At 38.5% G+C, this 69587-nt stretch overlaps 1 protein-coding gene and 1 long non-coding RNA gene across 4 annotated transcripts in view; both read right to left on the bottom strand.

Moving 5' to 3' along the window:
• LOC122570129 overlaps positions 1 to 3827 on the bottom strand; it is an 11598-nt gene extending 7771 nt beyond the window's left edge. The window contains exons 1-4 of one of the 3 annotated variants that reach the window (XR_006317705.1): positions 3769 to 3827; positions 2783 to 2910; positions 2569 to 2674; positions 9 to 2497 (exon numbers count right to left, since the gene is read on the bottom strand). The gene's annotated coding sequence lies outside the window, so the exon portion shown is untranslated. The other 2 variants (XM_043732049.1, XM_043732050.1) reach the window with 2 other exon arrangements.
• A 6064-nt stretch (positions 3828 to 9891) lies between these two features.
• Positions 9892 to 53239, bottom strand: LOC122570422. The gene is made up of 4 exons (XR_006317812.1): positions 53193 to 53239; positions 52923 to 53024; positions 48344 to 48455; positions 9892 to 11859 (listed from the first exon to the last, which is right to left on the bottom strand). It is a non-coding gene; the product is annotated as an uncharacterized LOC122570422 (long non-coding RNA).
• Positions 53240 to 69587: the final 16348 nt, after the last annotated feature.

The following is a 69587-nucleotide window of genomic DNA, read 5'->3' as shown; positions in this document are numbered from 1 at the left end:
TACGAAGATAATTCTGGAGCGATTGCAATATCAAAATTTGGAAACTTAACAAAAAATTCTAAGTACATTGAAGTTCACTTCCATTTTGTGAATGAAAGTTACGAAAATAAAGAGATTGACATTATAAAAGTAGACTCAGAAAATAATGTAGCTGATATTTTAACGAAGGCTCTAGGGAGAAATAAGTTTGAAAATTTTAAATTACTTTTAAGAATGGTTTGATTGACTTGTAAAAGGAAATGAATATGCAGCACAAAAATTAAGGAGGTGTGTTGAGATATGTATAATTTTCTGTGCTGGACTAAGTTAAACGCGCAGTAAGAATACTTGTATGCGAGTATCAGTGTGTGGAAGTGTGTGCGCGACGCCTCGAAGACAGATGAAAGTAAACAGTTCAGTCGTTAGAAGCATCTGGAAGAACAGTCGGTTAATATCGGGTATAGAAGAAAGTGCTGAGACGCGTGCAGTTATGTATCGATAAATATAATAGAGATCATCCATTAAGTAAATATATAATTATTCAAACATTAATTAAAGGTGTAAATTTTGTGTTCCCATAACATTATTTCGGCTTCATAGATCCAAAATCCTCAACACAGTATCCACTGATGCACATTGTGTTCTCGACCCTGATGCCAACCACTCTCTTCTTACTGATCAGCGTCTCACTAGACGCTTGTCGTCCATTGAACAGAGTGACCCATAGCGATGCATCCCCGACCGTATCATTGTACCAATACGGTAACTGTTCGTACGGTTCGGATATAACCACTATGTCCAGTCCGTTTTCGCACGCATACTGTGCTAGAAGATCGTGTGCAAGCCGGAATCTGTTTAAATGAATCTGCAAGACCTTCATCTTCTTCCTTAACCCTGAGCTTAACCTCAACCCTGACCATTGGGCATGCCAGCGAGCCCGTAAGGTGCCTGGCATTTACTCCTTCCTGTCTGGAACACATCGCACATCTTGACTCCTTCCTGCACTCCTTCATTATGTGCTCACTGCTCCCACACCTCCTGCACAGCTCCCTACCGGGAAATACCACGGTGCATCTCGCCACGTATGCCCTAGCATATGGCACCTATAGCACCTCTCAGGTCAGGCCTTTACAGTCGGGCTCCTTTCCCGTCTTCGCCGCGGTTTGATGGCGTCCACCTCCTTAGTGCTCTCCTTCATTCCGATTAGACTATTCGGAGCCTTCTCTAATCCATCGACCATCCTCTCGTCGTTCCTCAGGCAGTCATTTGATAAACGTCGGGGCGAGCCTGGGTAGGCACCACCCGTAATACCGACGGGGCTTGGGTGCTCCGAAACCCCCTGAGCCGTAATTTTTTCCCTTCTTACTGACTTGTCCATATTTTTTTTCTTTTTTTCAGATAGCATAGTCCAGGGATATAGCCAAGTTCGCCATAAATTCTTTCTTCCTTTCTCGTGTCCATTACTATTGCCAAGGTCGTCATAATCGTTATACACTTTCCATGTAATACTCTATCAAAGTCATCAATAATATTTGTAACCTTCATTCACCATTATACACATATCTGACTGTCACTTTATAATCAAAACGGTTACTCACGAATGCTTCAACAAAGCCTTATTTGAATGTTTAACTTTAAGTAAAGGTGGCTCTCACCGGTTAACGTTCAATATAAATAAACGGTGTTCTCTTAAAAAAAAATTGCGTCTTTGGTACAAACTTTTATAATTTTAGTACATAATTAGCATATTTCTAAGGCAATTAAACAAATAAAACTTAAATAAAGACTTTTAAATCTTATAACAAATATGAATTTACTTCATATATTTTTGCAAATCACCTACATTCTGTAACTTAGACATTTATAATTTTCATAAATGTTTAAACATCCGTAATCTAGTCATTAGTATATAATATAATTCAAAAAGAAAGATTTTTAGTAGGCTTCTTAATCAGCTCCGTGTAATAACAAAAATTCGTTTATAAAACAAAAAATTTTTAATATTTTATTAAGGTCTATCAGATTTACCTAAAGTTACCTAAATGCTAAAAATAAAGAACATAAAACATTTTAATAAGATTTCGGAAACTATATTAAAAAATTAAATATACTTAAAAATACATAAATATTATATAATAATCGATGTTTGAGAATTCAATGATTAAAAATAAGTATTCTTTGTCTTTATGATTTTTAGCTTAAAAAGCGATTGTTTAAATAGCGTAACAGTTTTTACAATATACCAAGATCTTAAAATCCATCAAGCATCAAGTTTTATATGTTACAGCGTTTGAATGAATGAATTCATACAGTTCCTAAAACACTTGTATACCTCATATATTCATAACAGTTTCTTGAATTAAACATTACCTATTTGACTAGGATATCTTGAAGAATGTTTAATCTTTGTACAATATCTAATATTTGATGCAGCAAATACTATACGTTCATGTATTGTACAATAAAACATTAATTCTCCATTCATTATACATCTTCCATTAATATATTGGCCTAAATCCTATATAAAACACAAATAATAAACACAGTAACTCTTCATGCACATCGTTATGAATTAATGAATATACATACTAGGATTTGGAGGCGGACATAATCTATACATATCTGGCAAAATAAATTGTGGTGGAAATGGTCTTCATGAACCCATCATATGCCTAGTTCCTCCAAAGTCTGCATTCTAATTGAAACCAAGGAGAAATCCAACCAATTACAGGAAAAAAATGCTAACAACCAACAAAATTTAATGTCAGAAAAGTTATATTCCGCATATAACTTGAATACTTACTCAATAATAAACAGGAACAGGAATCTAGTTGATATAATGTAATGAAGATACCCCCTGTTATCTAGACATATCTCTTTCTTTTGTTTTTTGGGACTGTTCTCTCAATCTTTCTCAATACAGACTTTCACCTGTGAATGATTTGCTGTATCAATAGTATCTATAACATTTAATTTTCAAGAAACCCAACATTTCACATGTCTTATTATGTATCTGTGATTAGACTTTCTGGTCCATGCTCTTTACCCTTACTCTCTTAAATATGTGTCGGATTTACATTAGGACTGGGGTTAGGGGCGTTTAATGAATCTTCACTGGAATTAGCCATCGGTGCGGTACAACAAAGGTAAAGTTTATTAACACAAGTAGAGATATTATAGTGTGGACATTTAACCGCAGTGATTAGGCACTCGCGACACTAATGACAACGTCCTCAGGTTCGATAACGAACCCGCGGTCAACAGGATAGCGAATTTCCGTCGAAGTCTAAGTTGGACACTATGTTAAAACGTGGAGTAATTACTGCTCGTAACTTAAATCGTTACTTAAATCGTTGATGAGATCGTACGAGAGAGTGTCTCTCCGTCACGGTGACGCTGTGGAGAAGAACTATGATGGAGTGTGTCTAAGGGCACGAGATCATCGGATTTGTGAAGAAAAGCGTTCGATCGGAAAGTGAGGGAAGTTTCTAACGGGAAGCGTCATTTGTGAAAAAAAAAATAGATTTCCCCTATCTTCCCGTAGTTGGGACAAAGACTGTTTGTCTGTTTGAAGGACTTATGATTTAGTTAACTAAATCTTAAGATTTATAACGGACCCTCAGGCTAGCTAAACATGTACTGTGGAGATTCGTCGACATATGGTACCCATTTTACCCGAAGAATAGGTCTGTGTGTAGCGAGCCACGGGTCAGAAACAGTTGGAATGTTTACTGTTGAGTGCCGCTACAACTATTTCTTTTTAAGGAGAGCTATACTATTATTCCATACCTTTGTTAGACAAAACATTCATCCCTTGACCGCGGCTACGTTCGGGGACTGGTTATCGCCTCGAGCCCAAGCTCACTTTCACAAGTCTCGAACAAATAGAATCGGACTGAATGACGACAATTGCTTAATTACGGCTATGGTAGAATCTGTATTACAGTGTTACGGGATTTTCCCAAAGTTCCAAAGGGAAGGTTCCGGTGTCCTTTCATCTGCGACATACGAATGATCCAATGATTTTTTCTTTCTCGTAAATGCTCTTCCTCTGCACTGTGCTATTAACTATGTCGCCTAACTTTTTCTTCATTCTGTTTACTTCTGCCTTTACTGAAATCTCTTCCCCTAAATAAATTATACAACAATTTAGTAAAACTGTAAAATAAATATATCAAACAAATAAACTAGACTGTAACAAATAATTTGTACCTTTTTTTCTTTCTTCTACGTGAAGAAATCCTCATGGACACTTCGCCGCTGCGGCAGCAGCAGAGCAGTGTCCGACTCTTACCGACTAAAACTCCACGATGGCCTGCCTACGCATGTGACAGGAGTGCCCCGGGATCTCTTGCGAATTACTGCCGGTGCATTCCCCTCGTCCTCTTGATCGGGCCTGCAAATTTCCCTAACAATTAATTTGATGCTAGGGGAGGTATAACAACTAGCGTTACCCCCTTGGCTAGTCACGGCCCGAAGGGAGGTTGAAGCGGCCCTGGGCCATCACCCTCAGCCGCGTTGCCCTACAAAGCTGAGAGTTTCTCTCTCTCTCCCTTTCTGCTCGCTCCTTTACGAGCATAACTTGCTCGCAGGAGGGACGGACAGCCTCGTACTACTGTGGCCCGCTCAGCATCCCCTCTATGATCGCCGAGAAAGCCAATCTCTCAACTATGACGAGACGCAGGGTGTAGCGAGACAGCTCCCACGCCGAACAAAATTCCAGCGTGTACCGCGCAATGTCCCCGCCCTCCCTGCAGTGGATGACCGTCGCCTCGCGTCCGATCTTTATCAGGTACTCATCGAATACGCCGGGTCTCGTGAGCACTTGGCTCATCCTGTAGGTCAACAGGAGGCCGCGACGACTCCTCCATGTCTCCTAACTTGAGAGGACCGCCACCACGCCGCGATATTCGCCTCCTTCGTTGATCAGCTGAGACCGCCACTGGCCCCACGCATCTTCCTCGACGGATTCCAGGTCGCCTAGCATCGCCTACTCGGCCACATCCTCCCCGGGGTCCAGCACTCTCAAGTGGGTATATCTCCGCAACGCCCGAAGCCCCCACGGAAGAGACGCGGCCAGAACAGTCACCGCTGATGGCGGTTACTGCGGGTCTAGGTGTGTCCCCTGCCTCCATAAATATATAGAGGTGATCCGAGACTGTCTCCACTCCCTCGGCCACTCTCCTGCCTGAAACCCGTCTGAATGCTTCGGGGGTGGGCCATGTGACGTCCACGACGGAGCACCCTCCCCACGTCACGCAGGTGCTGGCCGAGCCCCTGTTTACCAACAGGAGTCCAAGATCCCCGGCCCAATCAGACAAGGCGCGGCCGCGCGCATTGGTCCTGGCTTTTCCCTATTCCGTAGAGTAAGCGTTGAAAACTCCCAGGCCGAGCAGGAACCCCGACCAGGAACTCCTCGAACGCTGCATATACACTATTAGACGACACGTACACGCCCACCACCACCATTCCTGCCCACTCGACCGTGACGTATCCGTTGCCGCGCCCCAGCGGGACTCCGTGGGCGGACGCCCCTGGCGTTGATGTCCAGGTGACAGCGACCATTTCGTCCGTATCTCCCCGTATCTGACCCCGGGGTCAGATCTGACAACTCCGGAGTTGTCTTCACCAATTGTTTCTCCGCCGACGCCTTCTTCTTCGACTTTCTTTTTTCTACGGTCTGCCATTCCATGCAGTCTCCCTTGGTCGCTGAAGTGCTTAAAACTTCGGACTCCACTCTTATCGTAGTCTTATCAGAAGTGACCTTTTTTTCCCTCCTATCGATGTCTTGGAGGCGTTCCTCCATCAGTTTCGTCAACGAGGTGCCTAGCTCAGCTGCACAGGAGATGTTCTCGTCTCTTCGACCAGTTCCAAGGGAAACTCGGAAAATCCGCCGGCTTTTGTTTTCTTCGCGCGTGGCGCGTGGACGACGGGGGTCTCTTCTTCCTCCGACGTTTCCCCGGTCTGTAGGCTCCCCATGCTCAGTGCGGAGCGTGAGAATCCCTCCTCCTTGGTAGGGACCGCCTTCCTCGTATGTCTGGTGCTAGCGTGTGTGGGCTCAGGAGTCAACTACGCTTCGCCCCTTCCTGGTTTTTTTACCTAGTGGATGAGTATTCTGCTACGTTGGCGTTAAATTAGTAGACGTATAATTGGATTGATTAATATTATAGTATAGGGAGTGGGTAATCACTGTATGCACTTAGAGAGATGTATAGTTTGGCAAAATTTAATCGAGCTGTAGTTAGTGTGCTAATTATCGATAAACTTCGGGGAATGCACTTGCACTTGCACTAAAATACATTTGGATTTATTAGGTTTTGAACCACGTGACAGACAGACAAGGTATATTTATATATCACTGCACGATTTTCTGGACTGACACGTACAATGTTAGGATGATGAATGACACCTTGCGACCGTGTCATGGTTTACAGCTGCGTATTTCGTTCGATCACTTTACATTTATCGTTTATAATTACATTCGAACAGCGAATATAATAGCAACGCGCGCTACGACTGGCAGTCGGCGCCATATTGTGAACGATGTATGCTCTGTTATGCGAGACATCGAAACTACTGCGCATGTGTTGGTCTAGAGTGCCGCGCATGGTAATTTAGTTCGCGCCATATTGGCCAGACGTTGCCACCTTGCGGACCGCGTGACTGCTGATTAAGGTAGAGTCTGCTCGAAATAAGTTCCATAATAATAGGTAAATTAGGCTGTCTAAATAAATAAATAAATACTTGTTTATTAAATGTGGAATGACGATGGGTAGTCTCTGGTTATGTTTATAACTTCAAGGATTTTTGCGATGGTAATAGAATATGCAATATGACAACGCGAGCCGATATGATCTTGAGAGCCGTTATAATAAATTAAATTCTTGTTATTTCGAGAATTTTTTCGCGGTAAAAACCATTTTAGGTAATCCAGGTAAAAAATCTGCAAGTTTGAAAAAATTATCGCCCAACATTGGAGCAGATGGCTATATATAGTCGATTCCTCCTAAGTTCCGCTTTGGTGTTATAAGATGTATGTAGTAAAATATATTACAGCGGAATTGCATATGTGTTTGACGAGCCGAACGAACAATCAAACGAGAATTGAACGATTATATGAGAGAGAAGGAGGTATATACGGCAGAAGGACGTATGTATGCGAACCTAAGAGTTTGTTAATTTATCCATACATTTTTGCACGTATTAATATAACTGCGCTTTGATCATGGAGTAACTCGATGACTTTTGGGGGCATGTGAGAGGTGGTTTTTGTGTTTACACATAGTGATATTATAGTTATGGCTGGATAGTTTATTTATTTGTGACGATTTGTCTTTGCTTATGGACTATGGTTAGCACTCTCACGGAAGGAAATGGCATAATAGTACGACGAATTTGGCTATACCCCTGGACTATGAGCCTTATTTAAACATAAACATGGATAGGTATATTATAGAAAAGGAAATTGCGGCGCAGGGGGCTTCGGAACCCCCAGGCCCCGTCGGTGTCTCAAATGGCGTACCAGGCTCGATTTGGCGGTCATGTAGCAACTCGAAAAACGGAGGGAGGAGGGCCGGTCCCAGGGCCACCTATCGCTCGGATAAAGTGACCGGGGATCAATCACAATCGGTGAGCGACAGTGAGTGCTGGAGAGTAAGTGGTGCAAAGACAGGCGCTGGCGGCAAGTTCACCAAACGTAACATAGGAGCGAGTGTTTCGCCGATTAGAGCCGAGACGGAGGATGACTTGACTGCGTCGTCAGACAAGAAGGACCCAACTAAGGTGCAGAACTCATTTAAACCAGGGCGAAACTTGGAGAGGATCCTGGTTGATGAAAAAAGGAAGATGCGAGAGAGCAAGATGAACCTTGACATGTCGGCTGAATCATTTGAAGGTGGTAGACCAATGTCATATTTGTGGGACAAGGAGTTCACTGAATGAGAAAGGGATGGAGCGTTGTTTAAACTGAGAGATCAGTATAAATGGAAATCATAGAGGTATGAAAAGAAAGACGACTTGGAAGACCTATGTTCCACTGATCTAAATGATGACAAAAAGTTGGTAATGATGTTGGATGGGAGGGGAGCAGCGTCTTTACTTATCTGTGTGATCAGCAAACTGAAGATGAACTTTAGGGAAATTAGACGTTTTGTTAAGCTGGATGAGAAAACGATGAGGGGAGTTTGCAGGAATCTGAGAAATCTTACATTGTTGGAGAGCTGGTTATCGATATATACCGGCAAGGGATATGACCGGGACTCTCACCGGGAGTGAGGTTAGTAAATGTAGCGGCACAAGTCTCCTCGAGGAAGGAAAAGAGGGAAGCGAAGGTCTGCATCGATGCTGAGATGCAGACTGAAGGAAAAATAGAGAGTGCGGTGAGAAAGGAGCAGAGTGATGTCGGGAAGCAGACTGATGCGCAGACGGATGGGAAAATGTTAGCCAAGAGAAAAAGAATTTCTCCGAACGTGGACAGCCAGGCCAGCGGGAAGAAACCTCTGCAGAGCGTTGGCTCATATGCGGAGGTATGTTTCGGGGGAGATAACAGGAAGGTTAACAGCAGGAGACGCGGTCTCACTTCCAGAGGAATTACTGGAAGTGGAACAATGAGCGAAGCAGATGGGACTACAACGGGCGGTACACCTGGGAGTAATGAGAGGTATCATCAGGTGAGGCAGCAGACGAGGAAGAGGGAGGCAGTCATGGTTAAGGTGCCTGATGGCGCCGGGTGGCTGCAGATCTACATGAAGATCGTGGGTGTGAAGGAGATGATTCAGGAAGTGGCGGGAGTGCGCAACACCAGAAGTGACCACGTCCTGATCGAGATTAGCGGGCAAGGGACGGCTAACGAGGCGGCCGAGAAGTAGAATTCTGCGATTGGACAGGAAGTGGAGATTATCCCGCTTCTAAACAGAACCACGATGGAGGTGAAAAACATCGACCTCCTTTCCACCAGGGAGAATCTGTTCGGTGATATCTGTAGGGATATTGACATACAGGATCCCAAGGTTGTGGAAATCAAAACTTTCAGGAGGGCGCCGTGGGAAACGCAGTTTGCAATTGTCACGGTGCCTACCAATAACGTTCCGCGGGATGATGCCCAATTAGGATCAAAACATAGTGCACTGTCGCTAGTGGCAGAACTCTGCCTAACATTATTAGATGATTTAGGTGCCATGACATCGGGCATGTGGCTGCGAGATGCACCCAGTGTGTGAAGTTCAATGGAGTTAATGTCAGGCACGCCACAGGCTCTTTGGCGTGTCCCGTCATAAGGAGGAGTAATAGGGAGACTAGACCTGGTAGAAGATCGGCGATCATTAAATTTGGTGAAAGGAACATCGGATAACCCCGTCCAAGCAAGATAGGAAATGAGGAAATGTGATTACGAAGAACAATCACTGAAGAGAATGTTGAGAGCTAAGCTATACAAGGAGTTGGAGGAGGATATATATGATAAAGAAAGAAATCCTAAGAGAGTGACGGGAGTAGAAGATGGGGTGGATAATCCCAACACCTTGATGCAAGAATTTAATAATATAATAAATAAAGCCAACGAAGAGTGGCAAATCGAATGGAATAATTATAACAAATATAATTTCATATATATTCAATAAATACAGGAGGGAGATAAGGAAGGCCGTGGAATTAAGGTGTCGGGATTGTGGAGACCCAGGGGACGATGCGGAGCACTTGTTGTTCGTATGTCCGAAATGGATAAGCAAGCGTGCGGAACTGGAAAATTTAGTGGACAACATGGTTGAGAAAGTATTAAGAAAGGATGAGCAGGGTCGGCATGACCGTTTGCGGGGCCGGGTTCAACAATTTTGTGGGGCCTAAATACACATTGCAATCCTACACTTAAATTTTACAAGGAATTATTTATTTACAGATGCTGTTACATATATTTTTTATAAGGTGAATACTAAATAATAATACAATCCAATAATAACATTAAATAATTTTTGTCGCTTTTTTTCGACGCCAAATCTTTCATAACATCATCAAAATAAATTAAATTTGCAACTTCACTTTCTATTGATAGAATAGCCAGAGATGAAAATCTCTCTTGGCTTATCCAGACCTAGTTTCTGATAATGGTTTAGGTGTAATTTTTCAACGTGTTTTTTTAGAACATCTTAACGCGATGCTACAAATATCGTGTAAATTTTTTGGAAAACACCCAAAAAATGTAGTGCTTGGGTTGGTGATTTTGCTATATCTCCCAATAACAAATTCAAGTTGACTACAGCATAGTACATAAAACGATTTAGGATTTACACGTAATATGTTTGCTTGTACTCCTTGATATATTTCCCTCATATTGGCACCCATATCATATCCTTGTCCGCGATAATCGGATATTATTAATCCCAACTAATCCATAATGAGCATGATAGTTTCAGATAGTCCTTTTCCTGTTGTATCGTGAACTATTTCAAATTTGATAAAATGTTCCTGGATTTCAACCTCCTCGTCTGTTACGCTACGACATAACGAAGAACAACCGTTAATTGCTCTTGATGGCTCGCATCTGGTGTATAATCCAATAAAATGAAATAATATTTTGCTCTCCTCATTGCATCGATAATTACTTTTTGTTCTTTATTTGCCATTGCACTTATTAATTCGTTTTGAATTGAATGCGATAAATAAGGATGCCCTTTTATGGTTGTTCAGTTTAAATGATCATTTAGAACAGAATCAAATTTTGCAATTAATTGTATTAAACCCAAAAAATTACTATTGTGCGGTGTGAACAAAGTATCGGAACTTCCTCGAAAAACTAAATTATGTTGCGCCAAATACAAAATAATAGCAGTTATTCTTTGGAAAACTTGTTCGTATCGTACCGTTTCAAGTTTTAAAAATTTTTCGCACTCTTTACAAAGTAGATTGTCAGTACGAAAATTTTGTTCAGTTTGAAGCCACTTGTTTATAGCTCGTAAATGTATCGCAGATCGCTCGTGCATTTTGATTTGCTGTGATAAATGAGACCAATCGCAAAATCTGTCTGTCCTCAATTAAATATCAGTAGTGGAGAATAATTTACAAGCGAAACAGTAAACCTTATCTTTAGATTTGGAATAAATTAGCCATCTTTGTGTTGTGCTTTGTCCATTAGTCAGTACTCTTGTAAAATATGTTGCAGAAGTGCTCCTGTTATTTTCGTTCTTAGGGAAGTGAAATCGAATAAACTGTACAGAAGCATGCTAAAGCAATAAATTTACTGTATGTTGTGTTCTGTCAATTGGCCATGTGCTACGATTTTCAATATCGAAATTTCTATTTTCTTCTTTTTGTGCTGCAATTTCCATATTTTCAACATCTTTTTCTTGATGAGTTCCACAATCGCTCTTTTTTCAATTGTTTCCATTTTCGTCCAATTCAGTTTTGTTGATGTCTTCTTCATTTTCCTTCACAGATGTATTCAACTCTTCAAGACTGGTTCGGGATGCGATGGAGAGCGGACGTGTTGGCGGGTTGCTCCCGCTAGCCAGGTGTTTGACAATGTGCGATGATGTATGCATGTGAGAATGCAAGCAAAATTGCTATGGGGTACGGTGAATTACATTACAAGGTGGTTTGAGTGGAATAGTATTGAGTTGATATTGGGGTGTATGTATATGGAGGCGACGAGGATTATGATCGTTTGAGTGCAATTAAAGTGACACAAACATGAAATGTGGCGGTTAATATTGGCATGATGAGTCGTAGGTGAATAACTGTTAAATTAGCTTAAGTACAGCAGTTTAGGGTAAAAGTGTTTGAAACAATAACGACTCATTAATAATTGTGTTTGTGATGGAAAGCGGTGAATAAGTAAGAGGAAGAATAATATAATATGTGAGTGTTAGCATGTCTTGGTGGTCTTCAAACCTAAAACGAGAAAAGAAATTAGTAGCATACATTATATAAAGTCAAAAGTAATAAGTTAATAGGAAAATTTAATATATGAATAGTTAATATGAAATTCTCATACCTATTGAAGAAGCATCTAAGTAAAATTAATAAATTAAAAGTTTGGGCAAGAATTCACACAGTTTAAATTTAAATTAAAATTTAAATTTTGTTTTCTTAAGCTAGGTTACAGGTAACAGAATACAGATAGTCAATCATGCCAAGACTGTTTATCGTGCTTTGTTTTTATGTTAGTCGTTATTATTTCTTTTTTAAAGTTTTTATTATCTTTTATTTTCACTTTAGTCGTTGTTTATTTTGCCTTTAACTGAATAACGATAAAAGTTTGATATTGTTTGACAGCACAATAGTATTTAATATAACTGATTTGATGGGGGTGGATTATAAAATAAGATAGAAAATGCAGTTGCACACGATGGTTCACGGTAGCACACTAACACTAGCATTTGGATGGCTCCGACACAGCTAATAGCTGTTAGATTGGTACATGAGTATCGGTAGACCGATGAATTGAAAGTATTACATGTGGGTGGTGGCACTCATTGGGCTCAGTGGAATTACGTATCACGAGAGTAAACGGTGATGTGATATTGAAATGGCAAATGCAAAGGCTGATATCAGCAGAGTTAGGAAGTGGAGAACACATTAGTGTTTGAGCGATGTGATGAGACGCGCACGTGACATACCAACGGTCGCCATATTGGTATGGGGGCTCCTTCTCTAAGGCATATGAATATTAGCTAATATCAGCATGAGTGCTGATATATGAATGAGTAGTGCCATATGCATGTAATTAGTGAAGTATTATTGACATGAGATGGTATATGGTCATACTGGCTAGGTGGGCCATCTGGCGGAATGGATACATGGCGAATTACATGGGCTAACCCTTTATAGTAAAATGTCGCCTTTAGAATGTAACTTACAATAAGGGCAGGTGGTGAAACAACTACGTGATAAAGCGAATAGATTTAGGATTATGTTATCGTAGGGAATTAAATACTAAAGGATAGGGCTGTAATGACGATGTCGGTAGACTCAGTGGACTGATACTATGACGCCCTTGGGAACGAAGATGGATACGAAAAAGGAAGAACGACCTTATGACGAAATCGGCTTTTCCCCCGGACTATTCCAACTTTATTAACTTATATGGATAGAACGACCAGGAAAAATAAAGTTACGGCTCAGGGGGTTTCGGAGCCCCCAGACTCCGTCGGTGTTGCAGGTATTGCCTCTCCAGACTCGGTCCGACAGTTTTCAAGCAACTGGGAGAGGAACAACGAGGGAAGCGTCGGTCTTAGGGCCTTCCCCCGCTCGGAAAAAGCGACCGGAGACCCTTATATTGAAGATAGCGACGCGAAGAAAAGAATACAAAAAGGACCACGAGAGAAACGGTAGCTGGAAATGATAATCTGAACAAGAGGGCTGGTCCTCCTATCCAGAAGAGAATGGACAAGATTTCAATAATCCCAATCGAAGTAAAGGCATTGGGGGTTGCCTCGTTGTGATAGCTCGGGGCGCAATTATCCCGGCAGATGCAACCGTCATGAAAATTAGAACAGAACTCACCATCGCCACGGGAAAAATTATGGTGAACGTCATGAGACGTTTTAGGTGCCATATGCTGGGACAAACCGCTGTCAGGTGCACCGCACTGAATCCAGACAAAGAACCATGTAGGAGATGTGGTGATAAAGAACACACCATGGCCAGCTGTCAAAATGAGCCGCGGTGTGCAGTGTGCCTGGCGGAAGGGAGAAGTATTACGGTTCGATGGTCGGTAATAAGAAGCAGGATGAAGGGGGGTAAACTGACGAGGAGATAAAGGCTCCAGATAAATCTTAATAGATGCAGGTTAGCTGAAGTACCAGTATGCGTGCAAAATGAAAGTGAACGTTATTTTCATTTCTGAGCCGCACAAACAGAACGCATACTGGTATGTAATGGCACTCGACAACAAACTTTCCAATGGTTTCTGTCCCGTGGCTCGCTACACAAAGACCCTATCCTTCGGTCAAGATAATTGTCAGATGTCGAGGCATTCCTACAGAACATTTTCAGCTAGCCTAAGGGCCCGTTATAAATTTTAGGATTTATTTATCTAAGGTTCTCCAAAGGGACAAATAGTCTCTGTCTTAACAGTCCCTACACATACCACTCATTACGGGAAGATTCTGGAAATCTGCTTTCCTCATGTACGACGCTTCCCGCTAGCGACTTTCTCTCGAAGGTGGTTAGCATCCTTTTCCAACCACCAACTCAAAATTTGGCCAATTAACAGCGACGTCCATTTTCCCCACTTTACGAACCAACGCTCTCTTCAACGAATTCGATGATCTCGTATCCAGAGACACACCCCACATAGCTTTCCTATGCAGCATCATCGTGACGGAAAGTCAGTCGTTACTCTACAGTCGCTACAGAGTCGTTATACAGAGTCGCTACACGGTCACTACATAGAGTCGTTACTTGATTCAAGTTCCTCGGCATCTTGAGCAATCATCGTCCGAACTCACATCGCGCATCAGAACACATCGACCAGTAGTCGAACTGGCAACCGCGAATCGCGAACCGATAATAGTAACCGCGTGTTCTGCGCATCAGTGTATATATAGAATATATGGTTAATAAATATTTATTGTTAAATATATTCGAGTGTTCCTTCAGTACCTATCACGACCTAATCACCTCATGGTTGTCAGTAAGAAAGAATATTGGAAGAAATTCCAAGAATACTGCCAAAAAATTATGAAGACATGATAAACCCATGAGAAAGACTTGGAGAGGCGAAGAAGAGTTCGAAGAAAGAGATAGTAGGTGAAAGGTACAGTATGTAAGAGGACCAACTCTGAAGTGATATCGAGAGATGGTTCCAGGGTTGGTTCCAGTACCGATGAAGGAGAAAAAGAGGAGAAGTTTGTAGTGGATAGAGGCGCTATCATCTTGCCGAGTCCCAGATAACCCATAGGCGCGTTGTGCCGGCGGGTATGCGTAATGCCATCCCTCCCCAAGGTTATAGTTATATAAACGACATGTTACTGAAAAACATAAATAACTTATATATTGCTTTGTTGAAAATATAAGAAATGGGGCTAAAAAGAAAGAGTTAAAGTAGAGAGAGAGAGAGAGAAAAAGAGATTTGAAAATGTTGTGTCGTTGTGTGGTGATAAAACTACTTACGAACGAAAGATAAGGGAACTAAGGCAAGAGCATAAATCACCTTATTGTTTAAATGAAATCTGGATTAATGCAAATCACGTCATAAGCAAAGTAAGCGAAGTGTAAAAAGATACGAATATTAGCAAACCATTATTCAGCTTTATCATTATTCATAGCGAACAACGTTTTTGAAACGACTTTCTACAGTAACATCAACAAATTTCTTAGGTTTAATAGAAATTCGAAAGAACTATTCGTTCCAACTTCATGTTAAAGAATTTCAACAATATATGAACATTTTATCAGAAATTTTTAACTGCCGGAAATGTTAAGAATATCAAGAAAAATAGGGTCTATTCTTAATCTAAAATGTATAATTACGAATACTATTATACATTTAAGAAACGTGCAGGGAAATATAAAGGAGCGCGATTCTATTGCGATACCGAAAGTTTAGCCAAGATAAGATAACTTGTGCTTGAAAAACCATGCGAGATCGACTCTCTGATTTATTCCTAGGAATCCATGTCTGATTCGTATTCTACTTTAACCTGATGTTCTATAAAATGCACACGGACGTGTGTTATGTGGAACGAAAAAAATGTTCGATACACCGCAAATAAAACGTAAATGATCTGAGATCCAGGATTTCTTTCACTTACGCGGTTAATATATCATGGTTAATTAATATTAATGAATCACATAATTAAAGTTAGAGAAATATACACTACCTAACCCTAAACTTTATGGTCAGTTTTTAGGGTTTATAGGATTTCTATGAATTCATAAATCACTTCAAGATGAAGAGATTTCTAACTAACGAGTCTTTAATCTAGAAAGTTATCCTTATATACTTCATTACTCTGACTATTATTGAAGTTATTTGGGAAGTCCGTAGAGGAGTTTAAAGGGGAGCTGAGACGGGTATGGGTTCTCAGGTCGTAGGACCACGCCCTGGGAAACCCCGATGAATCAGATATTCTCCTATAGCCGGGCGGTGGCTGGTCGGCGCTTCTGGCACCCGCCAGTTTGCCAACCCGGTGCGGAGAATTTCGGAGAAGTTGGTGGGCCCATATCTGCCAAGACCACTCACATCACCTTCTTTATGGGACTCTCTGTCACTCTGCACCGACTCGGCCAGTGTGGGGTGCGAAAGAGTGAGTGGCACCGGGATTGGAACCTCCGTTGATGACTGGGCAGTAAATAACAAATGAACATGTAAATGTCTCAAAAAAATGTGAATAACATTTACCAGTCGGTGGCGGAGCTTTCGCGCGCAAGAGTAGGCTACACGACCGTCGACCTCGGGGCCGAGATCATGAGGGAGATGGAGGAGGTCGAAAGGATCGCCTCCATCTCCAGGAACCTGAAGGGGACATGCGTGAAGCGGTTGAAGTTGGCCTCGCGGAGAGCCAGAGCTCTAGCGCTAAGCTTCAGCAGCGCACGGTCGCCACCTCCGCCGTCGCTTCGACGATGGCCGATCTTTGCCGCCTCCGCATCATGGAGGAATATTCCAAACGAACTCAACCTATGAAAGTACAGAATTACGTGAGAATTTTAAGGATTTAAGACATAAATATTCAGAAATTTTGCTCTTCCAAGTTAATCATGAGAATTTAATGTTTTAATAGAAGAATCGTTTCAGTGTATTTAATGTATGGGACTTCTACGTTGAAATAGATGACTGATCAGGGAAGGAACAAAGACAGAAATTGTCGAGAACGATGTTCGGTTGGAGGAAAGTAGAAGATGATTTCGGCTTTCTATGAGTTTCAGTTTTTGATAGACCGGAACCTCGTGAATGTTCGCGCGTTTCGACGGAAAAGAGGAGTATTTTATTATGGACGTCATCAGTAAAGCTCTTCAGAGATAAATCTGTTAAAGGCAAATAAAGATGATTCCTTTATTATTTTTGTTTTGTTTTCGAAATATGTAATCCAAGCGATTCCACTTGGTCATAATGTATGCCGCCTTTCGGTGGCGATCAGGCCGATCGGTGCCGATGACTGTTGCTGATTCTCGTAGGGGACACAACAGAAGTTTGAACCCTGATCCTCATACATATTGTTCTAAAACCTAATACACTATTTATAAAATTACTAATATTTGGGGATTTATACAATTGAGGTGTATATGTTGTCCGTGATATTAGAGCTGCTGGGGCTGTAGATGTCGCTACTGGGGTACTGCTGTATTTTCTTCCTATTTAAGAATCGTGGAAGAAAAATCGGACTTCGGTCGCCGGGATTCGATCCCAGGGTCCGAACGTTCGTAACCTAAGGCGCTAACCACTGCGTCGTTTATTTTTCAGAAAAATGCGTATTACATAAATATTTCATTCGTAATAAACAATGAATTTCGGTTGAAGGTTGTTTTAGGCAAAAGTACCGATACGTGACGGTACGACATAGCCATATAATATTTGTGTGTCGAGGTTACATTATTTTTTTTTTTAGCGTTGCATTTATGAATTAGATTTAAGCCGCTGTAGAGCGGTGGTTATATATGATATTGTGCGCTAACCACTGCGCTGCCGTCGTCCGTTATTAGTTAGTTTCGAGTGGCGGTATTTGTGCTGTCGAGTGCCGCCACACAATTATAAAAAGTATACTTTAATTTTTTAATACTACTAGTAATAGTTAAATATGGTTGTAATAATTAAATAGCGTATATATAGTGTTAATAGTAATTATAACAACAAATAAAAACTAAATATATAGTAGTAATAATTCAATATAGTGGTACTCTTTGCATTAGCGTCAGCATTAATCATAAAGGCAACTAGTAACTAGTAACAATTACAGATAAAAGAAAGTGCGTATAGTCCGAAAATATTTCGAAATATGTGATGGTATTTCAAAATTACGATGTTGAAAACTGTATTTCGAAAATTTTGTTACGTAATTAGTAATTATAATTGGGAGACACCCGTACAGCATTATTATAGATTATAGAACCAAGCCCTAACCGAGATAGTGTGACGCATCTGCCAAAGTCGCCCTTATGGTCTACACATAGGCCGTCAAAACCCCAAAGTTCCAACGATTACCACCTCACTCTTTCAACTGTAAAACTATAAAAATCACCCGCAATCCTCAGAAAAGAATTCTTCTGGTTTTATTCTTCAAAGAGTAAACTTGTCTTCAATAAAATTCCTAACAGTATTTCTGACTCTATTTTACCGAATAGCTATAGTCTTTAATACTTTTCAGTTAAAGTACTTATTTAATTAGGTTTATAGGTAATTTAGGTTTAATTACAATAAACCTAAGGCCCCACCATAAATTGAATCTTATTAGCTTGCAGGAACCTTTAATCCTGCAAGCATTTTCGGTTTATAGCTGGTACTTAAAACTGTCCTTAGGTTTACAAATTACGTTCTTACAAATTACGGAGAAAGCGGGTAGCTACCTAATGGGAAAAACGAATATTTGTCTAACGGAAAAGCTGGTTTATTCCCATAAACAATATCGCCCATGAGCCACGTTGATAGGAGGCTTGGTTTGGTTGGTTGGGCTTCTTCCTCCTATCTTCATTCCTAACGTTGGTCATAACCAATCGGCATCGCGGATCGTTACCCTTACTTTCCTGACGAAAAGTGTGAGCAACGAATCCGCGTTCTTCGTTCAAAGGGCACACCCATACCGAGCTTTCCTCCGTAATCACATAAGAACGAACTTCACTTCTTCTACTACACTAGGAAACTCAACTAGTTCTCACGACGACAGAACAGTCAACTTGTTCTCTAGACTTCATCTCTATACTCGATCTCTAGACTTATTCCACAGTAATATTCGAGTAACAGTCAAAGTTCATCAGTCAGTTGAAACCAGTTCGAGTCAAACCACAGTTCAAGGAACAACAAGAGTCAGAAGTCAAGTCAGCAGAATCTACAAGTCGAAGATAGTCAATCGCCAGAAGATACCTCATCACAGTCGACACATGAAAGGAGTCTCCGGTCGTACTCATTCGTAGTTGTTATTTCACATACGCAGTTTTGTATCGCATTGAAGTTATTGGATCATTCAAAATATATATTAATCTGTTAATAGCAGCGTTATATTATCTCAAAAGAAATAAGGAATCGAACGATTCGTGGCGTCGATTAGTCAAATCGTAACGGGAATTTACGACTCCCGTTGGCGCGCTTCTTCGAGATCGCGTCTCCCCGCGAATGTCCGAAAGTTCAGTACTGATATTCTCTACAAGATTAAGCGAAGTTTACCGTACGCCGTAAACTCTCGAACCATCTCTGAAATATCAAACTTCATTTTTAAAAGAAGAAAAAGAAGGTCCGTACGATTTTCGACGCGACAATAGAACCAATTTGGAACCGTAATCGAAACTGATATAAGCGAGAACTGATATTCAGAATTGCCTCTATAATAATTGGTCAAAAATCGAGACTTCTCAACAATGAGTTATCATGTAGAGGAGTCGATTGTGTGTAACAGATACGACCCGTCATTTGATCAAATGTAGAGAAAGACAACGCGAGTGAAGAAGAAAGGCACAACTTTAACAATGCTAATTAAGAAACAACTTAAACAAGGCTAATACAACAGAGGAGCTGTTTTGTTTTCAATTCTTGTTGAATAAAAATTTTACCAATGCAATTCTGATTTTCTGTGGTTTTTCTTTTATTAAAACGGAGGGCGTCCATTGTGGCGTTATAGTGCTCGAGATTCTGAGCGCGGTGAGAAGGGTCAGAAAACTCTCTCTCAAACCATGCCAGAAGATCGAGCTGCTAACGAAATATATTTTCCCCAGATATATTTACAACTTATTAGTGAATCTGCCGGATGACAGCGTCTTAAGATTGCTGGACAGCGAAGTCAGACAGGAGGTTAAGGCCATATTCCATCTTGTGCCTTCGACTGCCACTGGCTTTTTCTATGCTCCCAACGCCTGTGGAGGGCTAGGGTTACCGAGATATGAACATTTCGTAAAGCTCGGGACCCTAAAGAGTGCGATCAACATCAAAAACTCGATCGATCCGGCAGTCTCCAGCCTAATTGACGAAGACAGTGACAAAAAGTTAAACAAGATGGTCAACTACCTAAGGATCAATTGGCCAACCTCTATAGAGGACATTGAAAAGACGAGAAAAAGGATTAAAGCCTCTCATGTTAAACAATGGGCGGAGTTGAGGAGTCAGGGACAAGGTGTTCTTGACTTCTCAAGGAACAAGTCTGGGAACGTGTGGCTGGAGGAGTATGATCTGCTCAAGCCATCGAGATTCATCGATGCCTTGAGACTCAAGACTAAGACCTTTGGTACAAGAGCGGTATTGGCACGGGCCGACAAGAAGATAGAAGTGGTCTGTAGAAGACAGCCCGAGACACTTGGACACATATTAGGGCTGTGCCAATACACCAAAGGCCTGAGAATCAAGAGGCACGATGAGGTGAAATCGATCCTCGCTTACAAGCTGAGAAAGAATAATGAAGAGTTTATCGAACCTACATTAAAAGTGGAGGGTAATCTGTTGAAGCCTGACCTCGTAATTAAAAACGTTGAAATGGTTCTTGTAGTCGACGTTACCGTCCGCTACGAGAATAAGGATTACCTCTCCAGAACAGAAAAGGAAAAGGCCAATAAATACCTACCTTGCCTGAACCATCTCAAAGAGAAATTCAGCGCTGGCGGGGATGAGGTTTTGCCCGTGGTGTTGGGCAGTAGAAATGGGATCAGTGCCGGTTGTAACAATGGAACGGCTCCAACCATCGTGCGAGGGTTAATTCAGTCGAGAGAGTGTGAAACTTAAAAAAGTATCGCTAACACATTTTAACCGCGAAATCGTGGGACCCAGCCGCATGGTGCTCAGCTGTAATGTTCCTTAATAACTATAGATGAAATACCTCAGACACCACCTCAATCGATCTTTTACAGAACTTTCCCTGTACGTGAAAGATCGACTTACACTCCGTCTGTCCCACCAGTAAAGATAGATAACGACAGCGACGGTGACGAACCCAAAAATAATGCCAACGCACGATATCCCTTGTTTTCCGCTGAAGACGCTATAAGATATATTCCCGTCTTGAACGGTGACGATGAAATTGGAGTAGAAGACTTCATCAAAGAAATTCGAGATCTGAGAAATCAATGTTCACAAGGAGAATTATTACTGAAGGCTATTAAAGTAGAAAAAGTCATAGGGAAAGCCGCACAGAGTATTCGCAATATTCCAATCAACAATTACGTAGATCTTTTCGAAGCATTAAGAGCCAACGTAGCAACTCAAGCAATCTTAGACGAGTATAATGAACAACTATGCGACCTAAAGCAAGGACGCGACGAAACGGTACAGTCATTTAATATTCAATTCAGACGCATAGTAAACAAATTAACTTACGCCATAACCAACGAAAATCCACAACCATTAACCAGACGTATCATGCTTGATGCTACAATGAGAAAAGTAGGGCGAATTTACTTAAAAGGACTACGCCTACGAAATCGGACGAATATTTTTGGTCCACGAAACAGCGTCACTAAATGAAACGGAAAAGAAACCTGCCGATGTAGAACGACACTTACGAGAAGAACAAAGAGATTGGAGAATAAAACCCAGTCGATTACCTACAAACCGTATTACCGACCATCAACCTCTAGGAAATAATAGACTAACACCACCAAGAGGGAACATCATGAAACGTAACGAAACGAAGACACTTGTCAGAGCAGAACAAACACCACCCATTGAACGAATGCAATTCAAATGCTTCAAATGTGGAAAGATTGGACACATTGCACCTCAATGCCAAAATTTTCAATCGGCCAGCCAACGAATCCTCCCGCCAGAACGAGTGAATCAAATCTACATAGAAACAAAAACTTACGACAAGACCAAGGGAAATTCCAAGAGTTAACACCACAACAGGTAAACTTCTCACAATACGATTTAACACAAGAACTGGACATGTAAGACACCTCATCGACGCGGGAGCAGGAATCAACCTATTGAAGAAAAACAAAGTAGACTCTCAAACCTTCAAAGCTAATGAACCTCGAATATTCCACATGGGACAAGACAAATATACCACTAACGAATTCATTAGATCTAAAATGTTTGGCAAAAAGCATAAATTTTATATAGTACCGGAAGACTTTCCCCTAATAGAAGATGGAATAATAGGACTACCTTGTTTAGAGAAACACCAATATGAAATCTCCAACGATAAATTAAAGCTAGCTAATAACATTTTATACTTTCAGAAACCAGAAACGATACGATCAGGCGAAAAGAGAGTTCGAACCATCTACCTCAAAGGCAAACCAACGCGAGTATGCTTCTTCAATTCTGGTGAAACAAATTATGAAATTTCTAACGACATTGATAACAGTAAAGAATTAGATCAAATTGCTAAACTTAAAACCATAGTGAGAACAAATTATATTGAACGCGAACTCCGCGAACCCATAGAGAAAATATTAATACATTACATTGACATATTCAATTTAGAAACAGACCTATTACCATGTACTAATCTAACAAAACATACAATCACATTAAAACAAGACAAAATCATAAACACCAAATCATACAGGCCCCCAGAGTGCCACAAAAACGAAATCGAGAAACAAATGACAGAAATGCTAAATAAAAACATTATAGAAGAATCAGCCTCTCCTTTCAATTCATCAGTATGGGTCGTTCCCAAGAAATTAGATGCATCAGGAAAACGGAAGTGGAGAATAGTTATTGACTTCAGAAGGCTAAACGAACTGACTGACCAAGACGCCTATCCATTACCCGACATAGAGGACATATTAAGCCAACGCGAAGAGGAGACGCGAAGTTCTTCTCAGCACTTGACCTATCATCTGGTTTTTATCAAATCCCTATGGACGAAAACTCGAAGAAATACACTGCTTTCTCAACAGCTCAAGGACATTTCCAATTTAACAGAATGGCTTTTGGACTCAAAAACGCGCCAGCAACATTTCAGAGAATGGATACAGCATTACGCGGATTAATTAATAAACATTGCTTTGTATATTTAGACATTATTATATTTGGAAGCACTATTCAAAAACATGATGAAAACTTAGCCATAGTATTACAAAGACTAAGAGAATTAGGACTATGGGGACATGGAAAAGCCGCCGTGGCCTCCCGCTCACCTACAGGATGATCCCGGTGCTCACGGGACATAGCGTGTTCGGGGAGTGCCTGAGGAAAATCGGATGGGATACGACGGACATCTGTCACCACTGCAGAGAGGGCAGGGACACGGCGCAGCATACGCTGGAGTCTTGTCCGGCGTGGTAGCTGTCCCGCTACACCCTGCGGTACGTCATAGGCGAGAGGCTGACCCCTCCGGCGATCATAGCAGCGATGCTGAGCGGGCCACAGGAATATGAGGCTGTCATAAAGAGAAATTCCCCACCCTCGTAGGATAACGCGATGGAGGAGGATGGCAGTCAGGCGGCCTAGAGCCGCTTATCGCCGCCACAACGGACCACGACTAGAAGGAGGGACGGTGCTAGGGGCAATGGGTCCCCCTACCGCCAAATTCAACAGTCGGGGAATCTATAGGGGTGCAACAGAAAGATAATTCACCGAGGTTCGTGGAGCACCCCTGTCATACGCGTAGGATGGCCAATCATTGGAGTTTTACTCGATAAGAATCCGACACTACTCTGCTGCTGCCGTTATTAGCGGCAGCGGAATGTCCATGTGGATTTTTCCAAAAAAAAGAAAAAAAAAGAAAGGAACTATTCATATGAACTAGGAACATTAGCATTCGTAAACGCTGTCAAACATTTCCAAAGCTATTTATATGGACGAGAAATTCTAGTTGTTACCGACTGTAATTCTTTGAAAGCCTCCAACAATGAAGCAAATCTAAACGACCGGGTTTATAGGTGGTGGGCTTATTTACAAACCTTCCATTTTGATATTATGTATTGAGAAGGCAAACGAATGGCTGACGTAGATTTCTTTTGCCATCAACATGAATCACAGTGCAATTAACAAAGTCAGAGAGAAAGAAATTAATCTAACCGAAATATCAAAAGACTTTCTATTAGCGGAGCAACGTCGTGATCCTCAAAATTCAGACATCACTTATAAATTACAAAACGACGAGCTCGCGGAGGATATCGCGAATACATAAGGTACAAAGAAAAGGCAGAACTCTCTACGGCTTATTGTTATCTGACAATACTGAAGAAAGAGAAATAGATATATCCGATGTAAGGCAACGGGCGATACAGAACATGGAGATTTGCGCTAGTTATGACAAAGATAGATTCGACAAGACGAAAGCTAAACTAGTTAGGTTCAACCTCGGTGACTTCGTATTAAGCAACAAGGAAGGAATGCAAACAAAATTAGATCCAAAATTCAAGGACCCATTTGTAATAGCAGAGGTTTTGGAAGAAGATAGACATACCATAAAAACATTAGATGGAAAAAGATCATACAAACATAGCTATGACAAATTGAGAAAAATGCCAGATAGTTGTATTTCTGCTGAGTTGGATGTCTGTAGTGATGGCAATAACAGTGACCACGACGATATGAGTACCCCGATCTCGGAAGATCATTAGCACTATGACTATAACATCTAACAGAGTATGTTACGAAGCTCGGAAAGGTCGTGTGATAAATTCACATGCACCAGAAGCGACAATGTTACGAAACTCGGGAAGATCGTGTAATAAGCTCACACGCACCAGGATCGATAATGTTACGAAGCTCAGTGAGGCCGTGTAACGCAGCTCACATGCGCCTCGGGGTGACAATGTAATAAAACTTTGTGCGGTCGAACGATCTAGAAAAACGAGATTCATTTGGGTACGAAATCGAAAATAGTCCATCATGCCATTACGATCCGACTGATAACCCACAGGATGCCACTAGCACTTTGAATACGAATCATAATGTTATTAATTTTGTTTTATTTTATTTCCTTTGTTATCAAACCTCCGAACAAAATTTTATTGTTGAACTGGACTTGGCTTATTGGAATATCTAGTTAAATAGTAAATAATGTCAGTTTCATCGAGTCTAATGTTGAGAAAACACAATATTTTAGATACACCCGAGGACTTGTGATTGTGAGGATGGCCGTGTCGGAGATGAAACACATCGGGGTCTCCATTTTGGAATGTTTGGGAAAACCCCCAATACTCTAGTCCAGACTTTCGTTATAGCTACACTTAAGTAATAAAACTAAGAAGTAGTTGTCATGTTCTAATCCGAGTATGGGTTTATGACGATGGACTTGGGCTCGAAGTGACATAACTGGTCACTGAACGTAGCCACAGTCACGGGAGGGACGTGTACCTAACAGAGGTATGGAATAATTATATAGCTCTCCTTAAAAACAAAGATTGACCCGAGAGGTAGGAAGATGAGTATATAAGGGCAGTTCCACTTGGACTCCCATCCAGTTTATTCAGAAAAGTACTACTAGTATGTTGAGTTACATAGCATTCGTCATCCCGCTGACCATGGATTCGAAGCGAACCTAAATTCATTGTCATCGACATCTCGATCATATAATTATTTGTTACACTCTGTAATAATCACATTGGTATCTGAAATATCATCTATAGGATGGCTAATTCATTACACGACCCTAACTCTAATGATAACCCGACATATATATTATCTTATTTGACCAGACGTTATTCGAAATAATTGTGTTGGTTTATTATGAAATAAAATTGTTGGAATACAACGATATTACACACGTAGACACAAATAATCTTATACAGACACCTACACAGGCATTTGAACAGGACACTTACACAGGTCATACTCAATACTGTCTATACTACCGTATAGAGTGGGGTTCAAAATCTTTAAGGGACCATAGGTCACTACCTACAGTCAGTCTGAGAGTAACTGGCCAACTGTCAACAATCCATAAATTCTTTACCTACACACTTTGTTAATCGTACCATATCACTCACTTAAACATAAACATTGTGTCTTCCACAGATTATTTATCTCAACTTTAAGATTAAATTCTAACAAAAATGTATGGTTGCAGTGCACATTTTTGGATGGTGGAACAATCTCAGAGATTAAGCGACGCCGAGCATGACATCACTTAGGACGAAGCATGCTGATATAGGAGTTGTCAGCTATAATTCTCCACTGACGATGAGACAAATAACACGTTGAGTTTTGTATTTTCTATTCCTCATTGTGAATAAAAGCAATGATATGTATACTAGAATTGTTTAAAATATACATATATCAGTGAATAAAACACTTTTTGTCGTCCGATTACGCTGCACAGAGCCAGTTTCATCTTTTTTTAATTTAATTCTTTACATAGTAAAGATCATTAATTCTTTACTAGTAGATTTTACTAGTAAAATCGCGTCAGTTTTGAAGATGCATCCCACAAAATGCACTGATATGATAAAGGAAGTTCTACGTAGCTATTTTCAGCAACATTTGATTAATGATATAAGTAACAGTCGGTACAGTTTGTTATTAGATGGGTCAATCAGATCAGTCAATCAGATATTAATGAATATTTCGATCCAAAACCTTACATCAAAAGTTCCTCTTGTGTCTGTTTCAACAATTTGAGTTGTTGCAAAGGTGATATAAGAAGAAAGAAGATTGTTGTTTCTAATTTTATTTTAAGTGCAATGAGTGAAACTGATGTTTCCAAACGATACAAACAATTAATTGAAGAAAGAGTTTGCATATTCTGCAGTAAATTATCATTAAAATGGCAAAACTCTTATCAGATATTACTAAAATTTACATCTAAATATTTCAAATGATTGGGAGAATATTTCATTGGTCACATTCTGAAAGTCCAACAACCGCAAGACGTCCTCGTTTGCCATACGATGAAAAATCATCACGTTCTTAAAGAAGAGGCACTAATGCTTGCTGAATCAACAAATAGATTTAATGGTACACGCATCAGTAATGAATGCTCGTAAAAGAGCGAAAGACTTAACTGCTATTTTGAAAGAAACAGCAAAAGATCCTGAGCGACCAAAGATGATGAGAAAAGCAATTTTTTGTATTCGGAAAGAATCACTTTCTTTTTTATCGGATGAAGCCATAACTTACTTTTATGATAAAAATTTAAGTAAGAGGTAATATGTCAATACTACGTTAGAATACTACATTAGAATACGCTCTTCTTGAATGAAAAAAAGATTATAGAAGTACACTGGAATTACATTTGGAATTACAGTGACGGAAACTGTTACATCCTGTGACCCAAACATATTCTCATTTATCCTTCGGTCAAGTTAGTCAACAGCCGCTCAAACATATTTGCTGGGACCCGCAATAATCCCAAGAAGCCTTTATTGCCGCGTCTGAAACTCTCTTTACTGCGATCAAATCTATTTCCATCCTAAGATCTAGCCTCTTTGATTGTTTGTCAACTAACTGTCGAGGCCCTTAATTTCTACAACGCATCATTGAAATCGAGATTCTCTTTAGGATTATTGTTCGTTACGGTATAAACGGGTTTTCCCATGTACGGCACTCAAAGACCGATTTCAACCGTGAGCGACCTTTGGAAGGGAGCGGTCAGCACCCATTCTTACCTATTAGTTTTTTCTCACCCGATTAGCAGCAATTGCAGCAGATTGAAAATTGCAATTAACGAATCCGCTTGATTCTTGAGACTGCACTTATCATCAGACAACCATTGTATATCCTCGTCAGGATAGTTTCAGCTATCCAAGTTAAGCGTCTCGCGCGTAACATTGTTCCTTCGAACCGGGTTACTGGAAGTTTAGAGAAAGGAAGAGTTGTACAGTAAAAGAAGATCCGTTCGGCGTGCGAGGACGGTTGGGCAATCCGTTGAACATTCAAAGTTAAGAAAAAAAACACACGCCGATCGCTAAAGACTCATCATGGCTGACTTTAAAACGCTACTTTAACAACAATGCGATACATCTCGTGTTATCGAGCGTGCCCTCAACAATTTAAAAAAAGTCAACAAATTCGAATTAACAACTGTCGCCACCGTTTGAAATCGACTGGAACGGCAAATCCTTTGCCGAGTGCAAAATTTTGCGCAAGGAGATCACTGCTACTGCCACGGAAGCTGAGCGTTCCAGCATGTATTACTTTACAAAGGATGGCTCTTTGGCCTTGCACGAGATGTACGTGGATACATCGGGCTTCATGGAGGAAACTCTTCCCGGTTAGATGCTGCCGGTTCATTTGGGACTGCATCGACGCATAGGAATCGCATATAATTGTAGAAGCACAACGATTCGATTTCACGAAAAGGACAAGTCGGTACATAAATTGTTTAAATTCGAACCATCCGACAAGAAAATGTACTAGTTCGTATAACTGTATCATTTGTAAAAAAAAAAAACGTCATAATATCTAGTTTCATTTCAACGACTCGACTGCGTCATCGACCAACAATGTCGATAACACTGTAACCTCGCAGATCGCATCTTACTCCGTTCCGCGAGTCACTAACGCAACAAGTCTTGTTTGCAATTCATGGATCGAACTGCGATCACCGTCTGGCCGTTCGGAGAAGATTCGCGCTCTACTCCATCAAGGCTAGGTCGTTTCTATAATTTCTGAGAATTTAATACAACGATTAGCTGCCGCGCTCTCGCGTCTTAGTATTTATTCAGGAATTGGTAATAACGCGGTCTCTTGTTCGCTTATCGGCATCATTTACCGTCGCTTCGTGTAAAACGGAGTCTGTATACTCCATGACCGCTTGCGTATCGAATTACCTACTAAATCGCGCAATTACCGACGTCAAGCTCTCTCTTGCATTCTTACATTCTTCATCCTTCTTCATCTACATTCACTCTTACATTCGCGATCGGGAGTTGGTGGATGAAAACGCCTATAGCTCGGATCCAATAGATCTAATTATCGGTGTGGATCAGTACGGTTGCTTCTTTTAGATGGTTTGCGAAAAGGCACGGTGAATGAGCTTTCGGCTGAATCCTTTCTGGTTCCGTTCCATCGCCTGCGTCCAGTTCTGTCAATTCTATCTCGAACTTGCAGTGCAACGTCTCATTGAATCTAGATGCCGAATTTCGTCGATTTTGATAAGTTGAGTAGTTGCCGTCCGTCCCGCGTCTCTCTTCCGCTGAGCAACAATGCGAGACACATTTTCAACACACGCACACTCGTACTCCGAATGGATAATACATCGTTCGCTTGTTCTTCATTAAGGAACCTTCATTAAGGGGATGGATATTAGGCCTTCATTTTCCGTGGAGACGAATATGTTTTTACGACAGGGGAAAATCGTTTACAATGGAACGCTGAGCATTCAGTGAAATATGCTACGTTTTTACGCGAGTACGAAGCACTCGATCATATGGTCGAAGAGAAACATTCTTTGCCGGTACTGTCACTTCAAACCGTATACATCCTGCATCACACGGTCATTCGTAAACTCAGCGCTATAATGCGTCTTCAAGTGGTCTTCAATGTTTCCTCGAAAACGGGAAAAGGTAAATCGTTAAACGATCATTTGCTGATCGGTCTAAAATTGCAAACGGACTTGGCCACCGTAATTCTTGAATGGCGCCATTATCGATGCATCTGTATCGCAGACATTGCGAAGATATACCAGCAGATCTTTGTACATTCGAAGGATATTCGTTATCAATGGATTCTGTGGTGATCCTTTCCATCGGAACCACTGTGACACTATTGACTTTTGACCGTTAAGTAGTGTACTTCTTCGGTATAATAACTCGCAAAAGACGAAGGATCGAAATATCTTCTAGCGTTAGTTCTTCGTGACCAAATTTATGTGTACGACTCCGCGTTCGACGCGAACGATTCAGAGGTAGGTGGAAGGTGGGTTTAAATTGCGAAAATGGGCCGGTAACTGCCCTGCCTTAGTTGCTGATATTGATTCCTCGGATCACGGTCTCGTAGCCATAAGCCGCTATTACCCGACGACAATTTAAAGGTCCTTGGTATCAATTGGAGTCCCGAGACGGACTCTTTTCTTTTGGATATTGTTATTAATAACGTCAAATTCAAACGGAAAATTCTTTCAACAATCGTATGATTTGATGATTCGCTTGAATGGGTTGCTCCTGTTGATGCCATTGCCAAAATCCTGATGCAACATCTCTGGTTGCAGAAGTATGGTTGAGACGATACTATCCCAAACGAGCTCCACGATACGTGGACAACGTATTGTACCCAACTTCTCCTTCTCCTTCCTATGATTCTACCTCGATGGACAGGACACGGGTTGCAAATTCTTAAAACAGAGCTGCACGGCTTCGCGGATGCCTCTCACCATGTCTATGCGGTAGTTATTTACTCTCGTGTTCCCACTAAAAACGGCGAGTTTACTTCTTTCTCGCTTGATGACCTTCATACGAGCTTCTTTCTGTGTTTTTAAATGCGAGTTGAATGGCTGGACCGATTTTATGATTATCCTCGCATGATTAAGTCAACTTGCTTCTCACTTAGAAACGTTTGTCGCGAACCGCATTGTGGAAATTTAGAAACGCTTGCCACAATGTCAATAGCACCACGTTTAATCGGAAGAAAATCCTGCTGATCGTGTCTCTCGTAGAATGAACGTCCAGATGTTTATGAACCATTCATTATGGTGGGACGGCCGTGGGTCCAAAATTGAGGCAAGAATTTTGGCTTCTACGGACGCGGCCTACTGTTGATCAAGTTTTATATAATTGCGTGATATGCGCGCAAGAGCGCGCGACAATTTCATCAGAAGTGATGGGAGATCTCTGTCGGTGCGCGTTACTCGTACAGAAAGAGCGTTTTTACATTGCAGCGTGAATTATTCGAGCCCAATCCTTGTCCGAACGACCCCCGATAGCAAACACAAATCGACAAAAGCGTATGTCGCTTTGTTTATATGCAGGACAACTCGTCCCTGGCATTGGCATCGACCTCGAATTGGCAGGGTCATACACAACCGATGCGTTTCTCGCGTGCTATGAAGAGCTTCAGATCTTGCCTCGGTTTACCGGTCGCCATGTATAGCGATAATGGAGCTACTTTTCAGGGCGCCGATAAGGAAGTGACCGCTGCGTTTCGAGTCGCAACACGCAACCCAAATCTGCTCAATAAATTCGCGAGTAATCAGGTAACACGGAACTTCGTTCCTCTCTCAGCTTCTCATTTCGGCAGGCTGTAAGAAGCCGGAATTCGAAGCATGAAACCCCATTTAAAAGGGCCATTGTCTTATATCAGACCAAATCACGCATGAATTCTCATCCGATTTCCTCGTTTTCGGATAACATCGATCATCATACAGCAGTGGTCATTTTCTTATCGGCACGGCTATCACTACAGTTCCGTTAGTGACTCTTTTCGAGATTCGCGATTCACGATTAACTTGTTGGCAACTCTTAAAAAAATGATACGAAAGTATGTGGAAAACGTGATCGAATGACTATATTCAGTCGTTGCAACAACGCACGGAATGACGCATTACGAATCACCTGCTTGGTCGTATCGTTCTTCTCCGAAACGCACTTGCATCTACGTGTAAACATGAATAACCTCGCGCAGATAATCAAATGTGATCCCGGAGCAGATAACTTTACCCGCGTGGTTATAGTTAAGACTGCCAATTCGGAGTACAAGCGACCGATCGTAAAACTGTATTTCCTTCCCGATGATATCAACGAAAATGCAATCCGCGAAGGAATACGGGTGAGACACGTTTATATTAAAATATAACAATTATGTAAATTGTAAATTTTATATGATATAAAATCTAAAACTCTTTTGTCACGGCTTGCAATCATCGTTGTAAATAATTTAAGGTATTGCGTGTAAATTAGTTTTATATGAATGCTGATTAATGTAAATATCAAGTTTGCGGTGCATCTCTTTCTATTGTCAGCCATATTTTTTTTTTTTTTTGTCATTGGATGCGCACATCCGAGTCGGACGGTATGATAAGAAATCGAAACAATATCCGACTTCTCGTGCTCGAATCGCACGGATCGTGGTCGATGATGCGTAGCGACTGGACACGGAGGTGAGCGAACGTCGTAACGTAGCCGCTGTTGATCGTTACAATTGTTAGACGGTCCTTCCTTCGATCTTCTTTTATACTTCTTCCTTTCTTTTCCTTCTTCTCTCGCGAGACGTTGAACAAACTACACGCTCTTATCGCCTTTGTCAATCGCTAAAGATTATCCGTTTTATCGCTCCATCGCCACCCCGAATCTTATAGCTCCCGCGTCTATCGCGGTGATTATGTTCGGAGTGTTAACAGAGTGTCAAAAATTGTTAATAAAGGGACTGTTCTTAAGGTGATTCGTGAAACTACACTTATTACTGGACAATCATTGTATATCCTCGTCAGGATAGTTTTATTAGATTCAGCTAGAATCAAACATACGATAATCACTTATTATTCACTTTATAGTACCACGCCAGAATAATTTACTTATAATTCTCAATGAGAATTGATTGTAAACTACTTCAAATACAAAAAAATTAAAAAGAAAAGGATAGTTTCAGCTATTCGGGTTTAGCGATTCGCACACAACAATGCCCGATAAGTTCTAAAAGCCATTCATATAAAAACCTTCAAACGACCAGTATATACACTACATCAAATGATTAAAGGTTTATTAGATAACTTACATAATAAAACATTTGAACTTTCCGGTTCTTTTAAGAAATAGATAACGTAATATATTGTGGAATTGTATTCATACACGGTAAAAGGGGGGCAAAAACGAATCCAGGAGATGATTGGACTATAATGGTGACATAATGGTAATAATTCAAAATATTGAGTTTGCCACATATTTCAAAGTCATCAAAATCGAAAATGGCAGCCGCTTTCTAAATAATTACCGTGTTTGGTCGTACGGCGTTCGCTGCATGTATTCCCTCGTTACAGTTTGCCATGATGAACGAACACTCGCGATCTACATTATAACGATAACATTGTTAAAGCAAGTAATTTGATATCACCCAACACGTCCTTACCACCTCAGTCTTATCTGAGTCAGGAAAATCTCATAATTACATTCCTAAAAGTTAAATTAAAAATGGTTTCATCCTTGCATTAACTTTCACCATTTGAATTCGGATCGGATTATACTACTCTCAAATCACGGGTATCTATAACAGTTACAAATACTCGTATTGCCTGATACTTTGACCAATTTACGAGTAATCCGACGCTTTTTCGATAGCTCGACAGTTTCGGATCAATTCGGAATATGTCTATGAAATTATATGCTATGAAAACATAGACATAAAACCACTGCGCTGTTTTTATAGTAGTTATTAATACTTTAGTTATTTTGTAGCTGTTATTGCGTAGTTTAAAATATCGACCCAAGCAATTCGCTAAGCAATCGCCAATCTACAACCCGCGGCAACAATGGCAGATGAAGACAAACTCACTCAAACTCGCTCTTATCCAAACCACTGAACGAACACCAACAACCCGGACATCATAGAGAGTCTAATTTAATATTCATTAATAATCGTCTGAAAGAAGCTTGGACGCTCCCCACGGAACTGGCCGAAGAGATGAGAACATCTACTACGACGGACATAGGAGCGGAACTGCTTCGTCGAGCTTCTGAGGTAACCAAGGTTGCCGAGACATCCTGCAACCTCAAGGGCACACACGTGAAGATGCTGAAACAAGCGGCGAGGTCCATTGCCAACAGAGATGGTGAAAAGGATAGACCCCGCCCCTGGCGCCTTCGCGATAATGAAAGGACGCATAGCGGCATTAGAGGTGGACAACGAGGCGCTCCGAAAACGTTTCGTAAAAACGTCGGTACACCATCTTGGGTACGTAATCCATAACGGAAAAGTTTTCCCTAACCCCGGTAAAATACCAGCATTGATTTCTTTACCAACGCCAACGACCGTCTCACAGCTCAGACATTTTCCATGCCCTTGCTGATAAGTACCTAAAGTATGATATAATGATTGGTCGTGAAATTTTCAGTCAACGGTTCGACATCCATAGTACACAAAATAGCCTCTCTATTTGTAAAACAAAATTAATCCATGCCTGTAATAAAACCGCCGAAAATGAAATCAGTCTTAATGAAGTGGACACCGATGTTCTTGGAAATGATAAAAGTCGATTAAATTCTATTCTCCAAATTTTCACAGATTCATTCATTACGAGTTTCCCACGTACTCGCGTAAATACGGACCAGTTACAAACACGGTTAATTGTCCCTCACGGGACACCGTACAAAGAAGTCGCTATAGACTTAGCGAGGAAGAGCGAAGAGTAGTACGTGAGCAAATAAGCGAACTAATTAAAGCCAAAATCTTCAGGCCTAGTAATTCACCGTTCACGACCCCTACGTTATTCGTGAAGAAGAAAGATGGCTCAGATAGATTATGCGTAGACTTCCAAGCGTTAAATAAAAATACGGTCACGGATCTGTACCCTCTACCCCTTATCGCGGACCAAATCGCGAGATTGTAAAAAGCAAGATACTTCATTAGCCTAGACATGGCCAGTGGGTTTCACCTGATTCCTATTCACCCTAATTCCACGGAGTACACAGCGTTTGTTACCCCCGACGGGCAATACGAGTATATAACCATGCTGTTTGGGTTAAAAAATGCACCATCCGTATTTCAGAGGGCCATCCTCAAGGTCCTAGGCGACCGTGCTCGCTCGTATGTTGTCGTTCATCTGGATGATGTTCTAATTATTGCCGATCCAATACATCCATACATTTTCCATGACCTTGTTGATAATTACCTAAAGTATGATATAATGATTGGTCGTGAAATTTTGAGTCAAGACTTCGACATATATGTTACACAAAATAGCCTCTCTATTTGTAAAACAAAATTAATCCATGCCTGTAATAAAACCGCCGAAAATGAAATCAATGTTAATGAAGTGGACACCGATGTTCTTGGAAATGATAAAAGTCGATTAAATTCTACTCTCCAAATTTTCACAGATTCATTCATTACGAGTTTCCCACGTACTCGCGTAAATACGGACCAGTTACAAACACGGTTAATTGTCCCTCACGGGACACCGTACAAAGAAGTCCCTATAGACTTGGCGAAGAAGAGAGAAAAGTATTGCGTGAAAGAATAAGCAAACTAATTAAAGTCAAAATCTTCAGGCCTAGTAATTCACCGTTCACGACCCCTACGTTACTCGTGAAGAAGAAAGATGGCTCAGATAGATTATGCGTAGACTTCCAAGCGTTAAATAAAAATACGGTCACGGATCTGTACCCTCTACCCCTTATCGCGGACCAAATCGTGAGATTATAAAAAGCAAGATACTTCATTAGCCTAGACATGGCCAGTGGGTTTCACCTGATTCCTATTCAGGAGTACACAGCGTTCGTTACCCCCGACGGGTAATACGAGTATATAACCATGCCGTTTAGGTTAAGAAATGCACCATCTGTATTTCAGAGGGCCATCCTCAAGGTCCTAGGCAACCTTGCTCACTCGTATATTGTCGTTTATCTGGATGATGTTTTAATTATTGCCGATCCAGTAGACCAAGCTTTAGAAAGATTACAGATTGTGTTAGATACCCTCACAACCGCCGGATTCTCGTTCCACTTTTCTAAATGTTCTTTCTTAATAACGTCGATACTCTCTCTTGGGTACGTAATCCATAACGGAGAAGTTCGCCCTAACCCTGGAAAAATACGAGCCTTAAATTCTCTATCAGCGCCATCGTCTGTTACACAGCTCAGACAGTTTATAAGATTAGCTTCTTTCTTCCGAAAATTTGTTCCCAAATCTTCACAAGTAGTGAAACCATTATACACACTTACGTAAAATAACAAAAACTTGTCTCGGTCAGAGAAACACGAGAAAATAAGGCAAAACGTAATTTTCGTTCTGGCTGATGCGCCGGTATTAATTATCCTAGAGAACTACATACTGACGCTAGTTCTGATGGATATGGGGCCATTCTAATGCATGAGATCGAAGATAAAAACATTACATTACGTTGAATATTACAGTAAAAGAACTAGTCCAGCGGAATCCAGATATCATTCATATGAGGTTCCATTGGTGCATTGGCGTGGAGCAGACGTAGAGAGGGTGGAGCCGTGAGCGTGATCGAAATCTCCGGGAAACTGGAGAATTCGAACAAGGAAGTTAATCAGAGCGAAGGGGTAGTGCCTGCGGAAAAATAGTGGGTGTAAAATCCAAAGAAATTTGGTCTGGAAAGACGTGGCAGGCGAAATATAACCTCGTGTGAGGTTATAACAGTGAGGAAGCCATAATGGGTCGCATGACAACAGCACCGCTGCACGAGCTACCCGGAGAACTACACGGACGCAGCTATATTGGCACGCTCGCCAAAAGCGCGTTGCGCGAGCCATTTGAAAATGACAGCGACCGGTGGAAGTGGCAAGAGCGGGTGTAATTGGTCATCTTGCGCGCCCAATGGGGAAAAAAGATACAACGACCGGGAAGGATAAAGCCGCAGGGGAAAGCATGAGAGGAAAGGGTGAAGCGGAGTTGGCCAAACGACCGCCGTGGAATGGCAGACGGTCGTAAGAAGGACAAAGAAAAAAAAGAAGTCAGCGGAAACGCAACCGACGAAGATAACTCCTAGGACACAGGCGACGAGCCCGAGCGAATGGGAGCGTTATGGGAGTTATTAAGAAAAATCTGGAATGGAGAAGGGATATCAGAAGATTGGAAAAAAGTTGTACTATTTCCGATATACAAGAAGGGTGACAAGAGAGTAGCGAAGAGTTACAGAGGAGTAACGTTAATGGACACAGCATATAAGATCTATGCAGGGATACTGGACGAACGGCTAAAGGCAAAGATTGAAACCAAACTGAAAAAGAGCCAATTCGGATTCAGAAAAGGGAGAAGAGTAACCGACGCAGTGTTTGTGATAAGTCACATCATTGACAAACAGTTGAGTACAGAAAGAGGGAAGCTGTTTGCCTGTTTTGCGGACTTAAGAGCGGCGTTCGACAGGCTAAACAGAGAGAAACTGGTGGAGAAAATGAAAAAGATGGGAGTTAGCGAAAATCTAACCAGAAGAATTAAAGAACTATACACAGAAACGAAGAAGGTGGTGAGAGTCAAGAACCATAACACAGAAGCCTTTTGGACAGTGAGGGGAGTCAGACAAGGGTGTCCGCTGAGCCCGACATTATTTAACATCCACGTGGCAGGGCTGGAAGATGAACTAAGGAAAAGGCAAGCCGGGGGCATAGCGATAGGAGGAAGAAAGGTATGGTCACTGACGTACGCAGATGATATTGTGTTGGTGGGGGATAGAGAAGAGGAGCTAAAGAAGATGCTAAGGAAATTCAAGAAATTTTTAAAAGAAGCAGAATTGGAGCTAAGCACAGAAAAGATAAAAATAGTAATATTTGAAAAAAGAAGGAACAAAAGGAGACAAAGAAGATGGAATTGGGGAGAACAAGAACCAGAAGAAGTGGAGGAGATAAGATACCTAGGGTACATACTACAGAAAAACGGCAGCGATGAGAAGCACATACAAGACAGGAAAAGGAGAGCGATGAAAGCAATGAAGAAAACATGAAGCGTGGGAGAAAGAATATTCAAACAGGACTACGAGAGGAGAATGAAGATGTTTGAAGCATTAGTAGAGAGCGTGGCGCTGTTTGGAGCAGAGGTGTGGGGTTGGAACATGGAAGAAACGCTGGATAAGATAAAAAGAGGGTACGTAAAATGGATTTTAGGTTTAGATAGAACAACACCAAACTACATACTGACAGAAGAGTGCAAGATAGAAGAAATTAAGGAAAAAAGCATTAAAAAGAGCAGCAAGGTACGAGGAGAGAACCCTAGAATCGAAAAAGAAACTGGTAAAAGAGTGCATAAAGGAAAGAGAGAGAAACTGGGGAAATGGTCAGGAAGGGAAAGAACAAGAAAGAGAAACAAGGGACTAGAAGAGGTGAAAAATGGAGGGACACAGAGGAAAGCAGGAGGAGAGCAAGAAAGTTGGACAGGAGACCAAATTGCAGAAGAAAGAAGGAAGAGAGAAACAAAAGAGAGGAGGAAAAGGACAAGAGAATCCAAATACAACAGATACTACAGGAACATAACCAAAGATGAGATGCCAAAGTACTTGGAAGGGAGCATGAAGTGGAAGGACAGGAAAATTATAGCCAGATTCAGGTGTGGAAACGAGACCAAAGCGAAGGAACATTGGAAAGAGGAGGGAGAAAGAAGGTGCAGATTATGTGGAAGGGAGGTGGGATGTGGCGAGAGGGCGAGTGAGTGACAAGTGTGAGAGAGGACGGAGCCGTAAGCGTGGTCGGAATCTCTAGGAAACTGGAGAATCCGAACAAGGAAGGTAAGCAGAGCGAAGGGCTAGTGCATATGAACAATAAGGGGTACAAAATCCGAAGAAATTCGGTCGGGAAAGGCGCGACAAGCGAAATATAACCTCGTGTGAGGTTATGATAGTGAGGAAGCCACACTGGGACGCGTGACCACAGCGCTGCTGCACTCAGAGAACCACACGGACGCAACCATATTGGCACGCGCGCCGAAAGCGCGTCGTGCGGGCTATTCGAAAGTGACAGCGACTGGTGGCAGTGACAAGCGCGGGTGTAAGTGGCCATCTCGCGCACCCAATGGTGAAAGAAGAGAGGAAGGCAAGGAAGGACAAAGAGGAAAGGATGAGAAGAGAGGGTGAATCGGAGTTGGCTGTCGTGCCGACGCAGGTCAGCACCAGAAGCATGAGGAAGGCGATTCCCCCCAAGGAAGGGTTCGTATGCTCCGCATCGAATGCGGGGAACTCGAAGATTGAGGAAACGACAAAGGAAGAGGAGACCTCCGCTGTCGAGGCTCCACGCGCGAAGAAAAGGAAGACTGGTGGACCCACCGAGCTCCCCACAGAACGCGCCAAAGAGATAAAAACATCTACAACGGCGGACATAGGAGCGGAACTGATCCATCAGTCCTCCGAACTGATCAGGATGGCCAAGACAGCCCGCAACCTCAAGGGCACGCAGGTGAAGGCGCTGAGAGAAGCGGCGACATCCATGCCCTCGGGGTAACGGAGATGGTTAGAAGGGCGGACCCCGCCTCTGGCGCCCTCGCGATAATGGAAGGACGCATAGCGGCGTTGGAGGCCGAAAACGATGCGCTTCGAAAAGAGCTGGCCTCGCGCTCCACGATAGAGAAGAGCAGCGAGACAGCGAGCCTCGACGCGATCGAACACAAGATAGAAGAACTGGGCCCCTCGCTGGTCCAACGGATGGAGGAACGCATCCAGTCCATTGAGAAGAGAATGGGAAAGGAGGCCGCCCCCGAAGAGACCACGAGAAGAGACCTGGAGGAGCCTGAAGCACCAGCCACAACAACGAATGAGGAGGGACAAGCGACGGCCGCAGAATGGCAGACGATCACAGGAAGAAAAAAGAAGAAAGAGGAGACAGCCGGAAAGCAACCGGCGAAAATAACTATAAGTACAAAGAGCCTGAAAAAAGCCTTAGAGGGAGGATCGAAGAACGCGCGAGGGGGGGAAACAAGCTGCCCCCCTCACATACAACGCGAACCTCAGCGGTGACTATCACACTGAAGGACAGGTCGAGCCAATCATATGCGGAGCCAATCAGAGGCTGCGGCCAAGGATAGCGTCTCGCTGGCCGAGGTCGGAATCAGCGCCGTAAGAATGCGCAAAGCATTAACAGGAGGCGTCGTCCTGGAGGTCCCCGAGGACCAGAAAAGGGAGAAGGCCGCTGCGCTTGCAGCACGGCTGACCCAGATCCTGGATCCAAGCAAGGTCCGCGTGGCGACACCCCTCCGAGCTGCGGAAGCAAGAGTGACCTGGGTAGACATCTCCGCCACGAAGGAAGATATCAGATACACCCTAGTGAAGGAAAGCAGCTGCAAGGCGGAGGACATCCGACTGGGAGAGATCCGCTTCGCTCGAAACGGCCTTGGATCCGTATGGGTACGAGGCCCGGCCGAGGCAGTGAGGAAACTGGCACAGGCTGGCAAGATGGCCGTAGGTTGGTCGATAGCGAAGGTCAAAGCCATCGAGAGAAGACCTTTGCAATGCTACAGGTGCCTAGAGACTGGGCACATAAGCAGAATGTGCACCTCCAAGGAGGACAGGGGGTATCTATGTTGCAAGTGCGGCGGCCCGGGACACCAAGCCAGAGCGTGCACAGCAGCGAACCCGAAATGCCTGCTCTGCGAGGCGCTCGGGGCACCATCGGTAGTCAGTCGGAGCTGAGGGCGAGATGCGTCTGGGCTCGAAGACGGTACCTGAGGGCCCGCCGCTGGCAACAACGTGACGAGGAAGAAGTCTCCCGGCGCAACCAAGCGTACCGCGCGCTACGGCGCTCGCTACAGAAAACAGTTAAGGTCGCGAAGAACCGTGCGTGGTCGAAATTGGTCGAAGCGGTAGAGGCCGACCCATGGGGAAGGCCATACAAGACGGTGACGCGGAAACTTCGCGCGAAGGGATCCCTGGCAACGACGGAGATGGATCCGGAGTTGCTGCAACATACTGCATTGAGACGCTCTTCCCGCCGCAAGAGGACAGTGCAGCAGAACAGCTGCAGGACACAGCCTGGACGGGGGAGTGAACAGACGACTGGGAAGTCACGGAGGAAGAACTGTGGGAGGCGACCAGAAGAATGGCCTCCGCGATGTGGCGCCGGGCCCGGACGAAATCCCGGGCCGGATCTGGAGAGAAATAATGGTGATCATGGCTCCCAAACTTCAGTTCCTCTACTACACAAAATGTTTGAAAGAGGGAGTGTACCCCCGGGCATGGCGGACAGCAAGGCTGGTTCGGCTCCGAAAAGAGGGCCGACCGATGAATGCGCCGTCGGCGTACCGTACGATATGCCTGCTGGACGAGGTCGGTAAGATCCTCGAGAGAGTCGTCGCCGCCCGACTGGAACGACACATGGTGGGGCAAGTACCGAACTGGCATGAAAGCCAGTACTGCTTCCGGAAGGGGCGGCCCTGGAACACTTCGAGGTTCCCAGCTACCTCATTCGGCTGATCCGCGCCTACCTCGACGACAGATGGGTATGCTACGCCAGCAGGGAAGGGGAGGAAAGGCGGCCCGTCGAGCGCGGCGTACCGCAGGGTTCGGTGTCGGGGCCGATCTTGTGGATCATCACGTACGACAAGGTATTGCGCTGCCCGATGCCTCCGGGCGCGGCCATAGTGTATTACGCTGACGACACTTTGGTCCTGGTCGGGGGTCGCGGGTGGCACGAGACGTTGCGCATCGGCGAAGTCGCAACGGCCTGCGCGATACGCGCGGTGCGCGGACTGGGCCTAAGATTCTCCCCTGTGAAGTCGAAGGCCATCGCCGCGGACTCCCGCTCGCCTTCAGAATGACCCATGAGGAGTGTCCATGAGGATTTTTCCACGTGCAAAAAAAAAAAAGAGATTATGTGGAAGGGATGAAAAGGACCTTAGACATGTAATAGAAGATTGTGAAATAACAGGAGGAGCAAAGGACATGGAAAAAATATTGAATGAGACTGGGGAACGACTAATGCACTTAAGAGCAATAATAGAGAAAAGAAGGGCAAAGGCAATACAAGATGGGGTGGAATGACAGGACGGTAGCACAGCAAGGAGGCAAAAAAAAGACCAAAGTGGCAATAATGTGTAGTCATAAGTTGCAATAGATTGTAGGCATTAGTTTTAGATTAGAGGTAAAAATATGCTAAGTGCAATAAAAGAAATGTTTTGTAAAATCGAAAGTTCGTCCAAAGCCGAGAGGCACGGACTAAAAATAAATAATAATAATAAAAAAAATATTAGATACATAATATTATTTCTAACAAAAAAGATTAGCAACATTACAATGTCTAAAATATTATTCATGATTGAAATGTTTCAACGTTGTTAAAATTTTTATTGGGAAAGCTAAATTATAATCTAATTTTAGAGGTTACAAAGGCTTTCAATAATGAAATATTATGTAACATTTATTAGGAATTAAATATAAAATAACAATAATATAATCATAATAATTATGTAAGACAAAACTTGATCTCTACTATCATTATCGTGCTGCCGCATTTTGATCAATTATTGAGTAAGTACTGTACTCGGACGGACGCGAAAATAAGAGCCACGAATCGTCAAATTATTTTTGGTTAAGTCCGTACGTGTATTCTGTATTTTGGACAATTCAACACTCTGTCGGTTTTACAGAAAGTTGCTATTTAATTCCAAATCCTGCCACAGGTATTTCTTATCCTTGTTAGGGTAGAATTCATCTAAAATTATAGTTAATGTGTGCGGTCAAAATGACCGACGATTAAAGAAGTAATAGTTTTTATGATTTAACTTAGATAATGGTTAATTTATAAATGTATATAAAATGATGGACTTTCATAAAATTTCGTCCAAATTTATTTTTACTTAATTTCAATTATAGACATAAATAGAATTACACTTTTATTTATATAAAGATATATCTTATTCAACTTTGCTGCATTTTTTACAAATTATCTTCTTATCAAATGTGCATTTGCCGCATAAATATTTCCCGCATCTTAAACAAATTTTCGTAATTTTATAACCTTTACTTGAATACTAATTTTTTACTTGACAAGTTTTTTGTAGTAATGAATCTGAACTTGTTGATAGCTTTATTGCATAGTTTTTTCCCGCGATTCTTTATATAAAAGTAATTTATGCACTAGGTTTATAACAATTTCATGAATTCTCTGTAATACCATACCCCCCTACTGTTAGATACCATTGCAAATTTATTGGTTCGTAATCTTCTTCTTTCGCTCTTCTTATCAAATCATATAAACCTCATAATTTCAGCAAAGTCATTCCTGCTCATCGTTTTTGAAAAAAATACAGGTCACTAAATTTTATTCCAGAAATATGAGACATCTAAATTTTTTGCCTGATATGCACCGCGGACATATAGCAGAGCAATAAATGCATCTAGTTTTGTTGCATCTAACTCCATCTTAGTCCCCAATACTATAAATGCTTCTTCTTCCGTACATTTTATTATATGATACTTTATACGGTAATCAATGATAAGATAAAATGCTGCCTTTACTTGTCCTTTCATATATGCCGTTTAGCATATCCCTAAAAGTATTATAAACTGATGTCCTGCCAGGTTTGGGACTTGCATCTATTTCTCTCCAAACTATCCCATCGGGCCCAGTTTCGATACGTTGGTTCTCTACATCAGTCTCACCCTTTGCTGTCAACGATAATTTCATTCCTTTTTGCCCTTAAACGCTTATTTATAACATTCAACTCTGATTCGGTCGTAAATAGCTTTTCATGTGTTTCCATGCCATTTTCAGTTGCTGAAGTTTCTTGTTCATCGCACACTGAACAGCCTTCTTCTATGTCCGTTATTGTTTTTTTATATATATATTTTTTTTTTTTTTGAAAAATCTTGATATTTCTAGGGTAAATATTTATCACAAAATAATGCCATGTACGGAATACAAAATTATTGTCAAATTTAATATGCTTTACTTTTCTTTTTATAACAACTTGCTCTGTTGTTGCTTATAACAAAATGCTCTGAGATGCTTTCTGTCTGAGTTTTAGAGATAACAAATTTAGATGTCGACTAATTGACTAACAAACCGAGATGTATTCTAGTCGAAAAGACAATAGGAACTAAAAATATGATCTTTGACGGCGATATTTATATGAAAATATTGATGAATATTGACCATTCTCCACCAACGGTTACTCGAGGGTGGAGTTGGCAAAGCTTTTCCCGTGTTTCATAGCAATAAGCAATAATTCTAAGAAACGTCTCGGCTATTAAAATGTTTGTAACAATGGATTGTAAAAAGTGCTAAATTTTGTGGCGATTAGGATTAGGATTAAGTGGCTTTAGGATTATAATGGGCCTGAGTTGATATGTCTTGACAGTTGGTGGCTATCTTGATCGAGGGATGGATTGTTTTATGACAAGATTACGGGTTTAACTGCTGTTATTATTTTTTATTACTAATTTTGTTTATCATCTGACCTGAGATAGCCTTTTTCTTTGTACTGAGTGCATTTATTTTAAGAATAACTAACATATTTTGTCGGGCGGTCAAAAATAAAAGAGCAAACTAAAACTAAATACCGAAAAATATATTGTATGCATGTTTTAGAAAAATTCAGAAATTATGAAGCAATATGATAAAGTTTAAATATGATTAAATTTGTGTAGAAGTCGCGAGAGCGGTCAATTTGACCGCGCCAGTAAGTTTAGTGTTAAAACAATTAAAACAAGGAATTTTTGGTTCTGTTATTAAATGCCAAAAATATGAGTGCTTCTGCTTCCTCAATTCGATGCGTTGTTTATGACAATGTAAAAAAGAAGGTAACGGTGGACATTTTTTTCACTCGTAAACAGATAAAAATTTATCCCCTATAATTTTTTTTAATTAATGTTGTATAAAAATGTTACAGAAAAGAGATGACTGGTTTTAAACAAACTAAATACTTGAAGAGAGTATATGGCTATAAAGTGTGGAGGTTATGCTCAACAGAAAACTACTTTTTGGTACCTTGCACCTGGATATTAGTATCCAATAGACAGAATCGTACACAAATTAGATGAAGATTGTTAAAAAATTTCGTATATCAGATTGTTACTATTTTCAACAGTGTTAGAATTTAATCTTAAAGTTAAGATAAATAATCTGTGGAAGGCACAATGTTTATGTTGAAATAATATTAGGTGATATTTATTAAACAGGGTTACAGAACCAAATGTATTTAAAATATAAGTGAGTGATATGTTGACAGCTGGCCAGTAAAAAAAAAAAAAAAAAGTTACTCTCAGACTGACTGTAGGTAGTGACCTATGGTCCCTTAAAGATTTTGAACCCCACTCTACACGGTAGTATAGACAGTATTGAGTATGACCTGTGTAAGTGTCCTGTTCAAATGCCTATGTAGGTGTCTATGTGGGTAATATCGTTGTATTCCAACAAACAGGATTGTATAAAACACTGCATGATATGAAAATACCCCTGCAATTTTACGATATCAATCCGATAGTACATGTGGAAATATTCATGGCAATTTTTTTCACAGATAAGTTTACTTTACTTTCATACAACCCCAAATCACGAAAATCTGTAATTCTACTTTCCACACTGCTCCACGAACATAATACCTCTTCAACACGGGAAAGCATCAATCCGGATATGATCCATCTTTATAATCCAACGGAAAATGAAGTTAATAATTTAGATAAAATAGTTCGAGAATATTCTTGCAAACGTTGCACCTGTAACGTCAACAAATGTCTACAATCGACTCAGGAAATCTGAACCGCTTTGAACGCGACACTAACTCCCAAACCAAAGGAATAAGAATTCGGCACTTAGGCATAATATAAGCAGACAGCTAGAAGGCCTGGGTCTTGATCGAGGCTTCAGTCTTTCGGTAACGGTCTAACCGTGAACTTGTACTCGTATTATAGAACAAAGGTATCTCGAATTCTGGTTCAAGAACCCAACATATTTTTTATTATTATTTTCCTGTCATTTTTACGTGACACACCCGCTGTTAGCCATTATCGGTGTTTATGCATTATGTAGACATTATTGTATATGAAGCGGCACATGAATCATAGGACGATGCGGATCGAGAGCGACTCATGTTCTCGTTGTGCATCGAAATACGGACACCGCTTGAACGCACGAAATGTAACGATAGATAAACTCCGAGCTAAACAAAGTCACCGTTATGGGCAACCGTCGATCTAAGACGAATTCAAATTTCCCCCCCCCCCTCCCGACCAGAATAAATAAACGGACGCAATCGCGAGCGAGTCAGTTATTATCCGAGTTATAGTTCGAGTTAACACACGAATTATTTGTCCGAGTTATTATCTGCGATTAATGGAGTATACAAGTTATCGAGTTTTCCGCGAGCGATCATGCTCCATCTTTGCGAATACGTTTCTACGATATTTATATTTATTCATATTTATTTAATTTATTCTAAATATATTTGATGGGTTGCAGCAGCAATCTCTCGTTGTTCTATATTATTGATCCTCACATAATCCACTACATATATAATGCGGCATATATAAACAAATAAAAGGAAAGTTCTTTTTAGAAAAATTAGCGAAAAAAATTAGATGAACATAATCCAGTAATTTGTAACAGATATCTGACATTTGGATTATCAAATCTGTATTGCTAGATACGATTTTTGAGATGTGTTCTACAGATTAAACTTTTGTTCTTGGGATACGACAAAGAGTACAAATTATAATTTGTTAAGAAAACGCAAAAAGAAAAACTTTTGAACAGAAGAAGTTTTTGACGGGAATGGGATTAATAGATAACCGTGTCAGACAATCGTATAGGAAAACAAATTACGGCAATAGTGTCAGATGCATATTTAACAAGCCGCATTTAACCGCAAATACAACCAAAGTTAATGAGAAACTTATTATCCGGTTCTTTATAATATTAGATGCTATTAATAGCTGCCACCCAAAATGGAACATTAATATATGTGGAACATTATAGTTGGTACTAACCGGTAACTTACTTGTAAGTAACTGTACATTAAATTTTGATTCGTGGACCACAAATAGTGAAAAATTTTACACTTCCAATTAGTGAGTTTTGAGAGATAGCCTTGGAATGCCGCAAGAAAAATATAAGGAAATACTGAAAGGACTTTATACAGAAAAAATCTTTGTTACATTCAAATAAGGATCTTTTTGACCTCCTATTAACGTCATTCGATCCTATTCTAATAATGAAAGACGCAAAAACTAATAGAGAAAAACGTTTAGAGTTCGTTAAAACCTATTAAATCATGATACAAATTTTTGAAAATGTGTCATATTTTCCAATGATACGAAAATAAATTTATTTGATGCGAACTTTAAACGTTTTTCTTTATTGACTTTTGAGACGTAAGGTTTCTTCCTTATAGATCTCGGTCACTACCATGATGCTCTTCTCTCCCTAATATTCTTCTGATTGCTTCCTCAGATATTTTCCAATTCTTCTTGTAGCTTCAGTTGTCAAATTTTTCATATTAATTCAGAGATTCATTTTAGTTTGTCTGCAGATAAATCTATGATTGCTGTCTTCTTCTACTACTTTCAGGTTTATTATAAACTGTTTCTTTGTACCTATAATTATTTATAATTTATGGCCTAGCGGAATTGATTTTTTAATTTGACCTGGACTCGAACAATACCTACGGAATGGTGCTTTCTCATGAGCCCAATAAATCATTTTTATCCAAGAAGTTTGGATTAATATTAATTATACATTTGACAATAAAATAAATGGAAGAAATGTTAGATAGCGTAAGATTCGAAATAAATAAAATACACTTAATGAAGTATTCGAATATACAGAAGAAAAAATCCATTACATATATTGTATTTCAATATACAAAGCACCAACATTCGACGAAGAAAATGATTATTATTCAGATTTTAAAATTACCATACTGCCACTATATCATACCAATTTACATATCATCCATGTGTGTATTACACGAATTACTTTCATTTCAATTTATTATAATATACATATTTGTTATATATATATATATATATATATATATATATATATATATATATATATTGTACGTAATATGTAATATATATCATTTATTTATAAGAACGCAACATTTTCTTCATCGAACGCAGTGTCGAGATATTCGCGAAGCTTTACTTAACTTTCTGTCTTTGAGCGCAAAGACGATAGAACCATGATGATATATCTGTGACAAGAGATATTGCAAAAACGTACCGTATTCTGTAACTCTAAATGAAAAATATAAGAGATAGTAATAAAAATCTCCTCACTAAATTGTCCGAAATCCGGTGAACTTCAGCTCCTTACTACTGAACCGTATTCCTTGTAATCCGAACAACATTTATATTCGAAGGCCCGATAATATTAGCTTTTTTATTCTTTGCTTCGCTAAATTCTATTTCTTGTCTACCAGTCGCGTTCAGGTGGTGATTATATAAAAGAAAACGAAAACAGGGTGACTGTTACCCGAAGAAAGAAAGGGAAACATTTTTAAAACTTAGTAGCGCGATCAATGATCGACCATAATCGATCAAAATATTTCAAATGACTAATTACTCGCCCTACAAAGTCGCGGTGAACTTTATCTTTTTCTATACGCACACTAAGCATATAGATATAGATCTCACCCCGATTATTCTGATTATATTTTTAATGCGGCGAGTACCGCATCGAGCGTTATCAATTTGTGATTCATTTGTAAAGATGCACAGACCTATATGATTTAGTAGATACGTACGGATAAAAAAGGGAACGCATGATTATATGCATTCTGTAATGAAAATAATAAAATGGGACTCACCATTTCAGCATAGGAGAAGGTGGAGGATGATACGCTTCAGTGAGGAATATATTTATTTGGGCGTTGCAAGTTTCATGCACAAATTTTAGAAGATCCAAAGACTTTGGAAGCCCTGAGAAATTATAAAAAATTAGAAAAACTAAGTGAAAATATCATAATTGAAGCATAATTATTTCATAAAAGGGTAATATTAAATTATAAACCATATATATATATACACATAATACATATATATATATATTATTATACTGTTATATACTGTATTATATTATAAAATTAAGTTAAAATGTTACAACACTGTATCATTGTTTGCTTGCATTTCATCAAATGTTTTTAAATAAGAGAATTTTAACAAAAACAAATAACATAGAGTACTAAAATGAAAATTTTTGTTATAGTATATTTTATTTATAAATTATACATGAATTTATAACTATAATTTTCAGGATTCCATAAAATATTCGCAAGATCTATCTTATTTTACATGCTACAACTTTAAAATGGAGTTTTATCTAAGGTACGTGCTTTAAGCAAATCCCTCCGTCAATCATTGATCAATGAAATCGATCGTCTTCTTAAAATCTGAATGACGATAGGAAAACTCATTTGAAAATATCAAGATATAATTCTGTAAGCATAGACAGGGCGGGATTTCCTGTTTTTATGTGTGGTAACTCTAGCAGGAAGAGAGTACTATCAATTGATCTTCTCGGAAGAAAGATTACATACAATTAGAGTCGAACTTCATTTAGGTCAAATCGTTTAATTATCTAATAATCCATCAAACATAGGTGCTTCATATGTTTTGGATGACTAAAGTATAATTTCACTTCATATAGTTCTTGATAAGGCAAAGGTTTCTAAAATTAAGAAAAACGTGGATTATATTATAAATTACGACAAAAAAGTAAAAGAGCCAACAAAACTTCAATATTTCAATTTTCAATGCTTATTTATTAGAAGTTAATACTATTAATAGGTGTAATAAATAAAAGTTGGCTTTTAACACGTATTAAAGTACCGAAAATCTGTCTTCTTAACATTACGGATAGTAGAGGCGTACTAATATGGAGAAGTCACAGTCGATGGATCATCGATTTTAATGAAATTTGTTCTGATGAATCTAGCAAAATATTCTCCCGTTTTTGTAAATACTCATTACCTGAAGAGATATTAAATATAATCAGTCCAAATTAAAGAAGCAATAAGTTACTTTTAATTCTGAATTCATGAGGTGGACAGACAGATGTTGTTCACTTTAATGGTATTTTTACAGATGTCAATGTAAGTTGTACACTAACGTTAGATATTATAACGCAACATTATACTCCTTATCGTCAACCCTATGACGTTTACTTCTTTCGCCATATAAAGAATTTTATAACAAAAATTATAAAATTTTTTCAAATTCAACTGTAACTTTGCAAACTGGCCACGAATTATCAAGCAGATAAGATGCAATAAAGATACATTCTTTGATTCGTCACCGGCTGTATGCACCAATTTTTACAAGCATAATATTGTTGATATATGACAAATTTAACATTCAGTACATACATTTTTCTTAATATTGACCAAGTATAAGATTTCTTTTTTTTTTTTGGTAGTTTATATATAATCAATTCTCATTGAGAATTATAAGTAACTTCTTCTGGCGTGGCATTGTAACTTGGATTATAAAAGTTTATAGTATGTTCGATTCTAGTTGAATCTAATGCTTCAATCTAAAGGGTATTTTCTTTTTAGTCTGTGGATCTGATCCGTCGTGTCAAGTAGTTGGGTAACTAATGGATTATGATGATTGTTAACTCTTATATTATATCTGTTTCTGAACTTGTATATTTCTTCCTAAACCGTGGATATCTTGAGGTCGCGATGGATTTTTTCGTTGGTAACATACCAAGGTGCATCTATTAAGGATCTTAGAGTTTTTTATGGGAATCGTTTGAATTCCTAGAGAATTTCTATGTTGGAATTACTCACTGTTCCCCATAGTTGGATCCCATAGGTCCAAACAAGTTTTAATATGGCTTTATATAGCATTATTTTGCTCTGCGTGCTTAAGTTGGAACGTCGGCCAATGAGCCAGTAGAATTTGTTAAGTTTAGCCTTGAGTTGCTTCGATTTATCTATAATGTGTTGTTTCCATGTCAATCTCCTGTCCAGAGTCATGCTCAGATATCTGACGTAAAGGTTACATGTGTGGATTTGTTTTCATTAATTTTGAAGCCCCATTTGTGGAACCACTTTTCCACCGAGTCGAGACCTCGCTGAAGAGTGGAGAATGCAATTATCGGATCTGTGTGGGATGCTAGTAGCGCTGTGTCACCAGCAAATGTCGCTGTGGTTATCTCTGTTAAGGTTGGTAAATCGACAGTGTAGATGGAGAACAGCAGGGTTCCAAGGACGCTGCCTTGGGGTATGCCAGCTTCTATTGGAAATGTTGCGGTTGTGGCGTCTAAGTATTTTACCACGAATTGTCTACTGGTTAAGTAGGATTTTAGGATGGAGTAGTAGGTGTCTGGTAATATTTTCTTTAGTTTGAACAAGTCACTTGTCACACACACTATGTCGAATGTCTGTTGAATGTCTAGGAATACTGCAGAACAATAGTTTTTCTTTTCTAGGTTTTGACTTATGTGTTATACGGTGAATTTGCTCTATCGTTGAATGTTGCTTCCGAAAACCGAACTGGTGATCTGGCAGTTTTTTTCAAATCCTCTAAGAGTGGAAGGAGTCGATTCGTGAGTATCTTCTCGAATAGTTTTGATAAATAAGGTAGAAGACTAATTGTGCGATAGGAGCTAGTTTCGTATATTGGTTTTCCAGGCTTAGGGATGAGAGTAATCAGTGATATTTTCCAAGGCTTAGGATAATATTCAAGGCGAAGGATTGCGTTAAAAATTGATGTGATGAGTGAAATTATTTTTATAGGAAGTTCCTTGATTGCTTTATTACTTATTTAGTCATGCCCCGATGCTTTCCTGGGATTTAGGCGACGGATTAATTCTGTAACTTCTAAAGAAGTGAAAAATTCAATAGGAGGAGACATTTTGAAGGAAGAGTGCAGGTATTCCATTATTTCCAGGGAAATACTGGAGGAATGAGGTTTAAATACATTGGATACATGTTCAGCGAACAGGTTGGCTTTTTCTTTAGGGCTACGTGCCCATCCATCTTGCGGACAGCAAATTGGAGGGATTATTTGTCTGCACGTTTCAGCACTCAACAGCAAACTCCAAGTATGAAATAGCTTAGATAATGCGAAAAGAGCAGAGTACTTTTCAAGCAAATAGTTCATGATATCGCATTTATCAATTTCATTATAAGCAAGTTATAAATAATTTGTGCATTAAACGTTTTAAAAATGACTTGCTACTTTCAGTTTCTAATAAATTAATATAAACTATAAAACATAATTCTGGAAAATATTTATGGATAATAAATGGATACTCAGTCATATCATTCTAATCAATTATATTTATGAATAACTTATAAATTAATCGTTTTAGAGATAATTATGGGAAATTAATGTTACTTTTTAAATATTCAGATTTACTGTAAGTTATGTATCATATAGATGACATAGAAGCACAATTATTAATTGTTACAGATTAAGTATTTAATAAAAAATTTTATAATATTTATATAGCATTTATATATGTGGCGGCAATCGACAACACAAATACCGCCACTAACTAGCAACGGACGACGGTAGCGCAGTGGTTAGCGCCTTAGGTTACGAACGTTCGGATCCCGGGATTGAATCCCGGCGACCGAAGTCCGATTTTTCTTCCACGATTCTTAAATAGGGAGAAAAATACTGCAGTACCCCCCAACAGCAGCGCGGCATCTACAACCAGCAGCAACTAATACCACGGACTACTCACATACACAGCCACCTCATATATTATATGTGAAATTTTAATTTTAGACTGAAACATTTCAAATTATAACCGTAAAAAATTCAAAAGACACTGTAGGTACAATATATGTATGTACTTGACTCAAGGTTGTATCGTAACAAAAAATATGTAAGCGCTCATTGTTAGAGATATGAGATGTTTACACTGAATGACCGCAACGACTGTTATATGTTCGATAAATTCGATTTATTTCAAAAACTACTCCTATAACTCTGTATAAGTCTTCAGAATTATTCCTTCGCTATTTTTTTAATATTTAAAAATTATTATACATACAATGTAGTGTAACACAATTATCAATTATTATTAAGTATTTCATAAATATTTGTATTTTTTTAGCGAAATACTCTCTTTATAATTTTCTTATAATACTACAATGATTCTGTTCGGAATTCTCTATCTTTTCACATTCTTTTGTCTTATGTTATTTAAAGTAGAAATTATAATTCTTGTTTATGTATTCATGTGTGATAAATTGACAAGGTAAATTCTCTTTTAAATAGGGAAATATGCTTCTGAATTTCTTTTAGCGGAATTTTTCATGTAAATTATAATTTTTCTTTTAGATAAAGAAAGAAAGAAGAACGAAAAGGTTATAAAAGGAGTCTATATGGTAAATAAATATCCAATTCATAAAATCAAAGTATATGTACCTTTGTAATATACAATGCTGTTCTCCTATTTTGTCGTTATTTGTGGTAGTAGATAGATTTCTTGAAATAACAATGGCATCTGTCCATGATGGTTTGAGTCATCTGAAAAGTGCATATTTTTATTAATACATTTAACGTATATTAAAAGTAATGTAATAAATATGATATATTATAAATATTATATTTATTGTGCCATGTCATAATACATGTTACAACGGAAAATAAAGAAACACTACTAGAAAAGAAAAGTAAGTTACAATCATATCTTACCAGCAAGGCCTGCTGAAGAACGACTCGTGCGACTATCGACTCAACAGTTAATGAGATCGAAATCGACTAACATTACCGTCTAGGGTCCTATTCCATTACGCAGGTTTATTGCGTGCGCAGTAATACCCAATAGAAAAGTAGCTTAAGAGGAAAGGATGATTCTAAAAATTATTTTGGCTTATTTCTATTCGAATTTTTTAAACAAAACGGGATATAAACAAAGAATAATTTTAATTATTTTTTAGAGGATAATACAAAATTTAATATATCTTTTGAACTTTTTATTAAGTTAAATGCATGAAGATATTGCCAACTTAAGAAATTCTAAAGATAATATGTAAAAATGAAACGCTTATTTTATCTGAAATAATACACATTTGAACAGACGTACAAATAGTGGTTACGTAATTAAACCTAAAAAATTAAGTTATTTAAATAAATTTATTACATACATAAGTTTATTGCAGAAAATGGATATGTAGGGGAATTTTTCATTAAATGCTCTCATAATTTCGTAAAGCGTGCCCGAGAGTCCTCTCTAAATTATTATAAAATCCTCGGTTTATAAAAACTTATAAAGTATATGATTTAAAACGAATTATAAGTAACAGAAAATTTGTTTCCTTAATTTCAACAAAATAACGAGCATTCTTAAGCGAAATTTTTTTATTCTTCTTACAGTCATTCTATTAATTTTAGTTTTCACCACGTTCATTGCTTATTCCGTTTTATCATATATTTTACTATTATCATATCTTTCAATATTTCCTAACAGGTGTAAAAAATGTATTTCTTAGTAAATTTCTATTTAGTTTGAAGAATTAAAAATTGGAGTCATTCGTCATAGAATATTTCTATTTTCTACAACGCATGAAAGAAATAAAAATTTTAAATAACCAAGATTTATTATGTGTTTATATTTCGCTTATATTATTTATTTAAAATTATTTTTACTACCACCATAATTGTATATGTATTGATGTATTTGATTGGTAAATGGAAAATACTGTCTCTTAAAATTTGTATTCTATAAGGGTTTACAAAATAGTATAGAAAAGAAAACATAAAAGTGTTAATTAGGATTAGAAGTAGGAAATAATTCTTTCTTCTAACTTTGATATCACTCTTTCCTGGTAATTATCAGTGGCACTTCATTTACGAAGACGATGTACAGATCTTGCGTAATTATATTCTCGATATTCATATTTAAGTATGTATTTACACGTGCAAGACTCTCGATGTCGAGAACACGTAATACGATAAAATATGTAAACTATTTTTAAATCGACGATAAGTTTCCAATAACCTTTGAAGAGTAGAAAAAGTCTACAAAAGAACTCCAACAAACCTTCACAGTTATATACAAACCTCATATATACAGCTTCAGTTTTTTCCATAAGATTATCTTTTTTTTCTCTTGTCGTCCTTTTGTCTTTAACATTAATGTTTACATTGTCTGTTTCTTTCGGGCAATGTTTTGCGAATGTACGAAAATAGCTTTTAACAATCTTTTGACAACGCCGCCGCCTTGGTTAATTTATATGAATATAATTCGTTAATTGTCAATTGTTTNGAGATCTAATATTTATGAGTCGAAAAACGTATGAAGTATTTCTTCATCTCAAGTCCCCTCCGTTTAAATTCGTCTGTACATTTTTGTTTTCTTCAACATACTCTTAGTTATTTGCAATTGTTACGTTACCGCTTTATCGACAGTTTTCTTTGTTTGTATTTAAAGCAAGAAGATGATCGAAAATGCCCTCCTCGTTTTCCTTAGCCTTCTCTTTAACGCTTCATTTACTTTTGCTTCAAAGCTTCTACTTCACCTGGGTCTAGTAAACAATAGATTTTATTTGTAGAAACATATAACAAAGAATTGAAGATATTTAATCGAACTAAAATTAATTTTAATTATCATGAAATGTTATAAGATTTGATAATTTCTATGCAGTTGTATCAATCTATAGTTATTACGATACAATGTAACAATGCTGTTTTCGAATTAAATTGTAACGATAAAAAAGGAATGAAAGAAATATGTAGTCTTTTACAGTTATGACAACTTCTATTGGCTTTCGCAGCTCTCTTTTCAAACTAGCCTGTTACCATTAGCCATATTATGTATTTTCATCACTCGATAAATTAATCATAGATTCGATGATTATATTATACATACATATATACATAAATATATATTTATATCTAATTAGAATATGCTACGCACTAATGCAAATAAGTATTTTTGACGTGTTGTTAATTGTAATTGTATTTGTACAACAGTAAAAAAACGCAGTTAGTTAAATCTTTTGTACAGATTTTTTATTTATTTGCTTATCAAAATTAAAATTAAAATCTATAAAGTTGAAAAGAGGACATCTATTAAGCCTCGCAAAAACCTATCCTGAAATAGATACACAATTTTCTATAAGTTCTATACGTATTAAATAAATAGCGAACGTTAGAGCTGCTAATGTTTGCTAATGACCTTGTTACAATTTATTTTTAAGACGAAAATGTGGAATAGAAAAATTTTGTTCCGGTTTACGTAAAATTACATTTTTGTTATATCAACATGCTGTTTTACAATAAAGTTTATATGAGTTTGAAGACTTTGTAATCCCAACATAAATTTCTGTTGATAATAACTTTGAGACTCGCATTATAATCAAATATCAACCGTTTAAAATCGGCAGTTTACGGGATACGAATACTTTTGTGACTTACTCTGTGATGGCACAAAGTTAGGGAAGCTCTCTCTTGAGCAAAGAGGGTGTCCCTTTGTTTAAGAAAATTACGTTCCGTACTTTAACGGCTTCAATTTGAAGGTATGACTCAATCATATTTCATCTTTCTACAAAACTGCTGTTACCTGTATTAGTATATCTCTCATACTAGCTTGTACATTATATTAGAACTAATAAACTGTATTGCGTGTATTTCCTTTCATGGATAGCAATAGAGGAAAGAGGATTAAACGAGAACGGGAGAATTAAATCGATACGGTTATATTATCTTATAAAAATTGTGGATACAAATGAAGTTGAAATTGAGGAGTCGGGTGCTTAATGTGCCATGTAAATATGTGCTGTTTATTCGACCATTTGCGGAGAGACGCGATCGCGGGAAAGCACGTCAACGGGAATCGTAAATTCCCGTTACGATTAGATAATCGATGCCATGAACTGATCGATCCCCTGATTTCTGTTACGATAATAGGGGTGGCTCAAATGAGTTTACACTGATTTAACACATATAAATTAATGTTTATTCCAACAACTTTGCAAAGAAGATAGTTACACTGATGCGTATATACAAGTGTATATGTAAATAAGTGATTGATTTAAAGGTAGAAACTCGGTAATGACATGTTCACTATTCTAACCATGAAGAATAAGTAAGTAAAGTGACGATGCTGTGTCGGAGGAAAGCTAGTGATGAGTGTGTCTAACGCAAGGGACCATCGGATTTGTTGATGACAATTTTGGTTAGGAAAGTGAGGGCAATAGATATTGCTTCTGATTTGGTAAAAGAAGGTTGATGAACTAGGAAGGATCTTAGCCGCCCTCGATAGAAAGTTGCTAGTGGGAAGTCTCATACGTGAGAAAAACTAACTTTCCCGTGTCTTCCCGTAGTAAACAATAAGCTTTAGAAACGATTCAGTAAAGAGATGTTTGTTCGGTCTGATGGACCTTAGCTAGAAAATTCCTGAGACTTATGATAGGTTCTTAAGACTATTGAGGGTACGCAGTAAGGATATGCGGACACCTGGTTGTCATCTTGCCCGCGGTGTGTGGCCTGATCTAGGTAGGGAATTTACGACTCCCGTTGACGAATAAACAACGTTACCAATGATTACAAGTTAATCAATCTCTGATTGACACCGTAACCTTGACTCGTCTATCTACTGAACGCACTGGAAGATTCCCCTTCTAACCCCTTGCCGTACCATACTCGAAAGAATGAGGCCCAAACGTTGCGCCTGAATGATCGGGAAAGGAGCTGAAGTGGCGGAGACAGAGTCGGAACTTGAAACATAATATCGTGCGACTGAGTGCGTTAAGACCACGAGCCTGACTCGTGATATTCAAGTTTGGCTCAGAATTCTCATCACGACTCAGATTCGTAAAAGTATGGTAAAGGGTTAAAACCAACCAGACTCGCTTCGCAATAGCGTTACGATATTTGTAATCGCTAAACGATATTCACTGCACCCCGACTATCCATCACGTCAATCGAGGCACACGTGCAAAAGTGCGCTTACTTCGATTTATGCGCGGCGAAAATTGCTACGCTATTCTGTTGCTAGGCTTCCGAAATTGCAAAGGTATGGTCCTATTTATGATTACCCCATGCAAAATCCGAGGCTGTCACCAAAGTTTAACGACGAGACGTAACATATGCTTACATCCAAAATTGATTCAGTTAAATGTGTTTCTCTCGAATACATAAAGCTTTTACCGCCATCGTGCTAACAAACCATTTACTAATATAGAGGAATCTGATTTACTTCTTTGCCTTTTTGATTTATAATCAGGGAATACGATCCCGGAGATTATTCATCTTGGGATTTCGGGATTGGGAAATAGAAAGTTTCAATAATTAAAATGATTTATTATGGATAACAGATCTAAATCTTTATTTAAAGTGAATAAATTCACTTTCCATCGTTACATAGAGGAACGTAAATTAAAATCATGTTCATAAAATAATTGAAACAAAAATAATTAACCAATACAGCAATAAAAACAGCAGGACAATTAAAAATAATAAAGTCTAAATAAGTAATACCAGTAAACCGTTAAGAAGATTTTTGGAAATGCGAACGAATGAACAGCAACGCATAGCGTATTATTTCCAATACAACTGGCTGCTGAATATATTCGCTCTGCTTCAACGTTCGTAGAAAAAATTAACAACAAATATTGTTATGCTAATTCTAGATGATGTTCACGGGTTCTAATATCCTTAAAGAGACTCATTTCTTTTTTTATACTCGTTAACTGATTAACTGCATTTGACAACTATACACGCGAAACAAAAACTTTATTTCGGTGCGTTTGTCATGTAAAGTAAAACATTACCAATTACTATAAAATTTCTAAATTTTAGTACAGAGTAATAAAAATGTCATTTAGTAGTATGTTTACTTTATGTTGCCAATAAAACAGCTATGTATTTTATGAAGAAAAATTTAATTACTTTCCTTAGTATATCGGTTATTCCCCGTGTAATGTATCTCTTCTTACAAACTAAGTTGATTTTTTCCCAGTTATACCGGGTATCCCAGAAATATTTGCGTAATTTTGTCTACTTACAAATTGGGTGGATATTTTACTGTGTATATCGGGTATTTTCCGATAACAATTGAAATATATATTATTAAACTATTTGATCGAATGTGTTGAACAAATTATTGAGGAATATACAATTCAAGAAACACAAACTTCGAAAGTTGGTCGACCAATTACGAGGTCAACTGCAAAACCTACACGTCTTATGGGAAAACATTTCCCTAATTTTATTTCATACCAGTTACATCATCAAAGGCAAATCCATTTCGAAAATTGTTAAAAAAATGGAATTCATAATAAGTCGCGGTACTAGTACTGGACCTCTGAAGTACCACTTTTTGTGATACTGTATTTCGAAAAATACCACACTGAGAAGGTCAACTGAATTTCTTATATCTCTTTTTAATTTTTCTTGGTTATGAATTTTATTGTTTGTTACAATTTTGAAACTTTTTCATATAAACTTCAAACTCATATAAACTTTATTGCAAAACATGTCGATATAACAAAAATGTAATTTTACGTAAACCGGAACAAAATTTTTCTATTCCACATTTTCGTCTTAAAAATAAATTGTAACAAGGTCATTAGCAAACATTAGCAGCTCTAACGTTCGCTATTTATTTAATACGTATAGAACTTATAGAAAATTGTGTATCTATTTCAGGATAGGTTTTTGCGGGGCTTAATAGATGTCCTCTTTTCAACTTTATAGATTCTAATTTTAATTTTAATAAGCAAATAAGTAAAAAACCTGTACAAAAGATTTAACTGACTGCGTTTTTTTACTGTTGTATAATTAGAATTAACAACGCATTAAAAATACTCATTTGTATTAGTGCGTAGCATATTCTAATTAGATATATATGACTATTTGATTAACTAAATTTTATGCCGTCTTCAGTTTCTATTGCACTATTAGTTTACTTCCTTGCTGAAATCCAATAATATTCTATAATTACAGCTTAAAAATATCTGTGAATAGGAAGAGAGAGAAGATGAATAGATTAACGATATAACTTATTTTCGTTGTTTCGATGTTTGTGTAAAATCGCTCAAACAAATTCCAAAATTTTTGCGAACGGGAACATTTTCTATAGTGGAACATCCTCTAAAAAATGTAAAATACGAAAAAAAAGCTTAAAGGAACTCTTCTTGCAATAATAATAATTTGCAATAAGGAAATCGAAAAGTGTCTGAACGGATTGGAGGAACATAATTAAAACATAATTAAAATGATTAAAAAATATTTCAATTATTCTAATATAATTCATATTTTACAAGGTTGAATATGGTATTAATTTTGACTGTTTAGTAATAATTATCTTTTTTGAACGATTACAGTTGATGAATCAAGAAATTGGAAGATGAGAACAAATCTGCAAACGCGAACATCTCAGAGTTAACAAAACCATTTGACCCTTTCGCTTAATCAAATCATTGTGAGGAATATAAAACTAATAAACGATACTATGCTCGTACTATGGATGATAAATTTAACGAAGAAGTAGGATAATTAATGTTTATGCCGCAATTTGATTACAATTAATTTATCTTTAACCGTAATAACATTTTACAACATATGTGCATTTTGAATCAGATCAAACACTTTTAATGGGCAAGATTACAAGAATTGAAAGTCACTAACAAACAACTTCAAAAACACATTACAGCTTTCGAAGCGAACGACTCAATGTCATGCTCTAGTGGCGTTTTTCAACACCTACAGAGACTATGCTAAAGCAAACTTGTGGTGATATCATGCAAGAAACTCAAGTATGTACGAGAGTTAGCTTTCACATTTTTATTAAGCGTATTTTTATTTTCTTGTTTTGTTTTAGACAATTCGTTCAAAAAGGAGGAAATTTATTTTAAATTTGAATGCGCTTGTAGGGACTCGTGTGTCTATTGAACAATAATTTTCTAGATTCTGTTTTCCAAATTCTATAATTTTTACTTCTATTTTTTTTAAACAATTAAATTGATAAAGTAGCACATAAAGTAGCTGACGTTTCCAATGAACTATAATTAACAAAATAAGTATATACTTAAACTTACGTTATCGTTTAGTAACCGATCTTTTGGAAGTTTCCTTTATTGTATAAATTAAATGCATAATTAGAATATCATACTGAAAATGTAATAAAAATTGACGGATACATTAATTATTTTCTAGAATTAGACTAAAGTTGAAAATGGTGCCAAATTATACTATATTAAAACATAAATTTGAAATTTATATCTATTTCAGAATTCGCAATACTGGTTACTCGTAAATTATTCAAGCATTGATGAGCCCCAACAAATCAAGGTATTCACCAGATTTAAAGATTGAAGGTGATACGGCTATTACAACTATGAGACAATTACAAGACACTTTGAAAATCATCGAATCTATGATTAATTTATCGAGTGATGAAAATACATAATATGGCTAATGGTAACAGGCTAGTTTGAAAAGAGAGCTGCGAAAGCCAATAGAAGTTGTCATAACTGTAAAAGACTACATATTTCTTTCATTCCTTTTTTATCGTTACAATTTAATTCGAAAACAGCATTGTTACATTGTATCGTAATAACTATAGATTGATACAACTGCATAGAAATTATCAAATCTTATAACATTTCATGATAATTAAAATTAATTTTAGTTCGATTAAATATCTTCAATTCTTTGTTATATGTTTCTACAAATAAAATCTATTGTTTACTAGACCCAGGTGAAGTAGAAGCTTTGAAGCAAAAGTAAATGAAGCGTTAAAGAGAAGGCTAAGGAAAACGAGGAGGGCATTTTCGATCATCTTCTTGCTTTAAATACAAACAAAGAAAACTGTCGATAAAGCGGTAACGTAACAATTGCAAATAACTAAGAGTATGTTGAAGAAAACAAAAATGTACAGACGAATTTAAACGGAGGGGACTTGAGATGAAGAAATACTTCATACGTTTTTCGACTCATAAATATTAGATCTCAAACAATTGACAATTAACGAATTATATTCATATAAATTAACCAAGGCGGCGGCGTTGTCAAAAGATTGTTAAAAGCTATTTTCGTACATTCGCAAAACATTGCCCGAAAGAAACAGACAATGTAAACATTAATGTTAAAGACAAAAGGACGACAAGAGAAAAAAAAGATAATCTTATGGAAAAAACTGAAGCTGTATATNGTGAGGTTTGTGTATAACTGTGAAGGTTTGTTGGAGTTCTTTTGTAGACTTTTTCTACTCTTCAAAGGTTATTGGAAACTTATCGTCGATTTAAAAATAGTTTACATATTTTATCGTATTACGTGTTCTCGACATCGAGAGTCTTGCACGTGTAAATACATACTTAAATATGAATATCGAGAATATAATTACGCAAGATCTGTACATCGTCTTCGTAAATGAAGTGCCACTGATAATTACCAGGAAAGAGTGATATCAAAGTTAGAAGAAAGAATTATTTCCTACTTCTAATCCTAATTAACACTTTTATGTTTTCTTTTCTATACTATTTTGTAAACCCTTGTCGAATACAAATTTTAAGAGACACTATTTTCCATTTACTATCAAATACATATACAATTATGGTGGTAGTAAAAATAATTTTAAATAAATAATATAAGCGAAATATAAACACATAATAAATCTTGGTTATTTAAAATTTTTATTTCTTTCATGCGTTGTAGAAAATAAAAATATTCTATGACGAATGACTCCAATTTTTAATTCTTCAAACTAAATAGAAATTTACTAAGAAATACATTTTTTACACCTGTTAGGAAATATTGAAAGATATGATAATAGTAAAATATATGATAAAACGGAATAAGCAATGAACGTGGTGAAAACTAAAATTAATAGAATGACTGTAAGAAGGTTTATTGCTCGTCACTGTAAACACAGCAAAAGCGTGTTTTTCCATGTACGATACTCGGAGGTCGCTTCCATCCGCGACCGAACGTTGGTAGGGTGCGGCCACCAGCCATTGCTAGTTTTCCTTCTCGACATCATCGTCGCCGATCGTCATTTGCTATCAACTCTTCAGTCAGAACACACTTCAACTTGTGATCCGCTCTTCGGTAAGAATACTACAACATTGCTTCGGTCGCAACACTCACAGACACTTTTATCATTCAAAAGTTGTTGGAAATAAATAATGATATTTAAACTGTGAACTCTTCGGTGTCAAAATCATATAGCGGAGTCATAAAAACGCAATGCTGAGAAACAGCTGGGAAACAGAAAATGCGTGAGCAAGCTGTAGATTTGACAGAGAAACTTGATTCTGAATGAAGCGACTAATAAAATCGTTGAAGAAACAGCTACAACACAGAAAAAAGGCAGACGATTATAACATTGCAGTACGCAAGTTGTAGCCGAGATCTTATTAAGAGAGAATCGAAAATAGAGAAGAAGAAATCTGTGAAAAGGAAATTACCTGAAAGTCGTAACAGTAAAATCTCAGGATTTGATTGTTCTGAAGAAGGTAACTTATCGAAAAGAGTGAGAATCTTATAGCGAAGAAAAAAAAGAGTTAAACAAAAGCAATATGATAATTGGTTCAAAAGGAAAATCAAGAACTAGCGTTTTGAAATTGAATGGTGAGACTAGCAAACAAGAAATTGAAGATGGCTTTTTAAAAATGAAAAATGTCATGGAGAGTGCAAGGAAGGAATTACCTTACACGTATAAAGTTCTAGAAACTTTTGAGGACTTACAAGAATTTTTGCAAAATTACAACCAAAATTATCAGTCAATTATCATAATATATAATATAATATATATAAAAGTGTAGTTAAAGGTTTCCAAATTATTGACAGGTAATATATAACTTTCTAATAAAATTTATTTACTTGTATTATATCTATATTATATTACACATATTTATTTCAGATTGTCTTCTTCCTTATACGATCTTGCTTATCTAAATCCACGGAATGCCAAATCTTTTATACAAGAAATATACGACTCTGAGAAAAGAAGTAAGAAGAAATACGCTGGCCTGGATACAGTATGTTTACAGTATGTTTATAATTTTATTAAAAATATATATTCAGACATCCTGTAACTCCTGCCTGTGCAATATTTATGTCTGAAATACTATTTAGATGTCGTATTAAAAATGAAATAGATATTTTAAAGAGTCTTTTTATACGTACTCTTATATTAGAGGTAATTGTTACTACCACTGTCATATTTTTATAATCGAACACATCATCTAGAAATGCAATACACTATATTAATAATATTCCATTCACATTCATGGTATACAGTATTAAGTAAGCGATTTGCTCCATCTGTGATAAACAGTTTTCTTGCGCGGGGATTTTCTCCACCATCTTCTGTTGGGACTTTGTCATTTATAGTTTCTAGCGTAAAACCATCATCAAGATCATCTGCAGATCTGTGTTTAATCTCATTATTTGTATTATTTACATGTCCTTTCATTCTTTCCAGGCGATCTGCTTCTAAAGCTTCCAATTTTTACTTCTCCTCTTTCACAATCCCTTCTTCAGATCTTAATTTAAAATAATTAAATAAATAAATACACAGACAATATTCGCTGAGACGCTCGTACAGTCGCAAAATAAAATCGCTGATAAATACTCGATAGATGCTCGATAGATACTCGTAAAATACTCGTAGACACTGATAACTCATTGGTAACTCGTCGATAACTGATAAATAACTCGTAGTTACTCGTTGCTAATTAATAGGTGCTGATCGATAACTCGTTGGTACCTGATATTGATTTGCGCGACTAACTAAATAGTTAAAAAATAACGTTTTTTTATGTTATATTTACAATAAGTTATATATTACCCATCATTAATTTGGAAACCTTTAACTGTAATTTCATCATTTTTTGTGGTGTGATCATTTATGTGTTGTAAAGAAAACAAAAATAAGTTTGACATGTTTTCTTTATCTGTGTTATTCGGTGACCAATGATTACACTTAATTATACTATTTATGATAATTGACTGATAATTTTGGTTGTAATTTTGCAAAAATTCTTGTAAGTCCTCAAAAGTTTCTAGAACTTTATATGTGTAAGGTAATTCCTCCCTTGCACTCTCCATAACATTTTTCATTTTTAAAAAACCATCTTCAATTTCTTGTTTGCTAGTCCCACCATCCTATTTCAAAACGCTAGTTCTTGATTTTCCTTTTAAACCAATTATCATATTGCTTTTGCTTAACTCTTTTTCTTCTTCGCTACAAGGTTCGCACTCCTTTCGGTAAGTTATCTTCTTCAGAACAATCAGATCCTGAGGTTTCACCGTTACGACTTTCAGCTAATTTCCTTTTTAAAGAATTCTTCTTTTCTATTTTCTTTTCTTTCTTAATGAGGCTTCAAACTACAACTTGCGTACCACAATGTCATCTGCCTTTGTCTGTGCTGTAGTTGTTTCTTCAACACTCTTATTAGTTAATAAAACAATTGGAAGGGGGTCGCTCCATTCAGAATCAAGTTTCTCTGTTAAATCTATAGTTTGTTCACGCATTTTCTGTTTCTCGGCTGTTTCTCAGCTTTGCGTTTCGTTGATTCCGCTATAAGTTCATCTGTAAGATCTTTCCTAGGTTTTTCTGAATCTGATTTTGACAAAATACCACCACCAAATTGAGCTTCACCAATAAACTTAATATCTAGTTTACTGGCTCTACCATCCATCATCGCGTTTTTCATCGACACATTTTGGAACATCAAAATTTTTCAATTTCCTCTAAAGTCTGGCCTCTATGTGTTAATACTTCCTGCTCATTCAAGTTATAAATATTCTTTTTCTCGCGAGCTCTAATCCTTTCTACTACAAATCTGGCCAAGGCTTTATCTTCTTTGTTCAGGCACGAATTTTTTTCACCTGTACGCCTATCTAAAAACAAATTATCCTTGTTTTTTGATTTCTACTCTTGAAGAAGTGTTTCTCTTCGCTTCTTAATTGCTTTTGCACGAGATACATCTGGAAGACTTTTATTCGTCTTGCTCTGTCTACCCAATACATTCTGTTTATCCCTATTTACATGTACTTCAAATGGGTTCAAGGATTTTTTTTGTTAATTACATTTTTGTCGGAAAACTTTTGATCATAATTTCTCCTTTCCTTTAACCACTTTTATTCCTTGCCCTTAACGTATGTATTTCTAAAATATTTTAATTCCATTTTAAATTTAATCTTTGGCGAAGCTTCTGCTTATCTTTCTTGGATAATATTGGTATTTTGAATGATTTTGTGCAATATTGTAGTAACGATCACCTCGGATATAACGAATCGTGTTCGCTATATTAGCGTTTTTGAAAATTCTTATAACTTGATTAATTATAATAAATGTAAATAAGCATTTTCATAAGAAAATATTTTAACGCATTTCGTTTGTGAAAACAATACTGTAATTGTATTATACGGAGGCAATTGCTTCTGGAAAAAACTAGCAGGAAACAGAATAAAATTCTCACGTGCGAGGCTTAGTTTTCAAGAAAAACGAGTTCGAATATTTGTCGAGCGGACTTGAATTTGGCTAATTACCGAGTGAAATGGACAGACAGAAGAAGGTTATTCTGCATGCGAAAATGAACTAAAAGTGTGATATAAAATTTGTCAATTAGTTTTTCCACTTAATTTTCAAGAAAATAGAATTTTAACGCGTTTAATTAAGAATTGTCCTCGTGTACACGTGTGATAGATTTGGAAATTTATTTTTCTCGGAAACAAACCGTCTTGTGAATAAATTTTATTCTACATTTCCGACTTATTTTCACATGTGAAATAATCTGATTATTTACTTCTACCTAGTCTGGAATTAACAATGTTCAAATTGTAACAAATTGTCAGACTCGATTTTCGCAAAAACGAAGTGTTATACGAAGGTTTTATGTTATATTTCCTTCTTATTTTATCATAAGGAATCACCGTACGTCCGCTTGTATCGTATATACATGTACTTCGGCTATACCCTGTATAAACCGATGCAATCTTAAGAATAAAATGTATATGAACAATATATATGTAATAAATGGTTTCTAGAGATATATTTCTTACTATTTACACTGTCCTGTTTAGTTAAGATATTATTGTTCTAAAATTATTTAAATGAATCAAATAATCAGCTGGATTGCGAAAGCTTATGAAACTTTTACTAACATGTATCTTACATTTTTATAATAACACCAAAATAACACCGAACCCGATATAATTTTTTTACATGGAGAAATCCTCATGGTCACCCTGTCGCTGTTCTGGGGGTAGTGGCGGGATAATGTCGGACCCTTACCGACTAAAACCGCACGGAAAAAGGAAAAAAAAAGATATAGTAAACGGTTAATTTCTCATGCTGAGGCAACTTGCAATTAGTTTCACTGCTGCGTGATTTTGTCATTCTCATACTTGCCTATCTCGCATAGAAAATTAGATATGAACTTTTCCGTAGAATTGCACAATTAAATAAGTTCTTGTAGCGTGGAACTCAATAAATTCTTGTCTATGCTAGTGTGCAATCAACCATTGATTGATAGATTCCTAACTTTAAACTTAAATACATAGGTTCTTATATATGCTAGATTACAACCAAACAGAGCAAGATTCCTAATCTTACAGATTCTTGTGTATGCTAATTTCACTTGAACTGAGTACTGGATAGCATGGTGTAGTGCTAGTACGGGAACAACCAGAACGATAAGCTTGAACACTGTCATTTTTCTCTCTGATATTACTTACCAGTTGAAAATATACTTTGTACAGCGGTAAGTGTTAATTTCTATTGAAATCGGTCTGGAAAGATTCCACAAAGGCAGGCAGAATGATTGTGCAACGGAATCTTTTGACTTTCAACGAGAAGCAAATTGACATGCTTGTCAATTTTCGCACGGTTATATCATCTTGTCTTTCCATCCGTAAATGTTTATGGACATATGGTTACGTTTTTTAAACTTACCAATGCGATTTAGCAGTTGCAGTCGGTGCAAAACACGCTCGCAAAATGGGCACGCATCACCACCATATTTGATATTGATAACTACCTTTTTCAATTGTGTTACCTTCTTTTTGCACGTGGAGAAATCCTCGTGAACACTCCGCTGCCGCTAATAACGGCAGCAGCAGAGTAGTGTCGGACTCCTACCGACTAAAACTCCACGTTGGCTATTCTACGCGTATGACGGGGGTGCTCCAGAAACTTCGGGTGAATTACTTCTGTTGCATCCCCTCCCGCGTCCTCTCTTCGAGCCAGTCCTGTACATTCCTTGGATGTTGAGTTTGGCGCTAGGGCGGGTCATCGCCCTTGGCGCCGTCCCTCCTTCTAGTCGCGGTTCGTTGTGATGGCAGTGAGTTAAGGTCTGGGCCGCCTGACTGCTATCCTCCTCCATCGCGTTATCCTACACGAGTGGGAATTTCTCTTTCTCTCCCTTTCTGCTCGCTCCTTTGCTCGCATAACTCGCTCGCAGAAGAGGCGGACAGCCTCATATTCCTGTAGCCCGCTCAGCATCGCTGCTATGATCGCTGAGGGGGTCAGCCCTCTCGCCTATGACGTGCCGCAGGGTGTAGCGGGGCAATTCCCACGCCAGACAGGACCGTGTCCCTGCCCTCCCCGCAGTGGTGACAAATGTCCCTCGTCTCCCGTCCGATTTTCTTCAGGTACTCCCCGAACACGCCGTGTCCCGTGAGTATCTGGGTCATCCTGTAGGTGAGCGGGAGGCCGCGGCGACTTCTCCATGTCCCCCAATTTGGAAGAACTGCCGCCGCACCTCGATGTTCGCCTCCCAAAATATAGTGACACCCACGTACGTGTCCTATATTACACCGTGCGAATGGCGCACGGGTCGACTGGTAAACTTGAGCTTATTAGAGTTTAAGCCAACAGTATCTCTCCCCTCCTGATATCTTTGGTCGCGGTAGGAAGATCCGGAGTAGAGGAAGCCGCTCACAGGGAAACGTCGCAAGAGAGGGGTAGAAGAATCCTCCAGCTTTAGATACAGTGTCGAAAAAGGAGATAATATCAAGAATATCAATATACATATCGTAGTAATTCACTACCCAATGTCTTTCCTCCCTCTTCCTTCCTTCCATTGTATCTAAGGCATGAGCCTGCTAGGTAAACCTTACTGATGAGTCCACTAGCAGGCTCTGGACCAAACACACTTTCTTTTCTTTTTCTCCATCTTCTTTCATATATCCGTGATATTTGTAGCTGCTGGCTGTAGATGTTGCTGCTGGGGTACTGCTGTATTTTCTTCTTATTTAGATGTCATCGAAGAAAAATCGGACTACGGACGCCGGAATTTGAACCCGGGTCCCGAACGTTCGTAACCTACGGCGCTAACCACTGCGCTGCCGTCGTCCGACACATTGAAGATCCTAGCGCGTGGCCAACTGGCAGAACACAACAAACAGTGAATTTAATAGTTCAGCATGCTCCTGTACAAGTTACTCAATTTAACTTCCCTAAGAACGAAAATCACAGGAGCTTTTCTGCAACATGTTTTACAAGAGTACTGACGAATGGACAAAGCACAACACGAAGATGGCTAATTTATTCTAAATCTAAAAATAAGGTTTACTGTTTCGCTTGTAAATTATTTTTCACTACTGATATTTCATTGAGGGCAGACGGATTTTGCAATTGGTCTCATTTAACACAGCAAATCAAAATGCACGAACGATCTGCGGTACATTTACGAGCTCTAAATAAGTAGCTTCAAACTGAACAAAATTTTCGCACTGGCAATCTACTTGATAAAGAGTACGAAAAATTTTTAAGACTTGAAAGGGCACGATACGAACAAGTTTTTCAAAGAATAACTGCTATTATTTTATATTTGGCGCAACATAATTTAGCTTTTCGAGGAAGTTCCGATACTTTGTACACACTGCACAATGATAATGTTTTGGGTTTAACACAATTAATTGCAAAATTTGATTCTGTTCTAAATGATCATTTAAACAGAACAGCCATAAAAGGGCATCATTATTTATCGCATTCAATTCAAAACGAATTAATAAGTGTGAGGTGGATAAGTCGTGATAGACGATGCGCTGCTGCTGGTGTATAGATCGATGTGAGGTACTGCTACTGGGTTGCCTTCTCTTCTCATTTAGGATTCGTGAAGAAAAAATCGG

This window comes from Bombus pyrosoma, linkage group LG8 (genome assembly GCF_014825855.1).
Source record: "Bombus pyrosoma isolate SC7728 linkage group LG8, ASM1482585v1, whole genome shotgun sequence".
NCBI lineage: Eukaryota > Metazoa > Arthropoda > Insecta > Hymenoptera > Apidae > Bombus > Bombus pyrosoma.
The sequence above is the reverse complement of the archived record's forward strand: the minus strand, read 5'-3'. Positions and strand labels throughout refer to the sequence as shown.